This window comes from Salmo salar, chromosome ssa03 (assembly GCF_905237065.1).
Source record: "Salmo salar chromosome ssa03, Ssal_v3.1, whole genome shotgun sequence".
NCBI classification, from domain to species: domain Eukaryota; kingdom Metazoa; phylum Chordata; class Actinopteri; order Salmoniformes; family Salmonidae; genus Salmo; species Salmo salar.
In genome coordinates, this window is record NC_059444.1 from 44,961,633 (window position 1) to 45,014,574 (window position 52,942).

At 42.4% G+C, this 52,942-nt stretch overlaps 1 protein-coding gene and 1 long non-coding RNA gene across 4 annotated transcripts; one reads left to right on the top strand and one right to left on the bottom strand.

The window, feature by feature from the left end:
• Positions 1-24,796: 24,796 nt before the first annotated feature.
• Positions 24,797-25,727, bottom strand: LOC123741658 (uncharacterized). Its single transcript, XR_006769139.1, has 2 exons — positions 25,489-25,727; positions 24,797-25,254 (listed from the first exon to the last, which is right to left on the bottom strand). It is a non-coding gene; the product is annotated as an uncharacterized lncRNA (long non-coding RNA).
• Positions 25,728-25,960: 233 nt separating this feature from the next.
• On the top strand, positions 25,961-42,830 carry LOC106600557 (MAU2 chromatid cohesion factor homolog). 3 transcript variants are annotated; one of them, XM_014192006.2, is made up of 19 exons: positions 25,961-26,504; positions 26,736-26,753; positions 29,062-29,127; positions 29,534-29,629; positions 35,009-35,103; positions 35,237-35,264; positions 35,575-35,730; positions 37,808-37,954; positions 38,058-38,148; positions 38,334-38,437; positions 38,537-38,614; positions 38,759-38,833; positions 38,934-39,017; positions 39,113-39,162; positions 39,257-39,334; positions 39,518-39,629; positions 39,757-39,847; positions 39,918-40,045; positions 40,978-42,830. In XM_014192006.2, the coding sequence occupies exons 1-19, from the start codon at positions 26,271-26,273 to the stop codon at positions 41,053-41,055; spliced, it is 1,809 nt and encodes a 602-aa protein (XP_014047481.1). In that variant the 5' UTR covers positions 25,961-26,270; the 3' UTR covers positions 41,056-42,830. The 3 variants fall into 3 exon arrangements, with proteins under 3 accessions (XP_014047481.1, XP_014047483.1, XP_014047482.1); XM_014192008.2 differs by having other exon boundaries at positions 38,759-38,824; XM_014192007.2 differs by having other exon boundaries at positions 35,578-35,730.
• The last annotated feature ends 10,112 nt before the right edge of the window (positions 42,831-52,942 follow it).

The following is a 52,942-nucleotide window of genomic DNA, read 5'->3' on the forward strand; positions in this document are numbered from 1 at the left end:
AGTCAAGCACTATGATGAAACTGGCTCTCATGAGGACCGCCACAGGAAAGGAAGACCCATATTTACCTCTGCTGCAGAGGATAAGTTCATTAGATTTACCAGGACAATGATCCAACACACCTCCAGGCTGTGTAAGGGCTATTTGACCAAGAAGGGAAGTGATGGAGTGCTGTATCAGATGACCTGGACTCCACAATCACCCGACCTCAACCCAAATGAGATAGTTTGGGATGAGTTGGACCGCAGAGTGACGGAAAAGCAGCCAACAAGTGCTTAGCATATGTGGGAACTCCTTCAAGACTGTAGGAAAAGCATTCCAGGTGAAGCTGGTTGAGAGAATGCCAAGCTGTCATCAAGGCAAAGGGTGGCTACTTTGAAGAATCTCAAATACAACATATCGTTTTTTTTAACACTTGTTTGGTTACTACATGATTCCACGTGTTATTTCATAGTTTTGATGCCTTTACTATTATTCTATGATGTAGAAAATTGTAAAAATAAATAAAAACCCTTAAATGAGTAGGTGTGTCAAAACTTTTGACTGGTACTGTATATACATTCACACACACACACGTACGTACGTACGTACATACACACATACATACATACACACACTGCTCCAAAAAATTATGGAACTCTTAAACAACACAATGTAACTCCAAGTTAATCACACTTCTGTGAAATCAAACTGTCCACTTAGGAAGCAACACTGATTGACAATAAATTTCACATGCTGTTGTGCAAATGGAATAGACAACAGGTGGAAATTATAGGCTATTAGCAAGACACCCCCAATAAAGGAGTGGTTCTGCAGGTGGTGACCACAGACCACTTCTCAGTTCCTATGCTTCCTGGCTGATGTTTTGGTCACTTTTGAATGCTGGCGGTGTTTTCACTCTAGTGGTAGCATGAGACGGAGTCTACAACCCACACAAGTGGCTCAGGTAGTGCAGCTCATCCAGGATGGCACATCAATGCGAGCTGTGGCAAGAAGGTTTGCTGTGTCTGTCAGCGTAGTGTCCAGAGCATGGAGGCGCTACCAGGAGACAGGCCAGTACATCAGGAGACGTGGAGGAGGCCGTAGGAGGGCAACAACCCAGCAGCAGGACCACTACCTCCACCTTTGTGCAAGGAGGAGCAGGAGGAGCACTGCCAGAGCCCTGCAAAATGACCTCCAGCAGGCCACAAATGTGCATGTGTCTGCTCAAACGGTCAGAAACAGACTCCATGAGGGTGGTATGAGGGCCCGACGTCCACAGGTGGGGGTTGTGCTTACAGCCCAACACCGTGCAGGACATTTGGAATTTGCCAGAGAACACCAAGAGTGGCAAATTTGCCACTGGCGCACTGTGCTCTTCACAGATGAAAGCAGGTTCACACTGAGCACATGTGACAGACGTGACAGTGTCTGGAGACGCCGTGGAGAACGTTCTGCTGCCTGCAACATCCTCCAGCATGACCGGTTTGGCAGTGGGTCAGTCATGGTGTGGGGTGGCATTTCTTTGGGGGGCCGCACAGCCCTCCATGTGCTCGCCAGAGGTAGCCTGACTGCCATTAGGTACCGAGATAAGATCCTCAGACCCCTTGTGAGACCATATGCTGGTGCGGTTGGCCCTGGGTTCCTCCTAATGCAAGACAATGCTAGACCTCATGTGGCTGGAGTGTGTCAGCAGTTCCTGCAAGAGGAAGGCATTGATGCTATGGACTGGCCCGCCCGTTCCCCAGACCTGAATCCAATTGAGCACATCTAGGACATCATGTCTCGCTCCATCCACCAATGCCACGTTGCACCACAGACTGTCCAGGAGTTGGCGGATGCTTTAGTCCAGGTCTGGGAGGAGATCCCTCAGGAGACCATCCGCCACCTCATCAGGAGCATGCCCAGGCATTGTAGGGAGGTCATACAGGCACGTGGAGGCCACACACACTACTGAGCCTCATTTTGACTTGTTTTAAGGACATTACATCAAAGTTGGATCAGCCTGTAGTGTGGTTTTCCACTTTAATTTTGAGTGTGACTCCAAATCCAGACCTCCATGGGTTGATAAATTGGATTTCCATTGATTATTTTTGTGTGATTTTGTTGTCAGCACATTCAACTATGTAAAGAAAAAAGTATTTAATAAGATTATTTCTTTCATTCAGATCTAGGATGTGTTATTTTAGTGTTCCCTTTATTGTTTTGAGCAGTGTATATTTAAACTCAGCAAAAAAAAGAAATGTCCCTTTTTCAGGACCCTGTCTTTCAAAGATAATTCATAAAAATCCAAATAACTTCACAGATCTTCATTGTAAAGGGTTTAAACACTGTTTCCCATGCTTGTTCAATGAACCATAAACAATTAATGAACATTCACCTGTGGAATGGTCATTAAGACACTAACAGCTTACAGATGGTAGGCAATTAAGGTCACAGTTATGAAAACTTAGGACACTAAAGAGGCCTTTCTACTGACTCTGAAAAACACCAACAGAAAGATGCCCAGGGTCCCTGCTCATCTGTGTGAATGTGCCTTAGGCATGCTGCAAGGAGGCATGAGGACTGCAGATGTGGCCAGGGCAATAAATTGCAATGTCCATACTGTGAGATGCCTAAGACAGAGCTACAGGGAGACAGGACGGACAACTGATTGTACTCGCAGTGGATTTGCCATGTGTAACAACACCTGCACAGGATCGGTACATCCGAACATCACACCTGCGGGACAGGTACAGGATGGCAACAACAAATGCCCGAGTTACACCAGGAATGCACAATCCCTCCATCAGTCCTCAGACTGTCCGCAATAGGCTGAGAGAGGATGGACTGAGGGCTTGTAGGCCTGTTGTAAGGCAGGTCCTCACCAGACATCACCGGCAACAACGTCGCCTATGGGCACAAACCCACCGTTTCTTGACCAGACAGGACTGGCAAAAAGTGCTCTTCACTGACGTGTCGCGGTTTTGTCTCACCAGGGGTGATGGTCGGATTCGCGTTTATCGTCGAAGGGATGAGCGTTACACTGAGGTCTTTTACCCTGGAGCGGGATCGATTTGGAAGTGGAGGGTCCTTCATGGTCTGGTCCGGTGTGTCACAGCATCATCGGACTGAGCTTGTTGTCATTGCAGGCAATCTCAACGCTGTGCGTTACAGGGAAGACATCCTCCTCCCTCATGTGGTACCCTTCCTGCAGGCTCATCTTAACATGACCCTCCAGCATGACAATGCCACCAGCCATACTGCTTGTTCTGTGCGTGATTTCCTGCAAGACAGGAATGTCAGTGTTCTGCCATGGCACACTACTGAGCAGTGTATATTTCCAAATCATGTCCAGCAAATTGAATTTACCACAGGTGGACTCCAATCAAGTTGTAGAAACATCTGAAGGATGATCAATGGAAACAGGATGCACCTGAGCTCAATTTCGAGTCTCATAGCAAAGGGTACGAATACTTATGTAAATAAGGTATCTTTTTTCATACTTTTAATACATTTGCAAGCATTTCTAAAATCCTGTTTTTGCTTTGTCATTACGGGGTATTGTGTGTAGATTGAGGATTTATTATATTTTATCCATTTTAGAATAAGTCTAACGGAAACAAAATGTGGAAAAAGTCAAGGGGTCTGAATACTTTCCGAATGTACTGTATACACGCACACACGCATATTCAAGTGCAAACACACACACCCACTCTCACACAGGGACAGGAAGCCTGGACTTGTCCTTTAGATCTGCAGAACATTGTGCATTTTCTGTGAATATTTACACGCATGAAATTACTGAGCATATTGCACTTACCCTGGACGTACAGGCCACGATCCACCCAGGATCGGAGAGCACACAAATTAGAGCACAGAACGGTTGGAGTACGAGTCCAAATAAAAATATGTGAAACGGAGCACAGAGTGCAGTTCTCAGACGTGTACTTCGTTTGTGCACATTTCGAAGCATGCGTCCATGCACGCTTCAACTGAAATATTCACAGGATTGTTCACGTAATATGACTCAACCACGTAAAAAAAGAACACAAAATGTATTGAAAACAATGGCAGCTGGTTTTGAGCTGAAGCGAGAGAAAATTAACTCCGGAATGAGAAGTTGCCCACTCACATCTGACTACAATATTTTATCTTGACATGTTAATAAATACGTACCGTGACAGTTTTGGCATGTTTAACTGCCTAGAATATTCACTGCAGGCCAACTGAGAAAGAATTGGTAGCTAGCGAGCTACCCACAAAGAATTCATAGCTAACGTTTGCCATCTACCTTTCATAACGTTAGTTTAATACAATTACATATAACTATCTGATTATGAGGAATTACAAGCATGCGTTTACTTTATGTAGTTAACGGTAGCTAACCCCCGTTCCGTACACATTTGTACAACTGCAGCAATGAAAACTAAAAATGGGACTGTAGCGACTGTGTTGGCATCAAAATCCGGGGTGTGAACTGTTATATTCAAGCGTTGATTGACATGGTAATGGCCCAACAGTATTAGAGAAAAGTTGAAAAAACGGACCCTGACACTGTACGTTAAATGGTGACGTGTCACTACGTAATGTACGGCACGCATTATTCAACTCATTCTGTGTCGTACAGCCTCTCTCCACCTGGTGTAGCGCTTCTCACGCAGTTTAAAAATAATAAATGATCAATGGTGAGTGTAATGGGGAGCGTAAAGTGAATTACTCGTAAGTTCATCGATTGTTAAATTCAAATCAATTGTAAATTTTTTACATAATCACTGCGAGCCATAATGACTCTCAAAAGCCGTGACAGCCGTTAAATTAAGTTTAATGATGACGCGCGCGACATGCGTCAAAACAGAGGATATTTGAACATAACTATGGATTATTTTGAACCAAAACAACATTTGTGGTTGAAGTAGAAGTCCTGGGAGTGCATTCTGACGAAGAACAGCAAAGGTAATCCAATTTTTCTTATATTAATTCTGAGTTTAGTGAACGCCAAACTTGGTGGGTGTCAAATTAGCTAGCCCGTGATGGCGAGCTATCTACTCAGAATATTGCAAAATGTGCTTTCACCGAAAAGCTATTTTAAAATCTGACACCGCGATTGCATAAAGGAGTTCTGTATCTATAATTCTTTAAATAATTGTTGTGTTTTTTGTAAACGATTATCAAGAGTAATTTAGTAAATTCACCGGAATTTTTCGGTGTGTTTGCTAGTTCTGAACGTCACATGCTAATGTAAAAAGCTGGTTTTTGATATAAATATGAACTTGATTGAACAAAACATGCATGCATTGTATAACATAATGTCCTAGGAGTGTCATCTGATGAAGATCATCAAAGGTTAGTGCTGCATTTAGCTGTGGTTTGGGTTTATGTGACATATATGCTAGCTTGGAAAATGGCTGTGTGATTATTTCTGGCTGGGTACTCTCCTAACAATCTAATGTTTTGCTTTCGCAGTAAAGCCTTTTTGAAATCAGACAATGTGGTTAGATTAACGAGAGTCTTGTCTTTAAAATGGTGTAAAATAGTCATATGTTTGAGAAATTGAAGTTATAGCATTTAAGGTTTTTGTATTTCGCGCCACTCGATTCCACTGGCTGTTGACTGGGTGGGACGATTTCGTCCAAAATACCCGAGAGAGGCTTTAAAGTGTTTTATTTACAGTGAGGGAAAAAAGTATTTGATCCCCTGCTGATTTTGTACGTTTGCCCACTGACAAAGAAATGATCAGTCGATAATTTTAATGGTAGGTTTATTTGAACAGTGCGAGACAGAATAACAACAACAAAAATCCAGAAAAACGCATGTCAAAAATGTTATAAAATGATTTGCATTTTAATGAGGGAAATAAGTATTTGACCCCTCTGCAAAACATGACTTAGTACTTGGTGGCAAAACCCTTGTTGGCAATCACAGAGGTCAGACGTTTCTTGTAGTTGGCCACCAGGCTTGAACACATCTCAGGAGGGATTTTGTCCCACTCCTCTTTGCAGATCTTCTCCAAGTCATTAAGGTTTCGAGGCTGGCGTTTGGCAACTCGAACCTTCAGCTCCCTCCACAGATTTTCTATGGGATTAAGGTCTGGAGACTGGCTAGGCCACTCCAGGACCTTAATGTGCTTCTTCTTGAGCCACTCCTTTGTTGCCTTGGCCGTGTGTTTTGGGTCATTGCCATGCTGGAATACCCATCCACAACCCATTTTCAATGCCCTGGCTGAGGGAAGGAGGTTCTCACCCAAGATTTGACGGTACATGGCCCCATCCATCGTCCCTTTGATGCGGTGAACTTGTCCTGTCCCTTAGCAGAAAAACACCCCCAAAGCATAATGTTTCCACCTCCATGTTTGACGGTGGGGATGGTGTTCTTGGGGTCATAGGCAGCATTCCGCCTCCTCCAAACACGGTGAGTTGAGTTGATGCCAAAGAGCTCCATTTTAGTCTCATCTGACCACAAAACTTTCACACAGTTGTCCTTTGAATCATTCAGATGTTCATTGGCAAACTTCAGATGGGCATGTATATGTGCTTTCTTGCGGGTGCTGCAGGATTTCAGTCCTTCACTGCGTAGTGTGTTACCAATTGTTTTCTTGGTGACTATGGTCCCAGCTGCCTTGAGATCATTGACAAGATCCTCCCGTGTAGTTCTGGGCTGATTCCTCACCGTTCTCGTGATCATTGTAACTCCACGAGGTGAGATCTTGCATGGAGCCCCAGGCCGAGGGAGATTGACAGTTCTTTTGTGTTTCTTCCATTTGCGAATAATCGCACTAACTGTCGTCACCTTCTCACCAAGCTGCTTGGCAATGGTCTTGTAGCCCATTACAGCCTTGTGTAGGTCTACAATCTTGTCCCTGACATCCTTGGAGAGCTCTTTGGTCTTTGCTATGGTGGAGAGTTTGAAATCTGATTGATTGATTGCTTCTGTGGACAGGTGTCTTTTATATAGGTAACAAGCTGAGATTAGGAACACTCCCTTTAAGAGTGTGCTCCTAATCTCAGCTCGTTACCTGTATAAAAGACACCTGGGAGCCAGAAATCTTTCTGATTGAGAGGGGGTCAAATACTTATTTCCCTCATTAAAATGCAATTTTGACATGCGTTTTTCTGGATATTTTTGTTGTTATTCTGTCTCTCACTGTTCAAATAAACCTACCATTAAAATGATAGACTGATCATTTCTTTGTCAGTGGGCAAACGTACAAAATCAGCAGGGGATCAAATACTTTTTTCCCTCGCTGTTTCCCCACACAACATATCTCCCCTGTTAGGTTCTTATTTTTCAGAGTAAATAACTCACGGACACTAGAGAAGCTGAACCAAGTTGAATTCTTCCCAAAGGTTCGACACAGCTGTATTCAGACAAAAGACATGGCTTCCCCCATGGTGGTATTCATTACCCACTCCTCCTCATCTCTAAACATTGCATCATTCTTGCTAAGCAGGGAACTAAGTGATATGAGCCTTCAACGGTTTCTCCCCTTATCAGTACTGTCAAATGCTATTGTTTTCCCTGCACTCAGCACATGCCAAGCTTAGTTGTCTTACTACAGAGAACCATTACCTTCTCACTCCTTTATATGCTATGCGTCTGATCTATCATGTCTTTAATATCTCAATGTTCAAAGTTTACCACGAATCCAACCTTTCACTATCACTCAGTAGCTTTCGCTTCCCCACCCACCATTTTTTTTAAAACCCGGCGGAGCTCCATTGCTGCCTTCAACCATGCAGAGATGGGCATGAAGGTCTTGTCATTAATTTTGCATGAGAAAGGGGAGAAATTGTGCTTTACAATGGTATTCACATTACAGTTGACCTGAAAGTATTACGTTTTTGGGGTGCTAAAATAAAGGTCAAATGTACGGAACAGCGCAATGTACAAAAGTTTTTTAGCTACCGTTATATTGTTTTGTCTCGATTGGTCAAAGGTAATGCAGCAGCAGGGGAGTGCGCAGCGCTTTTCAAATTTCAAGTTTTATGCATTCTCCACACTCTCGTCCTCAAGAACGTACTGAAGAAAAAATCCTCAGAGAACAAAATCAGAGCATGAGAATGTGGAGCAAAGTAGTATGCATATTGAGAAACACAGAGACAGGGAATGGTGATAGAGGGACAGGATTCATGTCAGAATGATAGTAGGCTACCATAGATTTAAATGTACAGTAGCCATGCACTAGAATAGACAAGCTAAATCAGCTGAGAAAGTACAGTACCTGCATGCATTTTCTGGAGTGTCTCGTAGGTGTCTCGTAGGTGAAGAAGCTGAGTCCAGCGTAAGGCACCACTCCGAGTATGTTGGGGGTAAAACCACGGTACAGCATCTTCAAACCCTCCTCACGAGAGATCCGCACAAACACATGCATGATGTTACTGTACCTGAGAAGAGAAAGAGGGAGGGATGTAAAGTGAGAGTTATTCCCAGCACCACAAACAGACTGTGTGTGTGCGCGCGTGTGCTCTCAGGGGGTAGGGCTAGTTATCTTATATCTCCTTGGGTGTGACGCCATCCTGGCTCATACCATATCCAGTGGGTAGGTGAGCATGGCAGCTGTGGTACCGGCCATGGAACCCGCAGGTAACCTTGGCACAGGCGGCAGGGCTCTGGAACACAGTAGACATATTACATGCTGGGGGGGGGGTTGTCAGAGTGCTTTACGGATACCCAGCCTAAAACCCCAAAGAGCAATGCAGCGGCAGAAGCACAGTGGATGGGGAAAAACTCCAAAGAAGGCAGGAACCTAGGAAAAATCCTAGGCTCTGGACTAGATGAGTTAAGATATGGATGGGTACTCCCTTGCCCTGGAAGCCGCAGTATCCTCCCAGCAGTCTCTTGTACTGGTCATGGGCACAGAAGTGGATAGCACCATAGGGGATGACCCGTACCATGGTGGCAGAGTTGCCCCTCCACAGGCTGAGGAATCCATCCTTCAGGTAGGTCTGGTAGATCAACCTGCACGCCTCCTGGAGGTAGTGCACATATCATGGGGTTAATAGTCATCATCATCATCATCACAAAGGTGAATCATGAATCAAAAGGTATTTTATACAATACATAGGTCAAACAACTCACCTTGGCAGAGAATCTCGCTGAGGACACTATAATGAAGGAAATAAATAGACAAAAATGTATAACAAAAATAAATAATTGAATGCTGACTGTTCAGCATGTGAGAAGTGTGACCGCCTACCTTGGAAGATGATCTTAGTTAGTGGCCAGAGCTCCAGCTGAGGCCCTGGAGAGGAGCGGACCGCGTCTGGGGCTTCAGGCCCTGCACAGACAGATGGACGGACAGAAAGCAGGACTACAAACAAAAAACATGTACATTATGCATAAGTAGTCAATGTAGTCAATGTATGTATAAGTAGTCAAACGCATAGGACTGAGGTGGTGGAAATGCAAGATTTAACGAGATCAAAAACGTTTACCTGTCTGGGAGTTCCTTTATTCATTCAAAACAAAATGTCGTTATTGAATTAGGTTAACATGACATTTAAAAAAAACACGTATTGTAACTCTGCAAGTCCAAACACTTTCAGGCTGTTTCATTGATTTATTCCAAGCCTGCATGCCACTCCTCCCTTTCATAATGTAGTTATCCATCCCACTTCATATCCCTACATGCATGACTGCAGGTCACGCCTGCCCTGGTTCCAGACTCTCCCTAGCTGAACCAAGTCTCGTTTGAGTTGCAGTAGATCAATAAGCTTGGCTTGCATAAGAACAATATAAATGGCCAACATCTACCCACTCAGTTCAGGCAGAACAAATTAGAAATTGGCCCAGACTTTGTAAGAGACTGACCCAGCTAATCATACAGGTCTATTGTTAGAGGAGCAAACAGTTTGAGGAAAAAACTATTTGTTCAGCGCACAGGCTTTGAAACACCGGACTGATGGGAATACTGTTATAACATCTAATGATGTGCCAGCCAGCACAGAGAGAGAGAGAGAGAGAGGGAGAGAGAAGGAAAAGGAGAGAGAAAAACAACAGAAGAACTGGGGGAGGCTGTGTGTCCAGTTGACTAGACTGGCTCAGTTCATCCCCCTCCTCCTCTCCTCTGTCCTCATTCACTCCATTCCTGAGACGTCTCGCACAGCAGCCAACGTAAGGACAAAAAAAAAACATGTCGGAAGATAACCCAGCCTTTGTCAGTGTGGGTATGTGTGCGCGCAGGGTTGGCTAGGTTACTTTCTAAATGTTAAACCAAAACCACTAGTTATTGCTGATAGATCTGGGTTCCACAGAACAAATGAGGAAGAAGAGCATCAGTGACAATAGTTTCTGCTAAACAAACCATCAGAGCACTGAGTTTAATGGTGTTATAAATGACACCATTAAAAGACAGACTACTAGTCTGTGTGGGCTACAGAGTGAAGCTACACAAGAGAGACTATTGACTGAAAGTCGTCTGACCTCAAAATCAGAGAGAGAAATCAGGGCACATGCTTCCACCGTGGCGCAGCGGGACACAAAGAGCTCCGAGAAAACGTCAAAGACTGAAAACAAGAAAGAGACATTCCAATGAAAGAGAGACATGTTCATGCTGTTGAGCAAGAGAAAGTGTGGTGGTTAATTTCTTTACTATCAAATGAGGAGAGACAAACTTATCACACAAGTCTGAGTTATACTTAAACTAAATCTTTATTCACTTATTAATAAGGGAGCAGGTCAATACAACACACACATATAAAGTGAATCAATTCAGTGCTCTACGTTAATGATGGCTGGTCAACGAATCACCCTCAGATGATTCGTTGAGAGCACCGAGACAAAAGTACTCCAGCCTACTATGTTCTTTCCTGGGGTTACTGAATTACTACTGATGCTTCATTCCAAGATTAACAACGAAGCTGAAGCCGCTGCATCCATTGCTTCATCAGGACAAAACATGGAAATGGACAGAACAATACGAGGAGGCATTCGTGAAAACCAAGGAAACACTCGCGAGATCTGAAGCAGACACACTTCAAGCCATCATCGCCCATCCAACTAGCTTGTGATGCTAATCCTTATGGTGTGGGAGCAGTTGTGTCCTATAAGATAATTACTTTATTATCCCCGTGGAGGAAATATTGGTTGTGGCTCTGTGCATACATAACACATAATCGAAGATAGACAAAGGACAGAGACAAATACAAGCAATTTGTGAGCGATCAGTGGTTCATCTATACACTATCCACAAAATAACACTATCAACTAGAATGTTAGCTGCAAGCTGTATCATGCCTTCCGGTGAAGAGAAGCTGATCACTTTTGCATCGAGGACATTGAACAAAGAAGAAAGTAAACACACACAGATACAACGAGAAGCCCTAGACATTGTTTTTGGAGTGCACAAGTTTCACGAGTATCTGTATGAAAATAAATTCACCCTTCTTACAGATCATCCGCTGACGAGCATCTTTGGACCGCACACTCTGATTCCTTCACTTGCTGAAAGCAAAATGTGGGCTTTGTTGTTGTCAGTACACCCCTACGACACTGCAACACAGATGGACTCTCCAGGTTACCACTACCTGTGGTCAAGCCAAGGTCACTCCAAGTGGACATCCGACTCGTTAGCGACAACGGACCGCAACTAGAGAAATGGCCAAGTCCCTACAGGTGAATGGAGTACAGAACATCAGGTCCAGACCATATCATTCATCTACCAACGGGCTGGCGGAGAGGTTCGTACAGACCATGAAACGGGTCTTAAAAGCGCCTCAAGTTCAAAGGACACTGCACCAATGCTTGAACAGCTTCCTGCTATCCTACAGGAACACGCCGCATGCAGCCACCAAGTCTTCGCATGTGTCGCTACTCATGAAGAGTGTCAGGAATCCCGCTTCCTGAGTCTGTTTCTGCCTGAGATGACTGTTTTTGTTTGAGTGTTGTCTAAGGTTCCTGAACGCACCCTGTCTGGTTGCCAGGCAACGAGGTTAGGCGGGAGATCTATTTATTACCCGCACCTGCATCTCATCAACCTTCTGCACACCTGGTCCTGATCTTCACCTCTTCTTAAACCCTGAGCTGACATCCATTCCCTGCCGGATCATTAGCAACGAACAGTATGTTGTGCCAGCGTATCAGCCTCATGTTTCCTGAGCTAGTTTTGTTGTTTTGTGCTTGTTACTGGTTACTCACTCCCGTTTACTCTGTCTACAGTCATTCTCCCGGAACATTCAACTCCCTTGCCTGGCCGTCGGTGGATACAGTGACTTCATTGGATCAACCCATTTACTCTCATCAACTCACCTCCGCTGCCGCTCTGTCTCCTGTATCACTCAAATTACACATCAAGACTACCAATAAATACTCACCTTCATTTTACTCACCTTGTCCTGGTCTGCTTCTGGGTTCTGTCTTAGAGAATCGTGACAAAGAGAGAGCTACGTACAAGCTTCAACCTATTCAAACCTTGCAAAGAAGGCAGTACGACACCAACAGAAGCGTCACTTCAAACGTTGTGAACTGCGAGCCAAACACAGGAGCTTTTGATCCTGGAGGAACAGTCTTAGCTAGGAACTACCTCAACGGACCAAGCTGGGTTCCTGCTACAGTCATTACTCAGACTGGTCCTGTGTCCTACACCTTTCAGACAACAGAGGACATAATATATATAGAAAAGGCAAACAGATCAGTTAGTTGAGTAAATCCACATCGACAGAATCACCAGTTGTGAGTGACCCTTAACTGTCACTGGATGACATCCTGACCCAGCAGTCATCACCTAGGGGCTCACGGTCACATTCTAAGGACAGTGACTCAGCTGCACCCACACAAGTGTGTGACCAGACTATAATACAGGCTACTCACATGCCTACGCCTGTGTCAACATCACAGTCTACAGACATTGTTATCGCCGTTACCCTACGAGAGATAGGCGGGCACACCTAAATGCTTGGACTTGTGAAAACTGACTTAATCTCGTGACAGTTCATGTAGGAGGGGAGGAGTTGTTGTGCATTAGGTTTGTACCATTTGCACCTCCAATCTTACCGTAGTTGTATACGCAGAGCATCATGGGTAAAGTGTGTTGAGATGAGCATGTTCAGATAATTCCTGTCTACGGTCTCATCATTATTGAATAGTTATAAAGACGTGGTTATGAAACGGACAAGACACAACACATGGGAATGCATAACACCAGGTTACACACCCTATAGTGAATGCAGTGGAGGCTGGTGGGAGGAGCTATAGGAGGACGGGCTCGTCATAATGGCTGTAATCAAACGGAACGGAGTCAAACATGTGGTTTCTACATTTGACACCGTCCATTAATTCAATTTCAGCAGTAACAATGAGCCCGCCCTCCTATAGCTCCTCCCACCAGCCTCACCTGAGTGAGAGTAACTGGACATTCAGAATGATTAGCTAAGTGAAGCATTACATATTCCAGCAGCAAAGGATTAGCTCGCTAGGATTTCTGTATTCATCCAGATGACATCACCGGACGTGCTACCTGTCCCAGACCTGCTGTTTTCAACTCTCTAGAGACAGCAGGAGCGGTAGAGATACTCTCAAAGATCCGCTATGAAAAAGCCAACTGACACTTACTCTTGAGTTGCTGACTTGTTGCACCCTCGACAACTACTATGATTATTATTATTTGACCATGCTGGTCATTTATGAACATTTGAACATCTTGGCCATGTGCTGTTATAATCTCCACCCGGCACAGCCAGAAGAGGACTGGCCACCCCTCATAGCCTGGTTCCTCTCTAGGTTTCTTCCTAGGTTTTGGCCTTTCTAGGGAGTTTTTCCTAGCCACCGTGCTTCTACACATGCATTGCTTGCTGTTTGGGGTTTTAGGCTGGGTTTCTGTACAGCACTTTGAGATATCAGCTGATGTAAGAAGGGCTATATAAATACATTTGATTTGATTTGAGAACAGTTCAATAACAGGGACATTGGACAGGTGGCTGTAAACAGAGTGGCAACATAATTTAACAAAGAGGGACAGATTTTACATTACTAGTGTCATATGTACAGTGCATTCGGAAAGTATTCAGACCCCTTGACTTTTTCCACATTGTTATGATACAGCCTTATTCTAAAATAATTTGTTTTTATTCCCTCAATCCACACAAATACAGACAAAGCAAAAACTGTTCAGAAAAAGTTGCACATTTACTAAAAATACAAAACTTAAATATCACATTTACATGAGTATTCAGACCCTTTACTCAGTACTTTATTGAAGCACCTTTGGCAGTGATTACAACCTCGAGTCTTCTTGGGTATGACGCTACAAGCTTGGCACACCTGTATTTGGGGAGATTCTCTTATTCTTCTCTGCAGATCCTCTCAAGCTCTGTCAGGTTGGATGGGGAGCGTCGCTGCACAGCTGTTTTCAGGTCTCTCCAGAGATGTTTGATCGGGTTCAAGTCCGGGCTCTGGTTGGGCCAGGACATTGAGAGACTTGTCCCGAAGCCACTCCTGAGTTGTCTTGGCTGTGTGCTTAGGGTCATTCTCCTGTTGGAAGGTAAACCTTCACCCCAGTCTGAGATCCTGAGCAGGTTTTCATCAAGGATCTCGCTGTAATTTGCTCCAGTAATCTTTCCCATGATCTTGACTATTTTCCCAGTCCCTGGCGCTGAAAACATCCTAACACCATGATGCTGGCACCACCATGCTTCACCGTAGGGATGGTGGCAGGTTTCCTCCAGACGTGACGCTGGGCATTCAGGCTAAAGAGTTCAAGCTTGGTTTCATCAGACCAGAGAATCAAGTTTCTCATGGTCTGAGAGTCCTTTAGGTGCCTTTTGGCAAACTCCAAGCAGGCTGTCATGTGCCTTTTTATAGAGGAGTGGCTTCCCTCTGGCCACTCTACCATAAAGGCCTGATTGGTGGAGTGCTGCAGAGATGGTTGTCTTTCTGGTAGGTTCTCCCATCTCCACAGAGGAACTCTGGAGCTTCGTCAGAGTGACCATCAGGTTCTTGGTCACCTGCCTGTCCAAGGCCCTTCTCCCCCGATTGCTCAGTATGGCCGGGCGGCCAGCTCTAAGAGGAGTCTTCTCTTCTTACAGAAGTTCCAAACTTCTTCCAATTAACAATGATGGAGGCCACTGTGTTCTTAGGGACCTTCAATGCTGCAGAAATGTTTTGGTACCCTTCCCCAGATCGGACGCTCGACACAATCCTGTCTCAGAGCTCTATGGACAATTCCTTTAACCTCATGGCTTGGTTTTTGCTCTGACATGCACTGTCAACTGTGGGACCTTTTATTTAAACAGGTGTGTGCCTTTTAAAAAAATGTCCAATCAATTGAATACATTGAGTCATTTTGATGATCTGTTTAGATTTTTGTGCTTAGAAATGTGGAAATGTACCACTATTGTTCTGCGCCGTTATTTGCCTGTTTGTGGCACGCCTGTTAGCTTGCACGATTCTTGCCATTCTCCTTCGACTTCTCATCAACAAGCTGTTTTCGCCCACAGGACTGCTGCTGACTGGATGTTTAGTTTGTCACACCATTTGTGGTAAACCCTAGACACTGTTGTGTGTGTGAAAAGCCCAGGAGGCCGGCCGTTTCTGAGATACTGGAACCGAATCGCCTAGCGCCAATGATCATACCACACTCAGTCGCTTAGGCCACTCGTTTTGCCCATTCTAATGTTCAATCGAACAGTAACTGAATGCCTGGAAACCTGCTTTATCCGTTTTCCCGTTTTGTACAAAGCTTTGCGAAAATGTACCACATTTTTGTATTGCACCAAAGCAATTGGAAAAAAACTGTTAGTATTTCCAGTTTTGTATTTTCAGATAGTGACACAATTCGCATGCAAAACACTTGCAGAACATGTAAACAATGGCCAACCTTAACTGAACTACAGTTGTCCCACCCAATCAGCTGGCAAATTTCACAAGCACCTCCAACTGATTGCGAGGGAACATGTGTCGGCTGACAACCTTTGGTTACATTCGGTGATTGTTTACATATTGTGCATCACGTGCAATGTGTCAGGAGATTGAAAATACAGGCGATAGAACCAACCGGCGCCGTAAAAAGCCAGGTAAACAATACTTTACTGTGGATATGTTATCTCCACTTCCTACCGTTAAAAGGACCAACAGCACAGACAGCAGGTAAAGTAAGAGTAAATATTTTATTCAACATTCTGGCTTGTAGAGACTATTTTCAATCTATTTGAATCATTCTGAGAATTTACATGGTAAATTACTGAGGATAATAGCGGACGAGATTGACACATCTTTAATTTTTATTTATTTATTTATTTCACCTTTATTTTACCAGGTAGGCCAGTTGAGAACAAGTTCTCATTTACAACTGCGACCTGGCCAAGATAAAGCAAAGCAGTTACTAGAAAGTGGAGGGAAGCAAAGTTATTCCCCTACCTAAGAATAGTAAAAACCTTTCACTGGTGCAAATAGCCGACCAATCAGCCTGTTACCGACCCCTAGTAAACGTTTGGAAAAAATGGTGTTTGACCGGATACAATGCAATTTTACAGTAAACAAATTGACAACAGACTGTCAACACGCTTATAGGGAAGGACATTCAACAAGCACAGTGCTTACACAAATTACTGATGATTGGCTGTTATTGTTATGATTGGCTGTGATTGAACAATTATTGAATAATGATGGACAGTTGGACACGTGATTATCCATTTATGAGAACAAACAATGTTACATTCACTCCTGAGGAGCATCAAATTGTTGTTAGAGCTGTCCCTAAAGGTGCTATTCTTCTTTTAGGAGAATATAACAATACTCCAAGTGCAACTGTTGAGGATTTTGTAGCCTCAATACAATTAGAAGGAATTGACATTTTAAACTATAAATGTAATAATATGTATATAAGGAAACTATGTCAATATGTTACTATTCCCTCTGCTAAAATGTACTGGAATGCAGCCCTAGGACAAGTGAACTGGAACAAAGTCTCGTTGTTGTCTGGCAAATATTGTATATCTAATAAGGTGAAAGAAGCATCATACAAACTCATTCATAGAATCTACCTTGTAAAGACCTCTATTATACACAGATTCAAGATAGATTTTGATAACGAATGTGTATTTTGTGGTTGTGAACCAGAAACTCTTGACTATTTATTTTGGGACTGTTCTTATGTCAAAAGATTTTGGAGTGAGTTAGAAGATTATATTTAAAAATAAATGACTGTTAATGTTAATCTGAGAGACTCTGATATTATGTTTCATTTTGATCCAAATGATATGGACCCTGATTTAACTTTCATTGTTCATTTGTTTATCTTCATGTAAGATTCTTTATCCATAAAATGAAGTGGGCAGAGAACAAACCCCTTTTCAAATTAAGAATTTTTTTAATATTTTGAAATGATCAGTAAATGTTAAAACAAAAAAGCAATGTGTACCATAAAAGTATTTAACAAATTGAAAATGAATCTTGATATGTAATACCCCTGTCTGTTAGGTTTATGTTCTCTTGTTTGTATATTTCTGTTTTTTGTATTTGTTGTTCATAATAATAAATAACAAAAATACATTAACAACAAGGAAGACAACAAAGCATGTCATCAAGTTATATATTGTACATCTTGTCTCAACAGTGTGTTCATTATTTTGGCCTGTGTGTGTGTGTGTGTGTGTGTGTGTGTGTGTGTGTGTGTGTGTGTGTCCGTCCGTCCGTCTGTCTGTTTAGGAGTTTCAGATGTGGATGGAGAAGAGTGGTGGTGAACAACACTGGAGGGCATGTTCACTGAGCAATGAGCTCATGAAGTTCATGTATAACAGCTGCTACAATATAGGTATCCCATATTAGGTACTACTGTTTGGATCGGTGGAAGGGCTGCAAGCATCCTGGTAGATACTGTACTGTATCTAACTCTATGGTTGCAAGTCATTACTTGGCACTGATTGTGCAACCCTACCATGCTGACCACACCGCTCACGTTGCGTGCGCTGAGAGTTGCAAAATAAATTGACACATACATGTTATTCAATCATTGCACCCACACTGCTCGCGAGCGTTTGCTTGGCCAGGCACTAAAATAGAACGTTGTTCTATTTGTGATGCTCAACGCGCTGCAAGCCCTGCCTCTCCCATCTCCTCATTGGTTTTTAGGAGCATATACCCACATGCCATCTCCTCATTGGTTTTTAGGAGCATATACCCAGGTGCCATCTCCTCATTGGTTTTTAGGAGCATATACCCACGTGCCATCTCTTCATTTGTTTTTAGGAGCATATACCCATGTGGGTGATAGAAAGATGAACTGAGGTCCACACGTAGTTCATCTTTGTGGTAATGCACCGTACAGTTGGTTGCCAACCGCCATATAAAGTCCAAATAAGAAAAAGAAGCCTGAAGGAAGGAGGAGAGATGACGAGAAACTAATTGGGTTTACCGTTTTATCTGTGGATTAATTGTCAGAGGACCTTGTGCATTTCAGGTAAAATAACAACCCAATGTTTATATCCCAGGACAAATTAGCTTTATAGCTAAATTGCCATAAATGTTTTAATGCTTTTTGACCTGTCCCCAAATTAATATAATTGGTTCAGAGATTGTTTTGATATTTCAACCTGCGTGTCCTGATTGCGTCTGGTGTGGGTGACCAAAATCACCAGCACGCAAATTGGAGAAAGGCTCGGAGTATGAACCCAAATCAAAGTATGTAAAACGAAGCTTGGAGGGCCCTTCTCGTATCATCATCTGCCAGCCTTTGGGCTACTAGCTAGCTAGCTGGTTGATAATCAAATAAACTTTTACACAAGCATTGATCTCTTACCTTGTCGATATCCTCGCACCACCTGTGGATCCCATCGAATAAAATATTCAGTTGACAGCCTGTCTCCACCCCAGGGTCTAAGGTTGGCTATAGAACTGATTCTGCACCCCAAAATAGCAGGGTTAGCTACAGTTGAAGTCAGAAGTTTACATACACTTAGGTTGGAGTCACTCGTTTTTAAACCACTCCACAAATTTCTTGTAAACAAACTATAGTTTTGGCAAGTCGGTTAGGACATTTACTTTGTGCATGACACAAGTAATTTGTCCAACAATTGTTTACAGAGACAGATTATTTCACTTACAATTAACTGTATCACAATTCCAGAGGGTTAGAAGTTTACATACACTAAGTTGACTGAGCCTTTAAACAGCTTGGAAAATTCCAGAAAATTATGTCATGGTTTTAGAAGCTTCTGATAGGCTAATTGACATCATTTGAGTCAATTGGAGGTGTACCTGTCGATGTATTTCAAGGCCTACCTTCAATCTCAGTGCCTCTTTGCTTGACATCATCGGAAAATCAAACCTGACTCAATAACACCAGCTCTGTCAGGAGGAATGGACTAAAATTCACCCAACTTATTGTGGGAAGCTTGTGGAAGGCTACCTGAAACATTTGACCAAAGTTAAACAATTTAAAGGCAATGCTACCAAATACTAATTGAATGTATGTAAACTTCTGACCCACTGGGAATGTGATGAAAGAAATAAAATCTTAAGTAAATCATTCTCTCAACTATTATTCTGACATTTCACATTCTTAAAATAAAGTGGTGATCCTAACTGACCTAAGACAGGGAATTTTTACTAGGATTAAATGTCAGGAATTGTGAAAAACTGAGTTCAAATGTATTTGGCTAAGGTGTATGTAAACTTCCGACTTCAACTGTATCTGTCACGTCAATGTTCAGTCTGTCCATGTTTTGCAAACAAAACTCTTGAAAGTTGATCACTTTCGTGTCATTAACATCTTTAGATCCTGGAGGCACTGTCTGTGACATTTTTTTCTGTTTCATGGCCCAAACGATGACTTTAGTAACTTGTTTGTATTTGCTGTGACTGACTGCTCGTAGCAAGGGCGAGTGCAGTGGGATTGTGGGAGGTGATGCATGCTTTACTACATAGTCATTGCTTGGATGGTCCGTTTGAGGGGCTTTTGGTGGAAATTTCTTTTGAGTCTTCTATGAATTTTGCAAGTAACTAAACATGCAACAAATATTGTAATTTACGAATGCGGGCACACATAGTTAGTTATATAAAAAGTTAATATTATTTATGCAGATTCTAATCAATGTGTAACAAACAGTGCCAGGTCTTCCTTTGTAGTTGATTAGCAAGTGTGTTAGTGATGGGCTGGAGCAAAAGCCTGCACACCATGTAAGCTCTTCAGGACCAGTGTCCTATATAGAGATGAAGTTCATGCATACATATCATGTATGTATTATCCCTAATCTGATGTTGTCCCTGGCCGCAGGGTAACCCAACAACCCTATCTGGGATCGGCCACAGGGTGGCGCCACTGGTCGTTTTACAACGGTTTTAACTACGGACACCTGGGAACCCAATGTAAATCAACGAGAGAGCTCTGCAGAAAACGACAGAGTGGCTGCCCATTGTGACTCGCTTGTGGGCGTGCTGGTAGCATATGGCAGCCTTATCGGTTGTGCGTCAAGAATTCAGCATAGCAAGTTTGTATGAAAGTCTGGTTATTAAATGGGTAAATAGTTACATAGTAATATGCTCTAAAACGCTCTGGTGACAAACTTTGCTGCCCTGTTTGCAAACGTCCACATGGCTGAGAGAACCTATTCATGTAAATAAATACATTTCTAAAATGTAAAAAAAAAAATGTAATATTAGCTAACAACCTACAGTGCACGCTAACTCAAATGACCTGCTAACTTAGCTAGTTACAGTAGATATGTAGCCAACTTTACATACTGTATAGATAGCTAGCTAAGTGAATTAAATATCACCAGCTACCTAACTTTATATTGTGAGAGACGCAGACTCGGTCTCAACCTTTAAGTCTTTACTGAAGACTCTTCTCTTCAGTAGGTCATATGATTGAGTGTAGTCTGGCCCAGGAGTGTGAAGGTGAACTGAAAGGCTCTGGAGCAACGAACCGCCCTTGCTGTCTCTGCCTGGCCGGTTCCCCTCTCTCCACTGGGATTCTCTGCCTCTAACCCTATTACAGGGGCTGAGTCACTGGCTTACTGGTGCTCTTCCATGCCGTCCCTAGGAGGGGTGCGTCACTTGAGTGGGTTGAGTCACTGACGTGGTCTTCCTGTCTGGGTTGGCGCCCCCCCCCCTCCCCCTCCCTTGGGTTGTGCCGTGGCGGAGATCTTTGTGGGCTATACTCGGCCTTGTCTCAGGATGGTAAGTTGGTGGTTGAAGATATCCCTCTAGTGGTGTGGGGGCTGTGCTTTGGCAAAGTGGATGGGGTTATATCCTGCCTGTTTGGGCCTGTCCGGGGGTATCATCGGATGGGGCCACAGTGTCTCCTGACCCCTCCTGTCTCAGCCTCCAGTATTTATGCTGCAGTAGTTTGTGTCGGGGGGGCTAGGGTCAGTCTGTTATATCTGGAGTATTTCTCCTGTCTTATCCGGTGTCCTGTGTGAATTTAAGTATGCTCTCTCTCTTTCTTTCTCTCTCTCGGAGGACCTGAGCTCTAGGACCATGCCTCAGGACTACCTGGCATGATGACTCCTTGCTGTCCCCAGTCCACCTGGCCGTGCTGCTGCTCCAGTTTCAACTGTTCTGCCTGCGGCTATGGAACCCTGACCTGTTCACTGGACGTACTACCTGTCCCAGACCTGCTGTTTTCAACTCTCTAGAGACAGCAGGAGCGGTAGAGATACTCTCAATGATCGGCTATGAAAAGACAACTGACATTTACTCCTGAGGTGCTGACTTGTTGCACCCTCGACAACTACTGTGATTATTATTATTTGACCATGCTGGTCATTTATGAACATTTGAACATCTTGGCCATGTTCTGTTATAATCTCCACCTAGCACAGCCAGAAGAGGACTGGCCACCCCTCATAGCCTGGTTCCTCTCTAGGTTTCTTCCTAGGTTTTGGCCTTTCTAGGGAATTTTTCCTAGCCACCGTGCTTCTACACCTGCATTGCTTGCTGTTTGGGGTTTTAGGCTGGGTTTCTGTACAGCACTTTTATATATCAACTGATGTAAGAAAGGCTAGATAAATAAATTTGATTTGATATTAGCTAGCTATCTTGATGTATTTATCACTGTAAAAAAAAATATCCAAATGCATTTGTAGGTAGCTAGCTAACAGCCATTGAGGAAGATGAAACGATAGCAGCCCCAGCTGTCAAAGTGAGAGAGTAGGTTATTCTGGATAGGGCAGGTACTTTTGTGTAGTTCCAGTCGCTAGAAGTGAGGACGGATATAATAGTAACATAATATTCAGTGCGGTCTAATTTGAGTATAATGAAGTCTGTTTCTTGTGAGGTTTTCTGTCCTCAGAGATACAGAGAGCTGTGAAAGCCTGTCTGCAGATGAAGAGGTCCCAAGGAAGAGCAGTGGTTCTCAGTCCTGGTCCTGGGGACTCAAAAGGGTACATATTTCATTTTTTTTTTACCTTAGCACTGCACAGCTGATTCAAATGATCAACTCATATCCTTGATATGATCCTGCTATTGTCACCTGCTATACATGCACATGTACACATGCATCTATCAATCCAATGTTATCATTGGGGTGACAGGTAGCGTAGTTGTTAGAGCATTGAGCCAGTTACCGAAAGGTTGCTGGATCAAATCCCCGAGCTGACAAATATCTGTCGCTCTGCCCCTAAACAAGGCAGTTAACCCACTGTTCCCCGGTAGGCCGTCATTGTAAATAAGAATGTGTTCTTAACTGACTTGCCTAGTTAAATTAAATAAAAAAAGTCATGATTTGTTATCAGGGATATTATACTTTAGTAATCCACAATGACCTGGTGATGTCAAAGTCTAATAATGACAGTATCTTCCATATTCCTAGATACCTTGTAACTGGAGATTCCTTCAAAATGATTGCCTAGTTACCGTGTAAGGCACTGCAAGGTTGGGTGACCAGGGCCATTTTGGACTGCCTCCTGGAGGAATTCAGGCGTATGAAGGCTACCTGTGTCCTGCATAACTTCATGACAATGGACACGTGGACCAGGAGGGATCTGCAGCTCGCCACCGTGTGCTAGAGGAGAAGTCTACTGCTCAGCAGGATGTTTCAAGGATGGGGTCCAACAACGCAGCAAAAGAGGCAATCCGTGTGTGGGAGATCTTCACCTACTTCTTCAAAGAGGGTACTGTACCCTGGCAACACCACTATGCACAACCAAAGGCTCTTTTAAGAGCCATCCACATTGCAATAAGAGTATTTACTTAGCTATGTCAACTGCAGTTATTCAATTCCCAGTTCCCACCCTCCCCACAATTCCCAATTCCCACTCTCCCTTTGATTTCTACTTCTCGGGTGAGGGTGCTGTTTAGGTAAGGGTGTGATGTCTGTACAAAAACAAAACAGGCTTTTTGAAGTCACCCATATTGAAAAAAAATTGAACAATTAGACACCCTATAACCCACACCTACACACTCATGTATCAATCTGATTGATGGATTGTGTTGTGCAGTAAGCAGGCTCAGGTGTATAACTGTGGCTCCTTCCACCTTCAAAGAATAGGCAAGAGGGCCAACCATGGAGAATAGTAAAACACTTCATTATTTCTATAACTACGCTATATTGTTTGTCCTCATGTGTTCGTTCATGTTTTTCAGCATAAGGTACTCTGCAGCCACTTAGTGTGGTGTGGACACCAGGTGAGGCCACACACACAGATTCCTGTTGAACACTGTCCCTTTAACTACCTTATTTTTTCAATATGTCTCTCTCCTTCACTTCATCCCTCTCTCCTCTTCTCCCTAAATCCTCTAGGTTATATCAGCTGTGTTGGTGAACCCCTGCCGCATCTGAACTGGCTACATAGAGGGAACAGCATGATCAGACGTGAGAGGTCACATGGTGGGGTCAACAGGAAGTATTATTAAAGAGATCCTTTACATTAAAATAAAGATAGAGATGCAGTAGTCCCAGAGTTAATGATCCAAGGTCAGTTTTGCATTTCACCTCCTGATGATTATGATCACTGACAGTGTTAGAATCTTTCAAAGAAACTGCAGACGAGCTATGAACCTCAGCTATCATAGCCAGTTGCCAACCCCCAGTACCGTCATCACTCTCCATCTGTCTCTTATCTGCAGGTATGTTTTGATGTGAGAGAGGATGCCAACCCCCAGTCCCGTCATCACCACCTCACCCGCTCTTAAGATAATCTTCGGGTCGACTGTGAGCCCAAGGCTGGTTAGGAGACACCACTAGAGACACTTATGTAATTGTGATGAACTGAGAGAATATTAGGGTTAGCAATGTGTTTCTGTCTTTTACACCTCTCTCGCCACCTCATTTCTTCCTCTGTTTTTATAATGCACACCAGATGTGTACAGATTGAACTTGTATTTATAATGCATGTATAATACATTATGGATTTTTAACACTTGGATAATGAACTTCTTTCAATAAAGTGTTTCACATTCTCTACTTGTTTAAATTAAGTCTCATTTGATGAAATACTACACCTATCCTGTGTTTATCAGATCAATGCAGATTAAGGAAATTAGATATTGAGATGAACCGGTTTTAGAGTATTTACATGATGCATAGGAAGTGTAGTGTACTGTTTTTTTATTTCTATTTCTGTAGATATGAATTAGTTAAATCATGTTTCTAGTCTATTGCATAGTTACAATGTGTAACCATTGATGTCCCAGGACCAAGATTGGTAAACACTGTTGAAGTGTATAATTGTAATACATACATGCAGACACAGCATCATTCAATGACTGGAATTTGATACTCCTGGTATTGGATATGACTGTAAAATAATCTCAGACATTCATTCCTGAACTGCACCTTTATTTGCCAAGGTAGAGTTACATCAGTGAATATATTAAATGTACAGGCTACAATGTGAGGACCTCATGCATGGTAATAACTACATGTATATACGACTTGCATCCTTGGCACAAAGTTATATTATATTCTACTCAATCCATAGGCTTCATTAATGTTTTGAAGTTGATACAACTGGCTATGATAGTTGAGATTCATAGCTAGGTTCTGAACTAATATGTATACTGTAACGACCCTGGGTTTATAAGCGCGGATATCGACTGGACTTCAGGCTAGAAGGTCGAGGGTTCGAGACCTGCTCCCTGCTGTTTCATTACAATACCAAACGTTTTAGAGTCCATACACAGATCGGCTATATAGCTACCTACATATCCGTAGGCATACAGGCATTTTTATCCTCCACTGCACAATAAGCAGGAAATGGTTTAGCTAACTATGTTACTTCATCTATCTGCATTGCATGGCAAATATCAGCAAGGGCAAGCTTACAAAATGGTACATTAAATTTGCAGTAAATGCTTTAGCTAGATTCTTTATATCCACTGTTTCACAAGACGACAGCCTGGTTTGCTGGTTGTTTCAGGAGTCCCTAAAACATTAAACAACCATAATTACAATTTCATACTCATGTCACAACACCCATAAAGCTAGCCAGCTAGCTAGCTGGCTAATGTTAGCTAATCAGCTAGCTTGCTAAATCGCGATTTTCGTAAATTAACTTTGACAAGAAAATATGCATAATCGTTTGTCTCTACATTAACTAACACATTCCTCTCAACTGTACATTTTTTACATGATTCGTGTTAACGTTATAATGACTTACATTTGCTTCCATCCTAATATTTTTGTCCGCCAACTTTGCTGAAGAAAGTCTCCAGCCTTGGGTCGCTTAGCGTCAAATTCGTCATGGAAACCACTCGATATGACTGGTCATCGCCCAGCGGTCTCCCAGCGTCGAGGGCTGGCCCCTTGGAGCCATTTCACCCCATCAACACCCTGTGCCGGCCAGACTCCGCGGATAATCTCTCCCTCCAGCAGGTGGTGTGTGTGTTTGTTGTTTCGCCCATCAAGCAATACGTTTTGTATGACGTCATTAAGTGTCGAAGTTGGGTCAACAAAAAAATAAATGGCTTATTTGCTACATTAGTTTTATTTGATCGAATATAAGTTTAATGCTTAATTTGTTACGAGTGTACTGCTGTGGGACACGTGACTTCCAGGAAACGTTGATAAAAAAAACACTATCGGAGTTGTCTCGAGATGGTAGTGCATATTCATGTCATGAGGCTGGTAGTGTTGCGCCTCTCTCCATTGAATGCAGCCGGTCGACGTCACCCTTATCGAATATTTAAAAAGATATTACAATAATGAGATGGCTCCACCAATCCAAAGTCAAAGAAAGGATAAACTGGACCCCCCACTGTTAGGGCGGAGAGACATGCATCTTGTCAGTATATCCATAATCTTTGTCAATTACAGTTTACCCAATTTGACCACAACATTCGGAAGTCAGAGAGCATAATCGATCCTAGATCAGCGCCCTGGAGCAAACTATCGCTAAACAGCGGCAGTCGTGTGATAGCGACTGTTGCCTTTGTTAGCAAAATGGCGACAAGCGGAGAAGCCCCGGAGTCTTGGTATCTGGCGCTGCTCGGATTTGCGGAACATTTTCGCACCTCAAGTCCCCCCAAGATCCGTCTCTGCGTCCACTGTCTGCAGGCGGTGTTTCAGTTTAAACCGCCGCAGAGGGTCGAAGCCCGAACTCATCTCCAGCTAGGCTCGGTACTCTACCACCACACCAAGAACACCGAACTCGCCCGGAGCCACTTGGAGAAAGCGGTGAGCATTCCCTAGGAAACTTCGTGGATATTGTGGAGGGGAAAGTAAGGCCGCAGTTATGGCAAAGCGGTCTGTGTGTTGCAGATCAGAAAAGTGAACCAACGTTGTTGATTTCATGAGTGAGAATATTACATTATCTCGTGACAGCTTACATTAATTGTTAGGACATCAACATTCTATGTACAAAACGGATCATTGAAACTAACTTTCGCACTCTGTTTTCTTCCACAGTGGTTCATATCACAACAAGTATCCTTTTGCATTATAATGGTTTCGTGTGTGAAAGTATGTATCTAACTCAGTAGTTCTCTAACGTCTCCTAATCATCAAACCCTTGACTAGGTGAATCAGGTGAGCTAGTTCAGGGCTACAACAAAATAGTGAAACATCTGGGGTTCCCCGAGGAGGGGATAGACTGTTTATATGGTTGTTGTTGCTAGCCACTTAGTCAATAAGCATCGTTGTGTAAATACTATCTCAGAGATGTGCAACTCCAGTCCTGGGGGGCCTGACTTGTGTCACACTTTTCCCCAGCTAATACAGCTGACTTCAATAATCAACTAATCATGATTTTCAGTTTAGAATGCAAATAGTTTAATCAGCTGTGTTTGCTAGGGATGGGGAAATAGTGTCACACCGCTGTACTTTCATGGTCCATGTTGCGTAAAATGCTGCCACCACTTCCGCACTACGTTCTTGAAAAGACAAGGCTGAGAAAGGGACTTTTTGGTAGTTTGAGGCCTGGTGTTTCGAATATGGAGGGGAAGGAAGGAAGGTTGATGGGCGTCAAGTACAAAAAATGAAAAAAATTATTTTGGAAAAGTTGAAGACACAAAGGGGGAACCTGGGGGGGGGGGAGAGAGAGAGATACAACAATGGGAATTCATGCTACAGCAGTTTAAAAAATAAACTGCTAATACAGCTGACTTCAATAATCAACTAATCATGATTTTCAGTTTAGAATGCAAATAGTTTAATCAGCTGTGTTTGCTAGGGATGGGGAAATAGTGTCACACCGCTGTACTTTCATGGTCCATGTTGTGTAAAATGCTGCCACCACTTCCGCACTACGTTCTTGAAAAGACAAGGCTGAGAAAGGGACTTTTTGGTAGTTTGAGGCCTGGTGTTTCGAATATGGAGGGGAAGGAAGGAAGGAAGGAAGGAAGGTTGATGGGCGTCAAGTACAAAAAATGAAAAAAAATATTTTGGAAAAGTTGAAGAAACAAAGGGGGAACCTGGGGGGGGAGAGAGAGAGAGAGATACAAAAATGGGAATTCATGCTACAGCAGTTTAAAAAATAAATGATAATGGAGGTGAGGATTTGGAGCTGCAAGGGTTGGAGGTTGATGTGTCTGAAGAAAGAAAAGGATGATTCTGCCCCAGTGGGAGTGAGATTTGTTGGAGAGATCCTTGCCTTCTGGCTGATTACATATGTGGTGTCAGGTTGGGTGGAAAAGAGTTTGGGGACTGAGTCAGTGAAAGGAACTCGAGGTGGACTTGCGCTGTTTTTATTAAAATGTTTTATTCTGTCCAGAGGGAACGGGCGCTCTTCACCACGTGCCTAGGGACAACCGTGACTTGTTTTGCTCTCTGGAGCACGGAGTGGAGCATTGAAAGCAGTGATACCTGGGGTAGTGTTAAGAAGGATCAACTGAAATTGAAGATTCCCGGTGTCTGATACCCGCCGTTTAGTGCGAAGCAGACTCCGTGGTGAGTGTGAAACAGAAGACGCTGAACTGAGAAGTGTGCAGTCCGGGCATGAGACAAAGGAATGTGTAGTATCGGTGGAAAAAGGTGTGTGTGTGTTGTGTGTGTGTTGTGTGTTTGTGTGTGTGTGTGTGTGTGTGTGTTAACTGTAGGGGTACCCATGGTGCTGGAGATCAGAAGTGTCCTGTGAGAGAGGGGCAGGTTGAGGCTGCCAGGATCAGAGTATTACAGAAGTTGTCGTATGCTGAGTTAGTGAAGAGAGGAAGATAGGATCCCTCGCCCTGAACCCAAGAGGCACCCTGTGAGTAGGCAGTGACCAATAGAGAGTGATAGGAATAATGTGCTGGTTTCTTGGTTGGTTTCTTCCCTTTCAAAGCCATGGTTATCAAACTGTAGTGCAGAAATGGAACGTAAATCACAGAAAATAGATGCGGTGACAATTGCAGAGAAGTATACTTGGGTGTACAAGATTTTACTGCAGAAGAGTGTGTTAAACGATAATGTCCTGTCCTCCAAGCTATTTTTCTTCACTTTTCCCTGGCCTTTTCCCCTTCACAAAGTTGAATGAATTCACACTCCAGAAGAGTAGGTGGAAACGCAGGGCTAAATAAGAAAAATGTAAACTGGCCTCATACTCCAATAGAGTAGGTTGCGGAGTATGCACCTCTCGGTTGCAATCCGCCAATACAAATTTAAAGAAGGGTCTCCAGGGGAGGTTTGCTAACCACTGATCTAACTGGAGAAGTGTTGACCATGCTTTCAATTATTTCTTTTTTTTAAATCTTCATTGATTGTAGTGTTGTTGTGCAGACCGCAGAGAAACATATTTTACCTTTACAAATAATACCAGATCCCTCAGTTTGAAGATGTCAAATTTGAGGCTGCAAGTCTTCTGTCAGAGCTCTATTGCCAACAGGTAAGTGAAGTGTTGTTATCCTTGGCACCCTGTGGCCTTCCTTCACCTTGCACTAGGCCATTTCCTGCATTTAAACAGTTCTGTTCACATGTTTCTCTTTGCAATTTTATTTGTTATCCTTTCTGTAGTCATTCAATGTTTTTTCAAGACAATGTCATACTCGTGTCAATGTCATACTCATTCATTTTACTTTTTGGCTGTTATGTCGTCACAAAATAAGCTTGATCAGTAATCCTTGCATTGTTTTTCCCCTAATTGAGCTGCTTTTGCATGTAAGTGAACTCTGAAACTAAGATAAAGTAGCATATGGTAGTTTGTTTAGAAAACACTTCTGATTGTAGGTTTTTCTATTGTAGTAAAAGTGATTTATGTCATTGAACTGATTTTATCTCTGGTCTTTTTTTAGATTCTGGTTGACTCTGCAAAGCCCTTGCTGCGGAAGGCCATCCAGATCTCCCAACAGACTCCCTACTGGCACTGCAGATTACTCTTCCAACTGGCGGTACGTCAAACTAACAACTAAATCTGTACATTTAAGTTTTGAAATAACCTCTATTCAGTGCCTTGAGAAATGATTCACACCCCTTGACTTATTCCACATTTTGTTGTTACAGCCTGAATTCAAAATGGATTAAAACAAAAAACAATATCACACATCTACACACAATACCCCATAATGACAAAGTAAAAATAAAAAAAAAAATAATATGTTTTTAAATGTTTGCTAATTTATAGAAAATGAAATGCAGATCTCATGATATAACCACCTTTGGCAGCTATTACAGCTGTGAGTCTTTCTGGGTAAGTCTTTTAAGAGCGTTGGACACCTGGATTGTATAATATTTGCAAAAATCCTTCACGCTCTGTCAAGTTGTTTTTTTATCTTTGCTTGACAGCCATTTTCAAGTCTTGCCATAGATATTCAAGTAGATTTAAATAGGCCACTCAAGAACATTCAATGTTGTCTTAGTAAGCAACTCCTTGTGTTTTAGGTTATTGACCTGCTGAAAGGTGAATTTGTCTCCAAGTGTCTGCTGGAAAGCTGACAGAACCAGATTTTCCTCTAGGATTTTGCCTGTGCTTAGCACAATTCTGTTTATTTTTATCCCAAAACACTTGCTAGTCCTTGCCGATGACAAGCATACCCATAACATAATGCAGCCACCACCATGCTTGAAAATATGAAGTGGTAGTCAGTGATGTTATGTTTGGGGCAAATCCAATACGACAACGCTTTGTATTCAGGGCATGAAGTTAATTTCTTTGCAAAAAAAATTTCTCTATAGTTTTATACCAAACAAACGCAACATGTAAAGTGTTGGTTTCATGAGCTGAAATAAAAGATCCCTGAAATTTTCCATATGCACAAAAAGCTTATTTCTCTCAAATTTTGTGCACAAGGCTTCCGGTTTAGCATGTGGCCATCCTTAAGACACATTGTATGTGTTGCACTGATTAAAGACTCCATGAGTCAGGAAAGTTCTGTTTTACGGTTATGGGGTTTTCTGTTGACCTACTTTACTCTTTTGTGAACACCTTTTCAAATGTATGCACTGATGCTGCACAAACGTCAACATGCTATCTCCATTCGCTGGGGAAAGGAGACAATGCGTTTGGATAGGAGGGGAAGGGGAGTGACCTTTGGTCGTTTCAAAAAACAAAAACAATTGTCAGTTTTCTCTTATCTTTGCAAATGCTTGGTTTGTTCACACATTTTTCCTTTCAATATTTTAGATGGCTAACAACGCTAATATTAGTAGTATGGGAATAGGTAGGCCTAATCCTATTAAGTTTTTATCTTGGAATACTAAGACCATGTATAATCTTGTCAAGGGTCTTCTCCCATTTGGAAAAAGCTAAATGCAGAGGTGGTATTTTTACAAGAGACCATTTACGCATTAAAGATCACTCAAGGCTACAAAACTCCAGGTTCGGTCAGGTTTTCCACTCAGACTTTAACTCCATAGCCAGTGGGGTTGCAATTTTGGTTAGTAAAATCATACATTTCTCTACTACTGTTATTTCAGACACCATTATTTTTCTCGTATTGAGTATTTCTTTATTGATCATAAGTTACTTCTAAATGTCACCTCTTCTGAATATTTACCCATTGTAATTTCTGACCATGGACCTTTAGCCCTCGACATAGTCCTATCAGGACAAATTCGTACTCCTCTCTGGAGATTCAATTCTCTTCTTCTGTCTGATGCAGACTTCTGTAACATTATCTCCACTTCTATTGATCATTTTATTTTTTCAAATCATACAAACTCAACCTCTCATTCTCTTTTATGGGAATCACTTCATGCCTTTCTTATTTTTCTAATTTAAACAAAACTCAGGAAGCTAGACTAGAAGAACTGTAGAGCCATCCTTGACTTAGACCACCAAAATGCCTTGATGCCTTCTCCAGAGCTATATAAGCAATGGTTGAACTGAATTCAATCTCTTGTCCTCTACAGATGCAGAACGGTTACTATTGCGTTCACGTGGTACCTACTATGAACATGGCGACAGGGCAAGTCGTCTGCTCGCACACCAATTAAAACACTGCGCTGCTACCCATCTGATTCCCCAAATTAAAGATTCCTCTCATAGCTTGATTTCTGACACTACGGGGATCAATGACACCTTCAAATGTTTATTCCTCCCTGGCCTGTTTATGTCTACATTTCCATCAGATACTGCCAATATGACAACATTTCTGGCTGAACTGGAGATGACCTTGATTCTCCTCTCAGCCTTGAAGTTAGTCTATCAAGTCGATGCAGAGCAGTAAAGCTCCATGGCCTGATGGGTTTCCAACTGAGTTCTTTAAGAAATTCAATACCAAGTTAGCCCCTTTACTTTTGTCTATGAATAATGAGTCACTTGAAAATGGCTCACTGCCACCTACCCTAACACAGGCTTCAATAGCGCTTCTCCTTAAAGGGAAAGACCCTACTTCCTGTTCTTCATTTAGGCACCTAAGCCTCCTTAATGTGGATGTAAAGGTGCTGTCGAAAGGATAGAGGCGTCTGGAAGTAAGTAGTCTTACCAGGACTCTTATCACAGGAAAAAACAGCTTTATAAAGGAAAGATGTTAATTTAATATTTATGTTAAACAAATCTCCGAACTCCCCTGAGGTGGTAAACTCCCTAGATGCAGAAAAGGCATTCAACAGAATTGAATGGGAGTACCTATTTGCTGTTCTATAAAAAAAAAATGGATTTGGGGACAGATTTAGCTCGTGGGTCTGTCTCTTGTATACATCTCCCCAGGCCAGTGTCTGTACCAATGTCACCCGTTTTGCCCTGGAACATGGTACACGCCAAGGCTGCCCACTGTCCCCTTTATTATTTGCTGTCACCATTGGGCCCTTTTCAGTAGCTTTACGGGCATCCTCCTCTTTCCAAGGTGTAACATGGGAAGGAGTTGAACATAGTAACAAATAATCTGCATATAATGATAACCTAGGTAAATAACCCTGTAACTTGTTTACCTTCGATCCTTTCTATTCTGGAGAACTTTGGCTCCTTCTCCGGTTACAAGCTGATTTTCCAGAAAAGTTGGTGCTTCCCAATCAATCCTGCAGCGCTCCAGCAGACAGACTTGCCTTTTAAGTTTAAGCTCTCTGGTCTCAAATACCTTGGAGTGATCGTAACTTGTTCATTTCATTCTCTCTTTTTCTGCAAACTTTGCTCCCCTGCTTACGCAAATGAAATCTGATTTTCAGAGATGGGTTAGCTTACCACTATCACTTATAGGAAGGGTTGATGCTGTAAAAATGAACAGTTTACCCAAATTCCTTTTATCTATTTCAATCTATCCCATTGTTTTTTTATAAAGAAAGGAAAGTAAAAGGTACCCAGCGTTAGATCTTTACTTCAGAGATGCACGTTTAGTAGAGGGCTGGCACTACCCAACTTTTTATATTATTACTGGGCAGCCAATTTTAAGTAATTTGCCATTCTGGTTACAAGCTCCAGATACCCCATGGTGCCACCTAGAGGCACATTCTTGTATTTCTGCTTCTCTTTGTGCTTTAATCTGCTCTTCTCTCCCAGCATCCCCCTCTCGCTATACTGGCAATCCTGTAGTGCTTTCCTCACTTAAGATTTGGTACCAGTTTCGACAGCATTTTAAATTCTCCTCTGCATCTACTATGGGTCCTATTGATAAGAGTCACTTATTCTCCGCTTCCCTAATAGATAATGCTTTCTCTCACTGGAAAAGGAAAGGTATTAAGTCTTTCCAAGACTTTTATATGTAAATTACATTTTTCTAGTTTTCCCAACCTGGCCTCTAAATACTCTTTGCCTCCATCTCACTTTTTTCGTTACCATCAAATTAAGCATTCTCTTCACCATTTTCTGGCTTCCTTGCTCCACCCCCTTGCCAACCCTGGGATGGTTTATTGACTATTACCTCGACAGAAAGCAGTCATTTCTCAGATTTATCTGTGTATTGTCATTGGACAAACACACCACCAACAACTAAATCTGCGTGGGTACGGGAAATGGGTATTGAATTTACACAGGAGTGGTGGGATGAAGCTATTGATAGAGTACTCGTCTTGGCCTCATACAATTTAAGGTTTTACATGGAGTGCATCCATCCACCTGACAGGTGTGGCACATCAAGGAGCTGATTAAACAGCATGATCATTACACAGGTGTACCTTGTGCTGGGGACAATAAAAGGCCACTCTAAAATGTGCAGTTTAATCACACCACACAATGCCACAGATGTCTGAAGTTTTGAGAGAGCGTGCAATTGGCATGCTGACTGCAGGAATGTCCACCAGAGCTGCTGCCTGAGAATTTAATTTTAAATTCTCTACCATAAGCCGCCTCCGTTGTTTTAGAATTTGGAAGTACGTCCAACCGGCCTCACAACAGAAGACTATGTTTAACCACGCCAGCCCAGGACCTTCACATCCAGCTTCTGCAACTCTGGGATCATCTGAGACCAGCCTTCCGGACAGCTGATGAAACTTAGGAGTATTTCTGTCTGTAATAAAGCCCTTTTGTGAGAAACTCATTCTGATTGGCTGGGCCTGACTCCCCAGTTGGTCGGCCAAGTCAAGTGAAATCCATAGATTAGGGCCTAATGAATTTATTTTAACTGACTGATTTCTTTATATGAACTGTAACTCAGTAAAATTGTTGCTTTAAAAAATATATATTTTTTTGTATTCTTTAGTGCCTTATTGCAAACAGGATGCATGTTTTGGAAAAGTTTTTTCTGTCATTTAGGTTAGTATTGTGGAGTAACTACAATGTTGTTGATCCACCCTCAGTTTTCTCCCATCACAACCATTAAACTCTAACTGTTTTAAAATCACTGATAGTGAAGTCCCTGAACCGTTTCCTTCCTCTCCGGCAACTGCGTTAGGACGGACACCTGTATTTTTATAGTGACTGGGTGTATTGACACACCATCCAAAGTGGAATTAATAACTTCACCATGCTCAAAGGCATATTCAATGTCTTCTATTTCTACCAATAGGTTCCCTTCTTTGCGAGGCATTGGAAAACCTCCCTGGTCTTTGGTTGAATCTGTTTTGAAATTCACTGCTTAACTTGGGGACCATACAGATAATTGTATGTGCTGGGTACAGAGATGAGGTAGCCATTGAAAAAATTATGTTAAACACTATTGCACACAGTGAGTCCATGTGACTTGTTTAGCAAATTGACTCCTGAACATGTTTAGGCTTGCCATAACAAATGGGTTGAATCCAGTGACACAATTTAAATTTAATCAATTTTAAATTCATGCTGTAACACCACAAAATGTGGAACATGTAAAGGGGTGTGAATACTTTCTGAAGGAACTGTACTTTATATATTGATCATTAGTTACTTTCCTCAATGGTCCTGTTTTTCTTCCCCTCAGCAACTGCACACGCTGGAGAAGGATCTAGTGTCAGCCTGTGACCTCCTGGGGGTCGGGGCAGAGTATGCCCGGGTAGTGGGCTCCGAATACACCAGGTAGTGTTGAACCATTTGAGCAGTTCTCACGCCCGTACATTGTCAAGCTGTTGTTTTACTGCTCTGATGATGGCTAGTGTTGTAGTCTGGTTACACGATGTTACTGAACCTTGTTTTCTATCCTCCCGCACAGAGCCCTCTTTCTTTTGAGTAAAGGAATGGTAAGTTGAGAAACATACTGATCATCTCAAGATTCTCTCATGATGATGAATTCAAATTAAGTAATGATCATTTATGACGTAAATTCAATATTAAATTCTGCTGGAGGCACTTGGAACATTGCTTCCTGAACTGTTTTAATGAAAGTATCGATGCCCACCTAATAAACAAAACAAATGTTATTTTGTGCTGTTTAATTAAAGGGATAGTCCACCCCAATCCACTAATTCCTAAGATTAACAGTGTTAAATAACACAATGCTCCCTTTTTTTTTAAGAAAAGTGAAATGTCACCCTGTGTGTTTGTCTAAAGCTGCTGCTGATGGAGAGGAAGCTTGGGGAGGTGCACCCCCTGCTGACTCTGTGTGGGACCATCGTGGAGAACTGGCAGGGAAACCCCATCCAGAAGGAGTCCCTCAGGGTGTTCTTCCTGGTGCTGCAGGTCACACACTACCTGGATGCTGGACAGGTAAAGAATCAGTATCGCCTTTTATTCACCAAGAACATTTACACATACCAGGATAGACATATATGAGTTGAAGTCAAATACATTTACACTCAGTTTTTCACAATTCCTGACATTTAATCCTGGTAAAAAATTCGCTGTTTTAGGTCAGTTAGGATCACCACCTTACTTTCAGAATGTGAATTGTCAGAATAATTGTAGAGTGATTTTATTTCAGCTTTTATTTCTTTCATCACATTCCCAGTGGGTCAGAAGTTCACATGCATTCAATTAGTATTGGTAGCATTGCCTTTAAATTGTTTAACTTGGGTCAAACGTTTCAGGTAGCCTTCCACAAGCTTCCCACAATAGGTTGGGTGAATTTTGGCCCATTCCTCCTGACAGAGCTGGTGTAACTGAGTTAGGTTTGTAGGCCTCCTTGCTCACACATGCTTTTTCAGTTCTGCCCACAAAGTTTCTATAGTATTGAGGTCAGGGCTTTGTGATGGCCACTCCAATACCTTGACTTTGTTGTCCATAAGCTATTTTGCCACAACTTCGGAAGTATGCTTGGGGTCATTGTCCATTTGGAAGACCCATTTGCGACCAATCTTTAACTTCCTGACTGATGTCTTGAGATGCTGCTTCAATATATCCACATAATTTTCATCCTCATGAAGCCATCTATTTTGTGAGGTGCACCAGTCCCTCCTGCAGCAAAGCACCCCCACAACATGATGCTGCCACCCCAGTGCTTCACGGTTGGGATGGTGTTCTTCGGCTTGCAAGCTTCCCCCTTTTTCCTCCAAACATAACGATGGTTATTATGGCCAAACAGTTCTATTTTTATTTCATCAGATCAGAGGATATTTCTCCAAAAAGAATGATCTTTGTCCCTATGTGCAGTGGCAAACCGTAGTCTGGCTTTTTTTATGGCGGTTTTGGAGCAGAGGCTTCTTCCTTGCTGAGCGGCCTTTCAGGTTATGTCGATATAGGACTCATTTTACTGTGGATATAGATACTTTTGTACCTGTTTCCTCCAGCATCTTCACAATGTCCTTTGCTGTTTTTCGAGGATTGATTTGTACTTTTCGCACCAAAGTACATTCATCTCTCGGAGACAGAACGCATCTCCTTCCTGAGCGGTATGATGGCTGCGTTGTACCATGGTGTTTATACTTGCGTACTATTGTTTGTACAGATGAACGTGGTACCTTCAGGCGTTTGGATATTTCTCCCAAGGATGAACCAGACTTGTGAAGGTCTACAAAAAATAATTCTGACGTCTTGGCTGATTTCTTTTGATTTTACATTACATTACATTTACATTTAAGTCATTTAGCAGATGCTCTTATCCAGAGCGACTTACAAATTGGTGCATTCATTCATTCATTTTCCCATGATGTCAAGCAAAGAGGCACTGAGATTGAAGGTAGGCCTTGAAATACATCCACAGGTACACCTCCAATTGACTCAAATGATGTCAATTGGCTTTAGAAGCTTCTGATAGGCTATGACAAAATTCTGGAATTTTCCAAGCAGTTTAAAGGCACAGTCAACTTAGTCTATGTAAACTTCTGACTCACTGGAATTGTGATACAGTGAAATAATCTGTCTGTAAACAATTGTTGTAAAAATTACTAGTCATGCACAAAGTAGATGTCCTAACCGACTTGTCAAAACCATAGTTTGTTAACAAGAGATTTGTGGAGTGGTTGAAAAACAAGTTTTAATGACTCCAACCTAAGTGTATGTTAACTTCCGACTTCAACTGTGTGTATGTGTGTGATACACAGACACGACAGGAATTCACACACTCTAGATACAGTAGCTATATACACTTAACAGACAGGGTAAGGCCTGAGTAATCATCACAAAGGCCTGCGTTCTGTATTTGAGTGTGGTCACTGGTCACAAAATATAAGGGTCTGTTATTGAAACCTGTTTGAAATGGGACTTAATCAACACGACAGGAATTAGGAGCAATAAGCACGCAGAGATTAAGTCATCATACAACTCTCAGACATTATTTCATATGTAGCCCCACTTGTAAAGAAGGCACATAACTGATGTGATGAATGCATTTTATTTGGCCTGATAGGTGAAGAGTGTGAAGCCATGTCTGAAGCAGCTGCAGCAGTGCATCCAGACCATCTCTACGCTCCACGACGATGAGATCCTACCCAGTAACCCTGCCGACCTGTTCCACTGGCTGCCCAAGGAGCACATGTGTGTCCTCGTCTACCTGGTGGGATACAGGCACTGCACATGACCTTTGACCTCTATGGGTCATATTGTTGTCACTACATATGTTAAAAAAAGGGACGTAACTTTTTTTTTTTTTCCCGCAGGTGACGGTCATGCACTCCATGCAAGCAGGCTACCTGGAGAAGGCCCAGAAATACACAGACAAAGCACTCATGCAGCTGGAAAAGCTCAAAAGTAAGTCAATGGAATCCTCATCATAGAATTACATATAGAGGTAGTTTAATAGGATCTCTGTGATCCTCTGAACCATACCCTCTCTCAACAGTTCCCAGTGTTTTTTTTTTTTTTATTCAGCAGTAGTAGTATTCATGTGTTTGTTGGTAACTTTCTTTTGTTATTGATTGTATTGTGTTGTCTAGTGCTGGACTCCAGCCCCATCCTCTCCACATTCCAAGTCATCCTACTGGAGCACATCATCATGTGTCGACTCGTCACTGGTCACAAGGCCACGGCACTGCAGGAGGTATGGAACGAGCTTAACATGCACATTCATTCATGCATACAGATAGTTAGACTGAAGCGCACATGACCTGCTTGAGTTTTCATCTTTCCCTATTCTCAGATCTCTCAGGTGTGTCAGCTGTGCGCTCAGTCCCCAAGGTTATTCACCAACCACGCATCCCAGCTACACACCATGCTAGTGAGTATCAGCGATTCAAAAAAAGCCTTTTAATGTGATTCCTTATATCTATACATTATAAATGAAATGGACAGGTAGTAATTTTGTCCTGGTTTTCTATGTTGTGCCAATCACATCCCTTATCACGCTTGTGGTCTGTTCCAGGGTTTGTACTGCATCTCCGTGAACTGCATGGATAACGCAGAGGCGCAGTTCACTGCTGCCCTGCGGGTGAGTGACGTGAGTGTGTCTAAGATACCTATTGGCTGGCAAAATTGAGTAACCTCTTCATTTTATATTTCTTGGTGTGTTTACTGAAATACTTGTTTCACTCTTCCAGCTGACGACGCACCAGGAGCTGTGGGCGTTCATCGTGACCAACTTGGCCAGCGTCTACATCAGGGAAGGCAACAGGCACCAGGAGGTAAGAGGGCATCGGATGCATTCAGAATCGCAGGGTTGTTGTGATGAATGGCACTTCTTGACTTGGGTTTAACGTCCCTTTTTTTGTTATAACAGCTTTATAGCCTGTTGGAGAGGATAAACCCAGATCATAACTTCCCTGTCAGGTAAGAGAATGTGTTTTCTATGTATTTTGGCAGCTCCAAGTGCAGCACTGCGATGTTTGAGTCTAAACGGACTCCTCTACTCGTCCCGTTCCAGCTCTCATTGTCTGCGAGCAGCAGCCTTCTACATCCGTGGACTCCTCTCCTTCTTCCAGGGACGATACAATGAGGCCAAGTAAGTTCACCTATGACTTACCAGACATTGGACTAACAATTTGTTTATGTTTCCAATACATGACATACAAATGATATCTTCAACACACACACTTTGAATATACCTGCTCAGTTGGAAAGAAAGCCTAAGAGCACAACTGTGAAGCCTCATCAAAGAAATGTGCGTACGACTGTGTCCCATTAGGCGGTTCCTGAGGGAGACTCTGAAGATGTCCAATGCTGAAGACCTGAATCGTCTGACCGCATGCTCTCTGGTCCTACTGGGCCATATCTTCTATGTGCTGGGGAACCACCGGGTGAGATCACATCACAGGGCACTCCAGGGTTTTATAGCAGTGTTTCTCAGACCACATAATGCCTCAGAGCAATGCTAGGAGGTGTGATTCAATCTGAACCATGCATTTGGTGCTGTGTTTCCTCCAGGAGAGCAACAACATGGTTGTTCCAGCTATGCAGTTGGCCAGCAAGATCCCCGACATGTCAGTCCAGCTCTGGTCCTCAGCTCTGCTCAAGGGTAAGACAACAGGTGTGTGTGTGTGTGTGTGTGTGTGGTACTGACTGGGACTGTGTTTTCCTCCCTGTAGATCTAAACAAGGCGTGTGGGAACACGATAGATGCCCACGAGGCGGCTCAGATGCACCAGAACTTCTCCCAGCAGCTCCTGCAGGACCACATCGCTGCCTGCAGTCTCCCTGAGCACAACCTCATCAGTGTAAGGATCCATCAATCAAGCTATCAATATGTGTATATAATTAATGCACAGCCTTCCAAAGCATAACTTCATTAGGATAAGAACTCATCAATCGATATCAGTTAGTCATCATACACCAATATTTTTGTACTGCACCATGGTGAGTATTTATCCACCGAAAATGTCCAACATATACACTACCGGTCAAAAGTTTTAGAACACCTACTCATTCAAGGGTTTTTCTTTATTTTTACTATTTTCTACATTGTAGAATAATAGTGAAGACATTAAAACTATGAAATAACACATGGAATCATGTAGTAACCAAAAAAGTGTTAAACAAATCAAAATGTAGTTTATATTTGAGATTCTTCAAATAGCCACCGCCTTGATAAGTTAGATAGCGCTTGATGGTTTTTGCGGCTGCACTTGAAGATACTTTCAAAGTTCTTGAAATGTTCCGTATTGACTGACCTTCATGTCTTAAAGTAATGGATTGTTTCTCTTTTCTTATATGAGCTGTTCTTGGTCTTTTACCAAATAGGGCTATTTTCTGTGTACCACCCCTACCTTGTCACAACACAACTGATTGGCTCAAACGCATTAAGAAGGAAAGAAATTCCACAAATTAACTTTTAACTAGGCACACGTGTTAATTGAAATGCATTCCAGGTGACTACCCCATGAAGCTGGTTGAGAGAATGCCAAGAGTGTGCAAAGCTGTCAAGGCAAAGGGTGGCTACTTTGAAGAATCTCAAATATAAACTCTATTTTGATTTAACACTTTTTTGGTTACTACTACATCGTTTTGATGTATTCACTATTATTCTACAATGTAGATCATAGTAAAAATAAAAACCCTTAAATGATCAGGCGTTTTGACCAGTAGTGTATATGCACAGCTAGAGGAATTAATGTGAGACAGTGAGCTGATGGACTGAGTGTTGTTGCAGTGGACGGATGGACCACCTCCAGTGGGCCAGTTCCAGGCCCAGAACGGACCCACTACCAGCCTGGCCAGCCTTCTCTGAGCACCACCACGCCATGAAAGAATGAGAGAGGAAGGGACAGGTAGGAGGATAGAGCAGTCAAGGGAAAGAAAAGAAGCGGGAGACTCGTATGCTGCTGATCTGCATACAGCCTGGATGCCCGTCTGTTTGAACATTGTTGTGACCATGCCAACGAGAAGCCTAACTAATGCTGAAATGGAATACTACAGAGAGGGAGAGAGAGAACCTGACTGCCACTGGACACTTAATGAAAGTAGAGTATCTTATAGAGTTGAAACCTCACATCTTTTTTTTTTTTTTTCTCTCAAGTTTTTACTGATATCCACATGGCAGTCAAAGCTAGCTTTTTGGTCTAGCTGGTGGTGTGTATGGTTAACTTTGAATTGCTGACAACAAGGGTTCCATAGAAGGTTTTTACACACAGAGAGAAAAGACACCACCTGTACCCCAAGCTCAATGCAGAACAATAAACTAGTGAGAAGACAGTCACTGGAGCACATGTGAGAGAACTTAAAACAATGGTTGGGTCCTACACAACAACAGTCCTAGTGGGCAATAAAGGTTGGGTGAATATTTTAACGTCATTTTTATTATGTGTTTTTACTAAAAAAAATTAATGGCAGCAGTGTTGGCACCCCCTTTTTTGTATTTTTTTATTTATTTATTTTTTTGGCATCTAAAAAGTATTGTCCCCCTGAACTCTACTACAGTGCCCATTGCAACCAGAGGGGGGCACTGCAGAGTCATATTTGAGCAACTTGTTGGCAAAGGACACTTTTAGTTGTATTTTATGGAACAGTTTTTAAATGGTGATAGGTTTTTCAAGAATACCACAATTGTTATTCACTGTATAATTATATGTGAAAGTCACATTTTTTTTGTATCACAATGCAGACTCTTATTTTCGCAGCCTACAAACCATTTTGCAATGACACTTATGTGTTGTAAATATTTAACAATTTATTTTACCAAATGAATCATTTATTAGATTTTGTAAAGTTTAACTATTTATATACCAGGTTTGACAATATCAGTTTCACTTTTCTTTCTTTTTGCAGATCTTTTTGTAATATGGCATGTAAACATTTAGACTTTTTCCCCTTTGTGTATTTAGATGTTTCTTTTGAATGATTTAAACATGTAAAGGCTATGTTTGGTCAGTTGTGAATCAAATGCTCCAGCTACGACAGCCTACAACAGTTATCAAGTCTATTTTATACTATGGGGTTATTATAGGTTTGGTTATTTTCTTTATGCTGGTATTGTTTTGACTTTTTTTCAACACATTATCAAGAAAAGTTTCAAATAGAATTGCTAAAGGAAATAGTTATTTTGCATCCACTTTTTAATTATTTAGTTTTATGCTGATCTGAACACGCCAACATACAAATGATACCTTCAACTTTTCTTTTGAGACCAAATAAATAGGCTATTACAGAGCATTGGTCCTGATTTGATTTGAGACAACAGATCATCTAACAGCTCTGTTCAACCCATGTAACAGACACCTTGACCCCAATCCTATGAGAATTGGCTATACACGACACTTAAAATGCTAATTATCACATTTATGCTTGAGGGCACATTTTATGCCCACCATTTAGGCTGGAAGAGATGTGTGGAAATGGCTGAAGGTCAGGCAATGGTACTTTGAAAGAAACTATTAAGAACATTGTTTCTGCATTGGAAATGTCTCTCCCCTCTATACCCCTTCCTGAGAGAACGGTAAAACCAAAGGTCTAATTGTGTGTAGTGACCAAGGTTTGAATTACACATTAAAAAAATTGTTGCCCAGACTAATGTTCACATTCTTAACCTTTTTGGAGGTTTCCATGTTAATATTGTGAAGCTTATGGGAGAGCCCAGCCTTCAATGGTCTTGATTTTTATCCTCCAGATATTGATCAAACCTAAATGAATAATGATGCGAACAGAAGGAAGTGTATAGAAGTCCCAATTGCCCTGTCCCAGTGTGGCGTATGATCTGTATCTGAGGTTGTTGTTCACAGAATTCTTATTCCATATGACACTGGTCTTACCTTTACTCTGTGTCCTTCATTCCTCAACCTCTTTGACAAAACACAAGTTCCTCCCTCAGACCTTCCCCAATGTGTTTTGAGAAGGTTGAAGAATCAACGACTCAAGGAAAGACATTTGAGATTTATTCAATGGTTGATACCACAGGGACATTAGCAGTTGGTAGAAGTCCAAATACATATTATCATCCCCTAATGGATCGGGCATTGGTCCAGTAACCCGCAGCAAAATGTCGCTGGTTGGAATACCCGAGCCATCAAGGTGAAAAATCTGTCGGTGTCCTTGAGCGAGGCACTTAACCCTAATTTGCTCCAGTGGCGCCATACTACTATGGCTAGGGTTGTGGTTGGCATACACTGATCCTACATCTGTAGTTAGAGGCATCTTCTACCTTGAGCGGACATTAGCCAGTTACTGCGATCAGTCCTTCAGAGACTCAATCACATCATTCTCTGACTTGCAGGTAGAAAGTGCACTTAACCGCAGGTCTAGGATCTGACTACCCTACCGCTGATCTAAATCTTAACTGTTAGGGAGATGACAAGATATCTGAACCTGTATCAGAGTGTAGAGGCCACTTCTACCCCCTCAGACAGCTCCACTGAAAGGGCAGGAGAAAAACACAAATACCCCCACATAGAATCTGCTTCATCTCAATGCACATGTTTACCCCCCCAATGGTTTTTGAAAGAATAGATTGAAAAGAGGTGAGCTTGGGAAGAGAGGAATAGAGAGAGAAGGAGGAGGGGGGAGATATTCCAAGGCAATGCTGCGAGCGTGATACTAGCCACTGATACTTATTAGGTAATAGGTGTCTTAGCAAAGCTATGAGGAGGAAGCCACTTCCTGCCAAATAGTGAGTGGGGCTGATCGGGACTGGGACAGCTACTTTGTGCTTTGTTATAGTACTTAATGGGAATCATGTTGTTACTGGTGGCCATTACCTCATGCAGGGAGAGTAGAGAAGCCACAGTCCTGACCAGACCACAGTGAAAGAAACGCAGTGTGAATCTGAAATTAGGACGTGGTTCTTTGTTCTCATCGATTGATCATTATAATGTGTTGTGGTTGATGAATATTTAGCAGAGAGCATTCATTCACATTTTCACGTCTTTATGAAAGCCGCATAATGAATGTGGTCTGTTTTCTCACTAATGCTTACTGTAAATAGAAGAAAAACAGAGTGAGTTAGAGAGTGTGAGGGAGTCAGGGAACGTAAGGGGACTTATAAAAGGGAGCCATAGCATGAACAAACTTACATCACAAGCACAACACTTCCATTGTAGTACTACATTTACAAACTTACAAGTGTATGGGAAATAAAGTTGTACGACAGGGCAGCAGGTAGCTTAGCGGTGAAGGGCGTTGGGACAGTAACCGAACGGTCACTGGTCCGAATCTGTCGATGTGCCCTTGAGCAAGCCATTTAACGCTAATCGCTCCTGTAAGTCGCTCTGGATAAGATTATCTGCTAAATGACAAAACATGTAATGACACGATAGTGCTAGGAGGAGGGCTGAGAGTGTTAAAGAAACCCAGTTGCTGTCTGAAGAGAGTGGTATTCAGTCTTCGATGGATGGGTCGCTTCTCCGACTGCAGTAGGTAGTTTCTCACAGAGACCAGAACAAAGAAGCAACCTGAATGTCTGCAGTAGTCTTCTATAGTAATGTCCTGATCTTTGCTCCTAGCCCTCAATGGCCATAATGCTGTTTGTTCACAGGAAAGGAAAGGCCAGGCAAACAGAGAGAGAAAAAAATTGAATTGAAATGAATCAAATCAAATTTTATGTCACGTGCCGAATACAACAGGTGTAGACCTTACTGTGAAATGCTTACTTACAAGCCCTTAACCACCAATGCAGTTCAATAAATGGGGTTAAGAAAATATTTACTAAATAAACTAAAGTGAAAAATAAAATAAAAAGTAACAATAACAAGGCTATATACAGGGGGTACCGGTTAGTCGAGGTAATTTGTACATGTACGTAGGGGTAAAGTGACTATGTATAGATAATAAACAGTAAATAGCAGCAGTGTAAAGGGTGGGGGTAGCGTCAATGTAAATAGTACGGGTGGCCATTTTATTAATTGTTCAGCAGTCTTATGGCTTGGGGGTAGAAGCTGTTAAGGAGCCTTTTGGACCTAGACTTGGCGCTCATGGTACCGCTTGCCGTGCGGTAGCAGAGAGAACAGTCTATGACTTGGGTGACTGGAGTCTTTAACAATTTTTTGGGCCTTCCTCTGACACCGCCTAGTATATACAGTTGATGTCAGAAGTTTACATACACTTAGGTTGGAGTCATTAAACGTTGTTTTTCAACCACTCCACAAATTTCTTGTTAACAAACTATAGTTTTGGCAAGTTGGTTAGGACATCTACTTTGTGTATGACACAAGTAATTTTTCCAACAATTGTTTACAGACAGATTATTTCACTTCTAATTCACTGTATCACAATTCCAGTGGGTCAGAAGTTTACATACACTAAGTTGACAGGGCCTTTAAACAGCTTGGAAAATTCCAGAAAATGACTACATGGCTTTAGAAGCTTCTGATAGGCTAATTGACATCATTTGAGTCAATTGGAGGTGTACCTGTGGATGTATTTCAAGGCCTACCTTCAAACTCAGTGCCTCTTTGCTTGACATCATTGAAAATCAAAAGAAATCAGCCAAGACCTCAGAAAAAAATGGTAGACCTTCACAAGTCTGGTTCATCCTTGGGAGCAATTTCCAAACGCCTGAAGGTACCATGTTCATCTGTGCAAACAATAGCATGCAAGTATAAACACCATGGGACCATGCAGCCATCATACCGCTCAGGAAGGAGACGCGTTCTGTCTCCTAGAGATGAACGTACTTTGGTGCGAAAAGTGCAATTCAATCCCAGAACAACAGCAAAGGACCTTGTGAAGATGCTTGGGGAAACAGGTACAAAAGTATCTATAGCCACAGTAAAATGAGTCCTATATCGATATAACCTAAAAGGCTGCTCAGCAAGGAAGAAGCCACTGCTCCAAAACCACCATAATAAAGCCAGACTACGGTTTGCATCTGCACATGGGTAAAAAGATCATACTTTTTGGAGAAATATCCTCTGGTCTGATGAAACAAAAATAGAACTGTTTGGCCATAATGACCATCATTATGTTTGTAGGAAAAAGGGGGTCGCTTGCAAGCCGAAGAACACCATCCCACCCATGAAGCACGGGGGTGGCAGCATCATGTTGTGGGGGTGCTTTGCTGCAGGACGGACTGGTGTACCTCACAAAATAGATGGCATAATGAGGATGGAAAATTATGTGGATATATTGAAGCAACATCACAGGAAGGCAAAAAAGATCAAAGACAACAACCACCCGAGCCACTGCCTGTTCACACCGCTACCATCCAGAAGGTGAGGTCAGTAAAGGTGCATCATAGCTGGGAGCGAGAGACTGAAGAACAGCTTCTATCTCAAGGCCATCAGACTGCTAAACAGCAATCACTAACTCAGAGAGGTTGCTGCCTACATGGGGACCCAATCACTGGCCACTTTAACAAATGGATCACTAGTCACTTTGATCAATGCCACTTTAAATAATGCCACTTTAATAATGTTTACATATCTTACATTACTCATATCATATGTATTTTATACCATCTATTGCACCTTGCCTATGCCGCTCGGCCATCGCTCATCCATATTATTATATGTACATATTCTCATTCACCCCTTTTAGATTTGTGTGTATTAGGTAATTGTTGGGGAATTGTTAGATATTACTGCACTGTCGGAGCCAGAAGCACAAGCATTTCGCTACACTCGCATTAACATTTGCTAACCATGTGTATGTGACCAATAAGATTTGATTTGAACTAACATTACATTTACGTTTTAGTAATTTAGCAGACGCTCTTATCTAGAGCGATTTACAGGAGCAATTAGTGTTAAGTGCCTCGCTCAAGGGCACATCTGCTCAGGGATTCAAACCAGGGACTTTTTGGTTACTGGTCCAATGCTCTTAAGCGCTAGGCTACATGCCACCTTCATTAGATGTAAGAAGTGCTTTATAAATACATTTGATTTATTGATTAGGGAGGGGAAACACAAAACTGACCTCAGATCAGTGTAAAAGGCAACTTCATCCTGCTTCTCCTTGTGTTTCTTTGGCAAAGAACAGCAGGACAATTCACTTTTATTATTATTTTTTTTACATTTTAGTCATTTAGAGCGACTTATAGTAGTGAATGCATCCATTTCATCCATTTGTACTGGCCCCCCATGGGAATCGAACCGACAACCCTGGCGTTGCACACACCATGCTGGCATTGCAAACACCATGCTCTACCAACTGAGCCACAGGGAAGGCCTAGCTGACAAAGCATTCACTTTAAGTTTCCTTTTTTGAGTATCCCTCCCCCGGTCCCCCTGCTCTTTGGTGTATCTATCTCACCACTTCTCCCCCCTGAGTACTTTGGAGTAGGATGAAGTTGACACTGGTCTAAGGTCAGTATGGTTAGCATTTGGGCAGAGCAAGGTAAACTAATCTGATTCGAGATCTGTTTATAGAGGAAACCTAAAAACTCACATCTCCCCACTTCCCTCTCACACAGAGCTCAAATTTAGGTGAGCTGTGGTCATTTCCCATTTGGAGATAAACTAGATTAGAAGACTGATTGAACATTACACCAAGGATGAGGTCTCAGTCATACATGCCCAAGGGCAGGCTATTCACAATGGTATGATATTGCTGATGTTGAGACAGTTTGCTTCTGTATTATCTTCTGACCTGTTATGAAGAGAGAAGGGATATGGCCTCGATCACTGTGCATGCGAATAGGGCTCCTCAGACCCATGCCTATGGCAACTGATCTGGGATCAGTTCTACCTATTAAAGTTCTCACTATTGCCATTGTAGGCTAAAAAGCAAGTCGGATCCTGTTACAGGTATTGAAGGCAAGAAGCAACCACAAGACCTAGGGACCCTGGCATGTTGGTGCTGCTTTGCCCCTTGATGGTCAGTGGTTATAGATGTGCTTGGTCCCCCTGGCGTGTTGAAGGGCGCATGCCCACTGCGGTGACGCCCGCAGCTCCATGTGTGTTGAGAAGCGCATTATTTGGCAACAGAGGCGGTAGCGTGGAGGGCAGAAAAATACAGGGTATACCCTGAATAAAAATAAATACATTGAATAATCGGAGCAGATTGTCACCATAAATACTAGTGGCCCTGTCTCTCGGCTGTGTGGCGTACAATTTGAGGTTGTTGTACCCAAAATTCTAATTCTTATTCCATATGAATCTCTAGTCTTACCTTAACTCTGTGTCCTTGATTCCTCAACCTCTTTCACAAAACGCAGGTTCCTCCCCTCGGACCTTCTCCTCCAATGTGTTTTGAGAAGGAGGTTGAGGAATCAAGGACACAAGGAATCAAGGAAAGACATTTGAGATTTACCTCATAGTTGTGCTACCACTGGGACACTGAAGAAGTGGGTAGAAGTACCCCCATACTGAAACAGGGTCATATAATATCATCCCCTAGTGGATTGAGAATTGGGCCAGTAACCCCAGAAACCCGCAGCGAAAGGTCGCTGGTTCGAATACCCGAGCCGTCAAGGTGAAACATCTTCCGTAATTTCAGTGGCGCCACTATGGCTACAGTTGTGGGGGCATAAACTGATCCTACATCTGTAGTTAGAGGCATCTTCTACCTCGAGCGGACATGAGCCAGTTACTGAGATCAGTCCTTCAGAGACTTGTCACATCATTCTCTGACTTGCAGGTAGAAAGTGCACTTCACCGCAGGTCTAGGATCTAAATCTTAACTGTTAGGGAGATGACAAGATATCTGAACCTGTATCAGAGTGTAGAGGCCACTTCTACCCCCTCAGACAGCTCCACTGAAAGGGCAGGAGAAAAACACAAATACCCCCACATAGAATCTGCTTCATCTCAATGCACATGTTTACCCCCCCAATGGTTTTTGAAAGAATAGATTGAAAAGAGGTGAGCTTGGGAAGAGAGGAATAGAGAGAGAAGGAGGAGGGGGGAGATATTCCAAGGCAATGCTGCGAGCGTGATACTAGCCACTGATACTTATTAGGTAATAGGTGTCTTAGCAAAGCTATGAGGAGGAAGCCACTTCCTGCCAAATAGTGAGTGGGGCTGATCGGGACTGGGACAGCTACTTTGTGCTTTGTTATAGTACTTAATGGGAATCATGTTGTTACTGGTGGCCATTACCTCATGCAGGGAGAGTAGAGAAGCCACAGTCCTGACCAGACCACAGTGAAAGAAACGCAGTGTGAATCTGAAATTAGGACGTGGTTCTTTGTTCTCATCGATTGATCATTATAATGTGTTGTGGTTGATGAATATTTAGCAGAGAGCATTCATTCACATTTTCACGTCTTTATGAAAGCCGCATAATGAATGTGGTCTGTTTTCTCACTAATGCTTACTGTAAATAGAAGAAAAACAGAGTGAGTTAGAGAGTGTGAGGGAGTCAGGGAACGTAAGGGGACTTATAAAAGGGAGCCATAGCATGAACAAACTTACATCACAAGCACAACACTTCCATTGTAGTACTACATTTACAAACTTACAAGTGTATGGGAAATAAAGTTGTACGACAGGGCAGCAGGTAGCTTAGCGGTGAAGGGCGTTGGGACAGTAACCGAACGGTCACTGGTCCGAATCTGTCGATGTGCCCTTGAGCAAGCCATTTAACGCTAATCGCTCCTGTAAGTCGCTCTGGATAAGATTATCTGCTAAATGACAAAACATGTAATGACACGATAGTGCTAGGAGGAGGGCTGAGAGTGTTAAAGAAACCCAGTTGCTGTCTGAAGAGAGTGGTATTCAGTCTTCGATGGATGGGTCGCTTCTCCGACTGCAGTAGGTAGTTTCTCACAGAGACCAGAACAAAGAAGCAACCTGAATGTCTGCAGTAGTCTTCTATAGTAATGTCCTGATCTTTGCTCCTAGCCCTCAATGGCCATAATGCTGTTTGTTCACAGGAAAGGAAAGGCCAGGCAAACAGAGAGAGAAAAAATTGAATTGAAATGAATCAAATCAAATTTTATGTCACGTGCCGAATACAACAGGTGTAGACCTTACTGTGAAATGCTTACTTACAAGCCCTTAACCACCAATGCAGTTCAATAAATGGGGTTAAGAAAATATTTACTAAATAAACTAAAGTGAAAAATAAAATAAAAAGTAACAATAACAAGGCTATATACAGGGGGTACCGGTTAGTCGAGGTAATTTGTACATGTACGTAGGGGTAAAGTGACTATGTATAGATAATAAACAGTAAATAGCAGCAGTGTAAAGGGTGGGGGTAGCGTCAATGTAAATAGTACGGGTGGCCATTTTATTAATTGTTCAGCAGTCTTATGGCTTGGGGTAGAAGCTGTTAAGGAGCCTTTTGGACCTAGACTTGGCGCTCATGGTACCGCTTGCCGTGCGGTAGCAGAGAGAACAGTCTATGACTTGGGTGACTGGAGTCTTTAACAATTTTTTGGGCCTTCCTCTGACACCGCCTAGTATATACAGTTGATGTCAGAAGTTTACATACACTTAGGTTGGAGTCATTAAACGTTGTTTTTCAACCACTCCACAAATTTCTTGTTAACAAACTATAGTTTTGGCAAGTTGGTTAGGACATCTACTTTGTGTATGACACAAGTAATTTTTCCAACAATTGTTTACAGACAGATTATTTCACTTCTAATTCACTGTATCACAATTCCAGTGGGTCAGAAGTTTACATACACTAAGTTGACAGGGCCTTTAAACAGCTTGGAAAATTCCAGAAAATGACTACATGGCTTTAGAAGCTTCTGATAGGCTAATTGACATCATTTGAGTCAATTGGAGGTGTACCTGTGGATGTATTTCAAGGCCTACCTTCAAACTCAGTGCCTCTTTGCTTGACATCATTGAAAATCAAAAGAAATCAGCCAAGACCTCAGAAAAAAATGGTAGACCTTCACAAGTCTGGTTCATCCTTGGGAGCAATTTCCAAACGCCTGAAGGTACCATGTTCATCTGTGCAAACAATAGCATGCAAGTATAAACACCATGGGACCATGCAGCCATCATACCGCTCAGGAAGGAGACGCGTTCTGTCTCCTAGAGATGAACGTACTTTGGTGCGAAAAGTGCAATTCAATCCCAGAACAACAGCAAAGGACCTTGTGAAGATGCTTGGGGAAACAGGTACAAAAGTATCTATAGCCACAGTAAAATGAGTCCTATATCGATATAACCTAAAAGGCTGCTCAGCAAGGAAGAAGCCACTGCTCCAAAACCACCATAATAAAGCCAGACTACGGTTTGCATCTGCACATGGGTAAAAAGATCATACTTTTTGGAGAAATATCCTCTGGTCTGATGAAACAAAAATAGAACTGTTTGGCCATAATGACCATCATTATGTTTGTAGGAAAAAGGGGGTCGCTTGCAAGCCGAAGAACACCATCCCACCCATGAAGCACGGGGGTGGCAGCATCATGTTGTGGGGGTGCTTTGCTGCAGGACGGACTGGTGTACCTCACAAAATAGATGGCATAATGAGGATGGAAAATTATGTGGATATATTGAAGCAACATCACAGGAAGGCAAAAAAGATCAAAGACAACAACCACCCGAGCCACTGCCTGTTCACACCGCTACCATCCAGAAGGTGAGGTCAGTAAAGGTGCATCATAGCTGGGAGCGAGAGACTGAAGAACAGCTTCTATCTCAAGGCCATCAGACTGCTAAACAGCAATCACTAACTCAGAGAGGTTGCTGCCTACATGGGGACCCAATCACTGGCCACTTTAACAAATGGATCACTAGTCACTTTGATCAATGCCACTTTAAATAATGCCACTTTAATAATGTTTACATATCTTACATTACTCATATCATATGTATTTTATACCATCTATTGCACCTTGCCTATGCCGCTCGGCCATCGCTCATCCATATTATTATATGTACATATTCTCATTCACCCCTTTTAGATTTGTGTGTATTAGGTAATTGTTGGGGAATTGTTAGATATTACTGCACTGTCGGAGCCAGAAGCACAAGCATTTCGCTACACTCGCATTAACATTTGCTAACCATGTGTATGTGACCAATAAGATTTGATTTGAACTAACATTACATTTACGTTTTAGTAATTTAGCAGACGCTCTTATCTAGAGCGATTTACAGGAGCAATTAGTGTTAAGTGCCTCGCTCAAGGGCACATCTGCTCAGGGATTCAAACCAGGGACTTTTTGGTTACTGGTCCAATGCTCTTAAGCGCTAGGCTACATGCCACCTTCATTAGATGTAAGAAGTGCTTTATAAATACATTTGATTTATTGATTAGGAGGGGAAACACAAAACTGACCTCAGATCAGTGTAAAAGGCAACTTCATCCTGCTTCTCCTTGTGTTTCTTTGGCAAAGAACAGCAGGACAATTCACTTTTATTATTATTTTTTTTACATTTTAGTCATTTAGAGCGACTTATAGTAGTGAATGCATCCATTTCATCCATTTGTACTGGCCCCCCATGGGAATCGAACCGACAACCCTGGCGTTGCACACACCATGCTGGCATTGCAAACACCATGCTCTACCAACTGAGCCACAGGGAAGGCCTAGCTGACAAAGCATTCACTTTAAGTTTCCTTTTTGAGTATCCCTCCCCGGTCCCCCTGCTCTTTGGTGTATCTATCTCACCACTTCTCCCCCCTGAGTACTTTGGAGTAGGATGAAGTTGACACTGGTCTAAGGTCAGTATGGTTAGCATTTGGGCAGAGCAAGGTAAACTAATCTGATTCGAGATCTGTTTATAGAGGAAACCTAAAAACTCACATCTCCCCACTTCCCTCTCACACAGAGCTCA

Coding starts and splice junctions, on each gene's coding strand:
- LOC106600557 (XM_014192006.2), top strand. CDS start 26,271: ATGGCGACAAGCGGAGAAGCCCCGGAGTCTTGGTATCTGGCGCTGCTC. Junction 29,128..29,533: donor CAGAGCTCTATTGCCAACAG/GTAAGTGAAGTG, acceptor GTCTTTTTTTAG/ATTCTGGTTGACTCTGCAAA. Junction 29,630..35,008: donor GATTACTCTTCCAACTGGCG/GTACGTCAAACT, acceptor TCTTCCCCTCAG/CAACTGCACACGCTGGAGAA.